Source organism: Scardinius erythrophthalmus (assembly GCF_964197995.2).
Source record: "Scardinius erythrophthalmus genome assembly, chromosome: 10".
Lineage (NCBI taxonomy): Eukaryota > Metazoa > Chordata > Actinopteri > Cypriniformes > Leuciscidae > Scardinius > Scardinius erythrophthalmus.
Genome location: NC_138230.1, coordinates 7730516 through 7784232, shown reverse-complemented (window position 1 = coordinate 7784232; position 53717 = coordinate 7730516). Strand labels below are relative to the sequence as shown.

General features: G+C 38.1%; 3 protein-coding genes across 3 annotated transcripts in view; 2 read left to right on the top strand and 1 right to left on the bottom strand.

The window, feature by feature from the left end:
• Positions 1–17050: 17050 nt before the first annotated feature.
• LOC308697496 (NACHT, LRR and PYD domains-containing protein 3-like) lies at positions 17051–33664 on the top strand. Its single transcript, XM_081376786.1, has 14 exons — positions 17051–17251; positions 18055–18126; positions 18430–18534; positions 18649–18753; positions 18893–19009; positions 19200–19316; positions 19476–19592; positions 21411–21527; positions 21661–21777; positions 23357–25135; positions 26113–26286; positions 26551–26724; positions 31136–31309; positions 32428–33664. The coding sequence occupies exons 2-14, from the start codon at positions 18077–18079 to the stop codon at positions 32603–32605; spliced, it is 3324 nt and encodes a 1107-aa protein (XP_081232912.1). The 5' UTR covers positions 17051–17251; positions 18055–18076; the 3' UTR covers positions 32606–33664.
• A 10250-nt stretch (positions 33665–43914) lies between these two features.
• On the top strand, positions 43915–48646 carry LOC308696842 (gamma-glutamylcyclotransferase-like; the record flags this gene model as incomplete). The annotated part of the gene is made up of 4 exons (XM_081375745.1): positions 43915–43935; positions 47014–47115; positions 47613–47681; positions 48424–48646. 4 exons carry the CDS (start codon positions 43915–43917, stop codon positions 48547–48549), a joined length of 318 nt encoding a protein of 105 aa, XP_081231871.1. The 3' UTR covers positions 48550–48646.
• A 159-nt stretch (positions 48647–48805) lies between these two features.
• LOC308697505 (protein NLRC3-like) overlaps positions 48806–53717 on the bottom strand; it is an 11622-nt gene continuing 6710 nt past the window's right edge. The window contains exons 4-6 of the mRNA XM_081376805.1: positions 50286–50459; positions 49412–49585; positions 48806–48907 (exon numbers count right to left, since the gene is read on the bottom strand). Of these exons, the coding sequence (XP_081232931.1) occupies positions 48901–48907; positions 49412–49585; positions 50286–50459 (355 nt within the window). The 3' untranslated portion in view covers positions 48806–48900. The remainder of the gene's footprint in view (positions 48908–49411; positions 49586–50285; positions 50460–53717) is intronic.

Sequence of the window (53717 nt, the reverse complement as noted above, 5' to 3'; positions counted from 1 at the left end):
TCGGACGCTCTTGCCTACTGCTCCGCGCTTTGCTCTATCGCTTTTACATTTTATCTCCTATTTTTTTTTATTTCCTTTTATCAACTAATTTTAACTTCAGCAAATCAGCACAGTGCTCATACGACAAAGTTTGGATTACTACAAAAACTGAGAATTCTTTTACCCGACCAGCTTACATTCCGGGAAAGGAAAACAAAACTGCCTACAAGGATAAGAGAAAATGCCTCTTCTGGAATCTACTTGCTGCACTAACTGCCACAGACTTTTACAAAGGATTGCAGTTCTTGAAACAAAGTTACTAACGGGACCACCAAACCAGACGGAGCACACAACAGAGCTTCGTCATGGACACCCTCAGCATACCGGTGAGTCCCATGAAACTAGTGCTCCTCGACAGGTAGAGAAACAAGCCGATCGACTTACTAATCGATGGCACAAACAGGGAGCGAGACCCAAAGGCACTCGAGACATCAGATTGTCACGAGCATCACATATTGCCGCAGTAGCATCCTCTACCCCAGATACAGCTCTGACAAGGATTGCAAACACTGGCCTCCTACCACCGCCTATACATCTTGAGAACAGATTTGAAGTGCTAATGAATGTAAATGAGGAATCCCCAAATGTGATGAATGTGATCGAACACAGACTGAATGGGCCAGTAGCTAACACTGATGCTAACTGGCGCTCAAGGTCAAGCAGACAGCGGCACTCAGCTCAGAGCGCAGCCGAGCCCAGGACTCTGATAGTGGGGGACTCCATAATCAGAAACATTAGCGGCAGGGATACAACTACGTGCTGCCTTCCACAAGCAACAACTTCTGATGTAAACAGGGAACTTCAGAACATTCTGATGAAACATAAGACTGCAAATCGACTCATCATACATGTGGGGAAGAATGATATTCATAAAGAGCAGTCAGAACTCCTCAAGAAGGATTTCAATGAACTTTTTGAAACACTTAAAAGACTGAAAGTTCAAACATTCATCAGTGGACCACTCCCAGCAAGAGGAACAAACAGGTTTTCACGGTTGCTTGGGCTAAATACATGGCTGCAAAAAACCTGCAATATAAAAGGAGTGAACTTCATTGACAATTTCAATCTTTTCTGGAGTCAGAGACAACTTTTTCATCGGGATGGCCATCACCCAAACAAACTTGGTTCAAGAGTGTTAAAGGACAACATCTACTTCTCCATCAATCATCCTTCTGCAGTGTGTGCCAATCAACTCAATCTGAACAGCACACACACACCTGGACACAGTATGAATGACCACGGGACTTCACGTCAGCAGCAAAATGGACATGCGGTTGACATATCACACAAGGACAATGATAACACCACTCCGCCAAAACAACCTCTGCTCACGGACACAATCTCAGCTGAGCCCTGCCCACAGAGCTCACCACAGACAGACATATCAGAACTGCTTGAAGATTCACCACCCAAGGACGACTTCCTGGAAAACAGCCAGGGAAGCCAGGTCAGCATATCACAACCTCCTATAACACCAGAGCAACAGCCCCTTTCACCAGATACACTCTCCCTCTCCCCAGCAACTCCACTACTGTGCTTCTCACAGAAAATGGAAGAACTGGTGTATGCTGGAACCAGACTATCCCACTCTTTTGCTGCAAGCCCCCAGATACCAACCAAAAAAAGACAGGCACCGCAACCACCCGCACCAAAGCCTGCAGGCCCAGCTCGCCCTCCCCCTCCTGTGAGAGCTCTTCGGCCTCTGCCACAACGCCAGGGCCCACACCCTCCTCCATCTGCTCGAGGTGAACCAAAAACAACTGATACCAGCTCTCAGTGATATGTGTCGGGTCCCCGTTTTGATAACAGTAACTTTCTCAAATGTTTACAAAACAAACGGGAACCCAGTGTGCCCAGTGTGCCTGTATCTTTCTCTATTGCTGTTTTATTACAAGATAGAAAGTCTAAGGCCTTCAATAGCCGTACAGCAAACCTAACTAATCTGATGCCTATTACACGTCAAACTAATATTGCTGTGGGGAAAAGTAAGTCTGTTAAGTTAGCACTTTTAAACATTCGCTCACTTAAAAATAAATCACTTCTAGTCAACGACTTAATAACCACAAACAACCTGGATTTTATGCTTCTAACTGAAACCTGGCTTGAAGACCGCTGCAGTGCAACAGTCCTCAATGAAGCAGCCCCTCCGAACTTTACTTTTATGAGTGTCTGCAGAGCTGTTAAGAGAGGTGGGGGTCTAGCTGCTCTTTTTAAAGATGTCTATCAATGTAAGCAAATATCACTTGGGAATTACTTGTCTTTCGAATATCTGGGTATTGTGTTAAAAGGTGCTCCACGCATTTTACTTATCATTATTTACAGGCCTCCAAAATACTCTCCAGCCTTTGCTGAAGATTTTACAGAACTGTTATCAGCAATTACATCAGAGTTTGACTGTTTTGCCATTGCTGGAGATTTTAACATCCACATAGATAGTGCAGAAAACAACATGGCTAAAGAAATCAAAACTGTTTTAAAAACTTTTGACCTGACTCAGCATGTACATGGATCCACACACAATCGTGGACACACTCTAGATTTACTCATCAGTAAGGGTCTAAACATTTCATCGATTGTTATTAAGGATGTAGCACTGTCTGATCATTTCTGTATTTTCTTTGATATATTGATCTCTCCTGCCACTGAAGCTAGATCTGTGTCTGTCAGGAAGAGATGCTTAAATGAGAACACTAGTGTACTATTTATGAAGGCCATATCTTTAACACCAAGCATATGTGCAGACTCTGTTGATTTTCTCCTTGATTCTTTTAACTCAAAAGTTAAAAGTGTAATTGATGATATTGCTCCTGTTAAAGTCAGGAAGAAGAGTGGCAGACAAAAAGCACCTTGGAGAAACTCAACAGCAGTGCAAAATATGAAAAGACAATGCAGAAAAGCAGAGCGCATGTGGCGGAAGACAAAACTTGTAGTCCATTATAACATCTACAAAGACAGCCTTCATGCTTTTAATAGGGAACTAGGCAAAGCTAGACAGACTTTCTTCTCAAATATTATAAACAGTAATTTAAACAACACACGCACTCTTTTTGCTACTGTAGAGAGACTGACAAACCCCCCAAGCCAGATTCCCAGTGAAATGCTCTCAGACAACAAGTGCAGTGAGTTTGCTTCTTTCTTCTCTGAGAAAATCAATAATATCAGAAAGGTGATCAGCACATCCTTGAGTTGCCCTGGGGTCAGACAGATCAAACCACCTGAGAAAGTAGTTACTATGTCTGACTTCAAAGAAATTGATGGCAAAATTTTGGAAGAAACAGTACAGCACCTTAAAACATCAACATGCACTCTTGACACACTTCCCACATCATTTTTCAAAAGTGTGTTAAACAGTTTAGAAGCAGATCTCCTAGAAGTGGTAAATGCCTCACTTCTCTCTGGGAGTTTTCCAAACTCCCTGAAAACTGCAGTTGTCAAGCCCCTCCTGAAAAAGAGCAATCTGGATAAGACCATATTAAGCAACTATAGACCGATCTCAAATCTTCCTTTCATAGGCAAGATCATTGAAAAAGTTGTCTTCAATCAGCTGAACAAATTCCTATGCTCGAATGGATACTTTGACAATTTTCAATCTGGTTTCCGACCACACCACAGCACAGAGACAGCGCTCATAAAGATAATAAACGATATTCGCTTAAATATTGATTTAGGCAAATTATCAGTGCTGGTACTACTCGACCTCAGTGCTGCATTTGACACTGTCGATCATAACATACTTCTGGACAGGCTGGAAAACTGGGTGGGGCTTTCTGGGGCCATGTCCACACTAATTCGTTTTCGTTTGAAAACGCATCTTTTTCTCTCCAGTTTGGCCTTCCGTCCACACTGAGACGGCGTTTTTATTAATGAAAACGAAGCTTTTTGAAAACGCACTCCAAAGCGTATACATTTGAAAACGCCGTTTTCGCATTGTAGTGTGGACTGTGAAACCGGAGGGATTTTAAAACGATGACGTAAATTTAGTCATGTGACGCATATTGTCAATATTCATGTTTATACCAGTATTGTGCCTGTTATGTGCTATTCACTTTCACACTGTTGCTAAAAATATTCTACATTGCACACTCTTCATATCACAGTCCTGCAAAGATGACAGAATGTAGGCTACTCACATTTGCTGTTCTGCGGTAATACATGAGAGCAGTCGCGTTTTAGACCAAACATATGGTGACTGCGTGCGACCTGGACGCATCAGTGAATGGTGAGATATTTTACTGAATAAAATTATCTTGTCAGAAGAATTGCGCGATAACTTCATTATTTATTTTTCCACCTGAATCATATCAGTGATGTTTGGTGGGGTTTTACACATGCGCAGTAAAGGTGAATTTAGCGTTTTCATGCGTTTTTCAAAAGTTTCTCATCCACACTGAAACGTCCGAAAATGCCTGAAAACGCTAGTGTGGACGAAGAGCGTTTTTAAACGAAAACGCCGTTTTCAAATGTATCCGGATTAATGTAGACGTAGCCTGGGATAGTCCTAAAATGGTTCAGGTCATACTTAGATGGGAGAGGTTATTATGTGAGTATAGGAGACCATAAGTCTGAGTGGACATCCATGACATGCGGAGTCCCTCAAGGCTCAATTCTTGCGCCACTCCTGTTCAACCTGTATATGCTCCCAATGAGCCAAATAATGAGAAAGAACCAAATTGCTTACCACAGCTATGCAGACGACACACAGCTCTACTTAGCCCTATCGCCTAACGATTACAGCCCCATTGACTCCCTGTGCCAATGCATTGATGAAGTCAACAGTTGGATGTGTCAAAACTTTCTTCAGTTAAACAAAGACAAAACTGAAATCATTGCGTTTGGAAACAAAGATGAAGTTCTCAAGGTGAACGCATACCTTCACTCTAGGGGTCAAACAACTAAAAATCAAGTCAGGAATCTTGGTGTGACACTAGAGTCAGACCTTAGTTTCAGTAGTCATGTCAAAGCAATAACTAAATCAGCATACTATCATCTGAAAAATATTGCAAGAATTAGATGCTTTGTTTCCAGACAAGACTTAGAGAAACTTGTGCATGCTTTCATCACCAGCAGGGTGGATTATTGTAATGGACTCCTCACTGGCCTTCCCAAAAAGACCATAAGACAGTTGCAGCTCATACAGAACGCTGCCGCCAGGATTCTGAGCAGAACCAGAAAATATGAACACATCACACCAGTCCTCAGGTCTTTACACTGGCTCCCAGTTAAATTTAGGATTGATTTTAAAGTATTATTACTAGTATATAAATCATTCAATGGCCTAGGACCTCAATACATTGCAGATATGCTCACTGAATATAAACCCAACAGATCACTCAGATCACTAGGATCACATCAGCTAGAAATACCAAGGGTTCACTCTGCTTTTAGCTTTTATGCCAGCCGCAGCTGGAACCAGCTTCCAGAGGAGATCAGACATGCTCCTACAGTAGTCACATTCAAATCCAGACTCAAAACACTTCTGTTTAGCTATGCATTTACTGAATGAGCACTGTGCCAATGCTCGTCCGACTATCTGTACTGTATTTTATTTTTTATTTTTCTAACTGTTTTAATTATTCTTATTTCTTTTTATTATTTTAATGTCTTCTATGTAAAGCACTTTGAATTGCCATTGTGTATGAAATGTGCTATATAAATAAACTTGCCTTGCCTTGCCTACATTGATTCTCGTGGAAAAGTGAAAATTGCAGGTTATGACTCCTTTAAGCACTGCGGGTATGGGCGGGTGCGGATTTACAAAATCGGACCCGTGCAGGACTCTAGTGTACACATAAATCTCTGACCCATCATCGTCGCCTTCGTTGAATATCTGTCGCTCTACATACGTCATCTGGTATAATTGAAACGATTTGCTATCAAGTCAAGTCAAGGTATCTTCATTTATAGTGCTTTTAACAATGTAGATTGTTTCAAAGCAGCTTCACAGAGATAAACATATAATTTAAGGTAACAGATTGTTTGGGCTTTATAGCGGTTCTTTAATAAAGTAAAATTCCAGCTAAAGTTAGTTTTGATTGATTCGCTTCCGTCGCAACAATCATTTGTTAATAAATTAGGGGCAGCTAAGACGACACCATTCTCTCTACACAGACTTTAAACGCGAACCTGTGAGAAACGCTGATGGCGTTCACATGCGCATTTAGAATTGGTTCTATAGTTATGTGCGTTTGAATATATGTGCGCAGGTTTGTAATTCCCTACAAACCAAGCCTAAACAAAGTACTGGTGTTTACTTATAATTTTTGATACAGAATTTAATTTTATCAGTTCGGTGACGCGAATTGAGTTTCCCGATGACGCTTTATCTGTAGAGTGGTAAAGGGATCCTCCATAGGGAGAGACTAGTTGGCACTTCAGCACTGCGTTGTCATCGGGTCCAGATGCAGGTCCTTCATCAGATCTGGATACGGCCTGGATCCGGCAGGCTGCGGGAAAACCTCGGGATAAACAAAGACACTAAAATTAAGCGTAGATGCCATTCTTCTTATGATGTAACGATGAGCTACGTACAGGCGCATTTGATAGACATTTGTAGCGCCCAATAAACGGCTCTGGGCATTCGTAAACCACGCCTCAAATACGAGAAAATGTACATGTGGTTCCCAGACCACGTCTCAAAGAGAAAGTGGTCTGACGTTAACCAGGCTAATATTAAGTAGCCTTTGTGAACTATAATTATTGCTCCCTTCACTGGGCACTGGGAACTTATGTTGAAAAATAGCAATTATTGTAGCCTACTGAAATTATGTAGGCCTATATTTTCAATATATTTTTCATTAATTTACGTTTAGACGTAATATTCATTATCTTAAAGACCAACGCCTTCGTCTAACACAATATTTAAAGTCCACTCATACTGGCTAAGATATTTCCCCTAATTCTACTCTCAGAAATAAAGGTACAATTTTGTAAAGAAGGTACAAAGCCTTGTCACTGGGTGGTACCTTTTAACTGGTACAAAATTGTACCTTAATATATTTATATATTAATTTTATTAATTTTTATATTAATATATATTAATTTTATAAATTTGTTCCATTAAAGGACATGATTTGTACCATGGGCAACCAAAATGTACCTATTGTTTTTTAAAACTTGGTGGTACAATATTGTACCTTTATCACATTTGATCCTTTAAGTTATCACCCCAGTGACAAGCCCCTTTGTACCTTAACTGTGTCAAATGTGTTCCTTCGAGAACTATTAAAGGCTATTTTCCTATTGAATAACATGCACATTCAACAACTAAATCCAAAAAGCATCAATTTAATCAGGTCTGTAAATACATATCAAATACATATGAATGTTTGAATACTTTCATTCCAACTTACAGTAAAGTATTTATTTGTGTAAAGTCTTAATAAAATTAACAGAAAATCACTTCTTTAAAAAGATTTGAAAGAGTTAAAAATGCAATTATACTAAAATGTTACAGTACATAAAATATATTTTCTCATCTACAACAAAGCTAGACTTTTTTTCTTTCTTTTTTTCACTTTTCACACAATACCCTTGGCATTTATTTAACTTTTTTATTTCATTTTTAAACACCATCCTCCACCCGAACTGCTCGGCAATTTCAGATCCCTCCATTTTTACACTGCTGAAGATTCTCCTCTCACTGAAGACACCTCCAGTCAAGATGTTCCCAAAATCTACACAGTGGGTTGAGATGTAGCTGGTTCTTCCTGAATAAAATGAAGAATCAGTATTAAAAAACACCGATGTAAATTGATTAAATTTATACTCCCAATGACAAGCACAAATTTGACCTCTAGACTTAAAGGGATAGTTCACCTAGAACTGAAAATTCTGTCATTTACTCACCCTCAAGTTGTTCCAAATCTGTTTGAGTTTCTTTCTTCACTTGAACAAAAAAGATATTTTGAGAATTGAAAACGAAACAGTCAATGGGGCCCCATTGACTTCCATATATTTTTTTTATATTTTGTTTCATACTATGGAAGTCAATGGGGCCCATTGACTTTCATTTTTTTGGGTGAACTACAAATCCTGCAACATCTCGTTTGGCATCCATGTAATGTGCTTCTATAACGGATTTCAGCTTAGCCAACCGCAACACATTGGACAATTTTGCTTAAAGGGTTAGTTCACCCAAAAAAAAAAAAAAAAAAAACAATTTGTTAATTACTCAAGTCAAGTCACCTTTATTTATATAGCGCTTTTTACAATACAGATTTTATCAAAGCAGCTTCACATTGATAACATGAAAATAATACAACAAAGTTTGTTTCTAGAAGAAAATTGCATCATCCACCTTAAGTAAGGCAGATCAATAATATTGTTGAATATTAAAGGGGTCATGACATGAGAAACCAAATTTGCATTGATCTTTTAGTATAAAAGAAGTCTTTTGTACCATTAAAAGTTCCTGCAAGTTTCATAGCTTAAAGGAACACTCCACCCATTTGCATTAAGCTTTGCAATGTTAGAAACCCAGTCATACTATTGAATGGTCGTGCAACATTTTCTCATTTCCCCCTGACACGAGAGAAATCTGTATTTACCTCTTTACACTTCCTCCTACAATGACGCAAAATGACGATTTTAGGAGGAAGTGTAAGAGGGGGGGATTTCTGTTAAGACTACAAGCGCTAGTTCCCACCCTTTCAAACCCGCCCATAGGGTGTTGGACCTAATGCGCTAACAGACCTATCACAGATCAGTGCCAGTGCGTTTGATTTCACCATTCATTGTTTACATGCACACCTTTTGTTTCAATCTAACTGAATTCATTCCGATTGGTGAATTTGAATGTAGTGTTTACATGAACGCTAAACAAGTGATCGGTTGATGTGCGTTTTACCCTTGCTAAGAAAATACCTGCTCCTCCGTGAGAGATACAAGACCAGTGCGTCTCACATCAGTAATCACACCACCGGCCTCTCCTCGTTCTCCCGCGGGCCTAGTCTCGTCCTGTGCGCGACTGTAGAACGCAAATCCGAATCCCGGACATTTTGTGCGATCTCAAAAACCCGGGCAGACTCACGGAGACTAACCTTAGTACTAGCTTAGCTTTGTTGTTTACAACTGCTCTCTAACCGGTAGGCATGGCTTGGGAGTGGCCTAGTAGAGCAGCGAAGCAAGTGCATTCTGGGAGTTGTTGTCTTTCATCCACATGACCCAAAAATACATTTTCTGGCTTTTCTCAGTCTAGAAAGCTCCAAATTAAAAAATAATTTCACATTTCTACTACATAAATGACCAAATTTAAATACACATTCATCTTTCCAGAGGTGGAGTATCCCTTTAAGTCGTCCTCCCCATTATAAACGAAGCATTTATTTAATCAAGCTCTAATACAGCTCGTTGGGGATCCATGGTAAAAAGTGACGTCACAGTACGAAGTGATGTACCAGGCATTTGCATACGACCGCCTCCAGCGCAAGACAACTACGCCCCATTTCGCATCGTTGTCACGCCCACAGGTGTTCAGTCGACGTGCAGCGAGTGGGTCTGTTTACAAGAAGATTTCGATGCCACGCAGATGTGCTGTTCCTGGCTGTGGACAAAATGTTTGAATACGCTGCTGAACGATCCAGACATGTTTATTTATTAAGCGTGCAGGGCAACCACCCAGTAGAGCATTACAATAATCTAGTCTTGATGTCATGAACGCATGAACTAATTGTTCTGCATTTGTCAATGAGAGCATATGGTGTAATTTAGATATATTTTTAAGATGGAAAAATGCAGTTTTACAGATACTAGACACGTGACTTTCAAATAAAAGATTGGTATCAAAGAGCACACCCAGGTTCCTAACCGACGACGAAGACTTAACAGAGCAGCCATCAAGTGTTAGACAGTATTCTAGTTTATTACGTGAGGAAGTTTGTCCAATAATTAGAGTCTCTGTTTTTTCAGAATTAAGTAGTAGGAAATTACTAGTCATCTAGTTTTTTTATATCAGCTATGCATTCCATTAATTTTATGAATTGGTAAGTTTGTCACCTTCATGTCATTTCACACCTATAAGGCCTTCGTTCATCTTCGGAACACAAATGAAGATATTTTTAATGAAATTCTGAGAGCTTTCTGTCCTTCCATTGGGGTCAATGCAACTAACACATTCAAGGCCCAGAACGATAGGAAAGACATCATTTAAGTATTCCATGTGACTCCAGTGGTTTAAGCAATTTTATGAAGCGACGCGGGTGCTTTGTTTTTACAAAAAAACACAATTTACCACTTTATTTACGAAAATACTGACCTGCAATCCAGTAGGGGAAGCACTACGACGCATGCGTATTGTCTTGACTCAAGACCGGGATGTCACGGTGTGGTATAGACTGAAGAAGACGAGAAGGCAAAGGGCTCCAATACAAACTTTTACTTAGAATATAATTCCAATGGGTACAGGCAGACAGGATGTACACACACTAACTAAGACTAAGAATAGACTAAGAATGGACAAAGACTAACTGAACTGAAGGAACTTAAATACTAACACTGATGAACACTAATGACAGAAACACAGGTGGAACAGATGATAATTAACTAGACACAGGTAATACAACTGAACTAATAATGATGGTGAAGATGACACGTGACATGATGACAGGCAGACAAGTCCAAAGAAAACAAACTAAACAGAACACAACAGTGACATTACTCCCCCCCTCCCGGTAGGCGCATCCTCGCGCCGTATAAGGACTAACTGCGGAGAGAGGGAGGGGACTCAGGAGGAGGACGAAGAGTGGGTGAGGGCAGACTGAAGGCAGGAGGGACCAGGGTGAAGCAGACGATACAGGCGGCCGGGACGGAGTAGGCTGTGCAGGCGGCCAGGGCGGAGACGACGGAAGGAGGAGCCATGGAGGAGGCAGGGCTGATGACACCAGGGGGCCGACTGACGGGGGCGGTGCAGGTGGGAGAAGAGACCAAGGTGGAGCCGGAGAGGTGATGCGTCCAGGCGACGCCGAGGATCCGGCGGGACATGGTGGGGACTGAGGTGCAGGCGGGGATACAGATGGGTGCGGTGGAGACAGAATAGTCTGTATAGTCTCACCAAACATCTGTGACCTTTAATATGAACCTAAAACCTGTTGTGCCAAAACTGAAATAAGGAATGATAATATAATTTACTTAGTTCTATTATTTGATTCTATTATTCTATTATTATTAGCTGTTTAACAGTAATCGAGCAGCCACCCATGAAGCTCTTCAGAGATCAGAGTATTACTGCTTCACGTCCAGAAGAACATAGTGTTTCATGATCAATAACCACATGATAGGATGTATTTTTTTCCCAACAGATCTTTCTGGTAAACTGTTGTTACCCAAAGGAACAGTTTGTTTTTATAGAAAAAGACACAACTATAGAGGAAGACGAATGAAAGAATGTCAGGAAAACCAACAACATGGAAGATTAATGATTTTTTGGTACACTTTTAATTTTTTAATAACTTTTACAAGAAATGTACATTTTAATGGTTATTTGTGTGTAAAATTATCGTATTTGGAAGAAAATTATCGTGGGGGGGGGGGTTCTGATTAATTCGGTTCGGGAGTATAGATAAAAGCCCTCCCGCACTTACAATTGATTGGTTGGGTCCTTGTATGCGCTTCGTGAGGCACACTGGCACACACACACACACGCAAGGTCTCTCGCTCGCTCCCTCTCTATACACGTTCTTCCGGCCGGTAGACGTAGAATCCACAGCTAGATCAATGAGAAGCCCTATGATTACAACGACCATCATTTGAAGTGTCACACAGTTCTGAAATTATCGTACATTATAAGATTTTTTACATTATTGATCGTACATCGTACAGAGGTCAAAATTATCGTACAAATACGATAATTATCGTACATCTGGCAACACTGGTCACGGCTCAATCCGAGGGGCGGGATAAACGGCTGTCTTTCAAATTCCCTCTGCACGCAATGGGACAGCGCTTCAACCAACCAGAGCGTTTTCCCAACAGCGGAGCTTAGTTGATAGATTCAACTTTTGCCATATATCTGGCTGGCAAAACGACGAACACATCTTCCTTTTTTAAAGAATGACTTAAGTGCCGTTCTTTGCTCTTTTCTCAAAGAAAAACTTAACTCCAAGTCCTCCAGAGTCGCGGCCAAAGCCGATTCGAAAGACCGTTGTTCTCCATCAGCAGCCGTCATTCTTTGTTTTCAAGTGGCAGCCAGGTAACCGACCGTCGCAACTCTGTCGTCATATGTTAAGCCCGCCCCCGCCTACTCTATACACGATGTGATTGGCCTGACCCAATTTGGGTTTTTGCAGCTAGAAGGTTTATTGAGAGTTGCTAGACCCACCTGACTGCGAAATACATTTTGCTGCCGCTAGGGTGCGTCTAGATTTATAGGCTAGTCAAGTCAAGTCAACTTTATTTATATAGCGCTTTTCACAATACAGATTGTATCAAAGCAGCTTCACAGTATTAAATAAAATAGTACATCAGTGTTTGTTTAGTGTAAAACATCCATGTTTGATAATGCTGATCAATAGTATTGTTGATTGATTAATTAAATGAAGTATCCCCAACTGAGCAAGCCAAAGGCAACAGTGGCAAGGAACCGAAAAACTCCATCAGGTGACCTAATGGAGAAAAAAAAAAAACCTTGGGAGAACCCAGGCTCAGTCGGGGGCCAGTTCTCCTCTGGCGTTTATGAAGTAAAGACCGGATTTAACTGTAAGATTAAAAATATTATATAAATGCCTGGCTGAAGAGATGCGTCTTTAATCTAGTTTTAAACTGGGAGAGCGAGTCTGAGCAACGAACAGTATCAGGAAGGCTATTCCAGAGTTTTGGAGCTAAATGTGAAAATGATCTCCCTCCTTTGGTTGATCTGGATATCCTAGGTATGACCAAAAGCCTCGAATTTAGTGATCTTAAAGAGCGTGATGGATTATAGGGCGATAGAAGATCCGTTAAATAGACTGGAGCTAAGCCGTTTAGGGCTTTATAAGTCAGTAGCAATACCTTGTAATTAATACGGAACTTTATAGGTAACCAATGCAGTGATGATAAAATTGGTGTTATATGGTCAAATTTTCTTGATCTAGTAAGAACTCTAGCGGCGGCATTATGGACTAACTGTAGCTTGTTTATTGAGGATGCAGGACAACCAGCTAATAAAGCATTACAGTAATCTAATCTCGAGGTCATGAACGCATGAACTAACTTTTCTGCATCAGAAACAGATAGCATATTACGTAGCTTTGTTTCTGAGGTGGAAAAAGGCTGTTTTTGTAACATATGAAATATGATTTTCAAAAGACAGGTTACAATCTAATATAACACCCAGGTCTTTTACTGTAGAGGATAAAGTAACAGGACACCCTACTATGTTAAAGTTGTATTGTAAGAGGTTTTGTGGGCGGTTTTTTGAACCGATAAGTATTACCTCTGTCTTGTCTGGATTTAATAAAAGAAAATTGCGCGTCATCCAATCATTTATATCTTTAACACACTCTGTCAATTTGGATAATTTAGCGTTTTCATCCGGCCGTGATGAAATATATATTTGAGTGTCATCAGCATAACAATGGAAACTAATTCCATGTTTCTTTATAATATTTCCAAGTGGCAGCAAATATATTGAGAATAATAGAGGGCCTAACACAGATCCTTGCGGCACTTCATAGTTTACTGGAGTTATGATCGATTTTTCTCCATTTAAATAGACAAAATGATAGCGGTCAGATAGGTATGATCTGAACCAGCTTAATGCTTGTCCTTGAACACCGGTATAATTTTGTAGTCGATCTAAGAGTATTGTATGATCTATAGTATCGAGCGCAGCACTAAGATCAAGTAAAACTAATATTGAGATACAGCCTTGGTCAGAAGCTAAGAGTAAATCATTTGTGATTTTAACGAGCGCAGTTTCAGTGCTATGATGTGGCCTGAACCCAGACTGAAACTTTTCATAGATGTCATTAGCTGCGTTTACATGGACACTTATAATCGGATTGACGGCTCAATCGGACTAAAAACCCTTCATGTAAACACCTTAATTGATCCGATTGAGCTCGATCCGAATGAAATTTCGATCCAGGCGCGCAGATGGCACTGGGGACGGGGGGGACATGACCCCCCCAGATTCATAGTGACCCGATCCGTCCCCCGCCCTCACTATCCCAAACGCGACAAAAATCGGTAAAACGGGATTAATCAGTGTTTTCGCTATACATTATGTGTAGGCTATAGCCTACACTATACATAAACGTGTTTTTGCAAAACGGATTTAAATCCGATCTTCAATTCCCGCGCTTGGCGCGCTATAGGCCTATGCATATTTAATGTTGTGCACGTCACCGAAAGTAACCAATATGAGTTGCATTTTATTGATCATCAGCTAAAATTTCTAAATTAAAGACCGCAATAAGAGAGAGCAGTAACAGCCCTGGTAAGATCATTTCGTTTCTTTACTTAATGATGATGATTGTGTGACTTACTTTCACTTTGATTTGCGATAGTTTGCACGTTTGCTTGAGTTCAGCTTCTCGTCTGACTCTGCGGCGATGCTGTTCCAGTAGCATCGCCATATCTGGCTATAACATTACATATAGCCTATAACACGCTCTCACACGTTTATTTTTTAGCATTTTTGGGAGGAGTAAAATTTACATATATGGTTTCAACAACCAGATGCATTTACACTTGTTTGTTCAGTTTCGTCTGGAATGCGACCCAGACCTCCTCCTGAAGTGGTTTGAGCGCTCGGATTCAAATCTGTCTCGAATGCGTTTCGGAGGGCATTTACACCTGGTCTTTTCACGATCGGATAGCTATCCGGTCACAGAAAACGCATGAAGTGGCCAAGTGTAAACAGCCCCTATTTCTAAACTGAGCCGGTGATTTTCTGAACTGAAAAAAATTGACTGTATAAATGTCATATAAAGGTGATGAAGAGACAAAAAAAATCACCTCGTTTTTTCAAAAACCAAACAATTAGTATTATTATTATTATTTGCACATAGGTTCTTTGCTTTTTTTGTTCATAATGATAGACTTTGTATGCTGAGATAAGCAAATGTTTAAAAAAAAACTGACAGTCTGATCATGCATTGCTAGTGGTGATCAGGTAGGCTTTTGTTTACCTTTGGTCATTGTTGTTTATCCATGATTTCAAATAACAATCCCCCAATGGCTTTTTAATGCAAATCATTAGCCCAAATTATGCAAAGTTACTACTTGAGCACTAGTTAAAGCCCAAATTACGCAAATAACCAATTGAGTTTAAATCATTTGCTGACAGCTTGGTCCCCCCCAGTTAAAAAATCCTATCTGCGCCCCTGTTTCGATCGATTGAAAGGGGTGGTTTATCCCTTTTGTAATCCGATTGAGAGAACATGTAAACACTTGATCGGATTGAAAACCGAAACTGAAAGGACTGCGCATGTGCAATGATGTTAAATAGCGTAATGACGTATGACGCGCGGAACGAGCTGTTCTTCCTGTTGAATAAAGTGTCATATTAATAAGTTTCCCGTCATTCTAAAATTCTCATTTCACTCGCGCGTCTGTTAAGTGAAGCAGGACAACGTCCCACCAGTCCTTGTTTTGGATTCTCATCCACAGACGTCTGGTTTTGGCCGCGGGGAGGGGCATTTTTATTGCGTGATAAATAAGTAGCACGGCAAAACGGTTAATATGCTCTAAATCATGACCAAAGACAGATTAATATTACTTCTGCTGTTTAAAACAAATAAAGAACCAAAAGGGGAGAATGCATGGAAAGCGGGAAACTGTGTATTTGTGCAGTGTGCGCATGTCAAAACATCAGATCCGATTTGAAACTTGTGACATATAAACGCGCACATCAACCCGATTACTTTATTTATCATTCATGTAAACACCTTGCTCGGATTCATCAATCAGATTGATTTCACTCCGATTGTGTCCATGTAAACGCAGCTACTTTCTTGTAAGAAAGAGCCTAGTTGGGCGGACACAACTTTTTCTAGTATTTTGGACATAAAAGGAAGATTTGAAATGGGTCTATAATTTGCTAGGTTATTTGGGTCTAATTGTGGTTTCTTAATGAGAGGTTTTATAACTGCCAGTTTAAATGTTTTTGGGAGTTAAATAGTGTTTAATGATATGTTTTTAACAAGTGCTGTTAATGTTTTTTTTTCAATATGTTGTATAACATAGGCTTGTGATGAACAAAATAATACATAATTAATCTATAATATTCCCATGAGTTATCTCTTCAACCATAAATTCATCATTATAAATGAAAAGGGCTCTAGGATGTACAGACGTCTGTCCTGTTCTGCTTTGTGTTTGAATGAATTCCATCCGTTTCTGTATCGCCCTTTTCACGTCATTTTACAGGTCTCTACAACATTATGCAGGGTGGTTGGAATTAGAGGTAGGCTACTATATAAAAAATTACAACATCAAATGAGAAGACCATCTCGCTTACCTAATGTTTACTGTTCCAGCGCAGGAATGTAATGTTTTGAATTTTCCAACCCAAAAGCTCTCCCAAACCCGTCAACTCCAGAGAAAACCCCTGCCAAAACATTCACTGTTAAATGTGATGTTATTAAAAAAAAAAAAGTTATGAAATGTCAAAAATCGTACTAGTGTTGTTGATCGATGCTTTTAACCACTGCCCTGCAAAATCCCGATACCAGTGTCAACATTCTTGTATCGCCATATTAATTATGCCCAAATGTGAGATTGAGAACTTATTATTGCTCCCTCAAATCACTGGGCAGCGAGAACTTTGTTTTGGAAAGATTGCAAATATGATACTGTAATAAAACATGACTATGAGTTTCCGAGTCATCTATGATCTTAAAAAGTTCGTAACGCATTCGTCAGATTAGTAATCTCTTAAACTTGTCTTTATCGTCCCCATTCTTTGCCAACATACTTATAATGTTGAATATTTAAATGATTGATTGCTTATCAAAACTGGTCGGTTCATAACCGCTCTATGTGTGATCTGGATTGAGCTGGAATGTTCCAGCAAGCCCAAACCGGTTTTTTTCTTGCTGACAAAACACGAAAGTGAAAGTAGATTCATTGTAGCCTATTTTGACTGCGCCAGTGGAGCTTTACATTCTTTAAATCGGGAAAACTAAGGAAAAAAGGGTCTAACAGTATTTTTTAGTTGTTTATGCAGGAATTTACGTGCAGCTGGACGGAAACCTTGAGCACGTTGTCTGGTAGCCTACCTAATATTTTGATCAAGGTGAGTCTTCAGGTGTGTTGTTGTTTAAAGGTGACTTCCGCATTAGCTACATAGGCTATCCGTAAAATACGAAATTAAACATGAAGTACATAACGAAACTTGAACATCTTGATGTTATTATCCTATCTTAATTTTCTTTTTGTTAGACTGATAGACCTTATATGTTTATACGTTTTAGTTTTCGGTAGTTTGTCGATAGACCCGGAAAGAAATTAAGTAGGTTATAGTTTACACAGGCCTATTTGGATAACCAAAAATCGGCAAGTATGTGTTCACTTCTGTATAGTTGTGTAAAAGTCTGAAAAGTATCACACTTTGATATAATTGATGTAATTAAGCTGATGTTACAATCTACCCCATAGGGTTTTTAAGGTTGTGAAAAGTGTTTTCTAAACATGCATCGTTTTTAAAGTAATTTTTACAGGGTTGCAGAAATATTAGCACTAGTATTATCGTTTTATCACATGCCCTTGTGAGAAGTTTTAAAAACATAATATTAGGTCAGACCTACATGCCCTAACCAGTCACTTTAAAGTAATGTGTTCACCACTAACATACTTAGTGGAACAAAAGAGGGATAGCAAGACAGTTTGAGACGTCAGTGTTATTGTTATATTTCTTCATAATACAGTTTTTTCCATCTACAAAATTAAGGAATAAAAAATAACTTGTCTTGAAGTTTGGTATGATGATTTTTGTAGTCCAAAACGGTTTGTCAAGTTTTGTTTAGATAAATGTTTTGGTATACTGTTCACTGTTCTGTAAAATATTTGAAATTGTTTTGTATGTCGGTGTGACTGCAGCTCCATGAAGATTTAACGAATCATGGAGGAAAAAGAAACATTCAGCGATGGAGAATCTTCTCTAGGATGCAGGTAGGCTACATCAAAGTCTTCATATGATCATTGTGTTATAAAAAAAAAGTTGCATTGTATGCCACATAATGGAGTAGTTCTGGTTGTTTGCAATGGTTAAGGTGTTCTGAGTGGCCTTCTCATATTCTTATGTTGAGATATAGTTAGGATCCAGAGTGTCTCTATACACTGGGTAACATTATCCTTATTAACAAATTAACAATTTTCAACCTTTCTCTGTGTGAGGTTTATGTGCATGTAATCAACTACATGAATTCTTGTCTCTATTCTATTATCTTTGTTCTTATAAATTTAATTTCACAGTGAGAGATCAAACTCACCAGAGTCAAGCTGTATTTCCCTGAAGAGTGACCAGCCTATGGACAAGCCAGCAACATTTAAGGAAAAACTCACATCAACTGATCTGATGTACAACATTTCTTTCTAGATAGATAGACACTCTACGTGAGGTTTATTTGCATGTAAAATGAAAAATTCTTCTCTAAAATTCTTGTCACTGTTCTATTAATGTTGTTTCCATAGGCAAAGATCAAACTCACCAGAGTCCAGCTGTGTGTCCATGAAGAGTGACCATTCTATGGACAACATAATAGAATTTAAGGGAAGACACACATCAACTGATCTCAGGTACAACATTTATAAATAAATGGATGGATGGATAGATAGATAGATTATTTATGTAAGGATGATCTACATGTAAAATAAACCATTTTAATTCTTGTCTCTATTTTATTATCTTTATTCTTTTGTCTTCATTCTGTTAAAGCCAATTCTACAGTGAGAGATCAAACCCATCAGAGCCCAGCTGTGTGTCCATGAAGAGTGACCATTCTATGGACAACATAATAGAATTTAAGGGAAGACACACATCAACTGATCTCAGGTACAACATTTATGGATTAAATGGACGGACGGACGGACGGACGGACGGACGGATAGATAGATAGATAGATAGATAGATAGATAGATAGATAGATAGATAGATAGATAGATAATTTATGTCAGGATGATCTACATGTAAAATCAACCATTTTAATTCTTGTCTCTATTTTATTGTCTGTATTCTGTTAAAGTCGATTCTACATTGAGAGATCAAACTCACCAGAGTCCAGCTGTGTGTCTGTGAAGAGTGACCATTCTATGGACAACATAATAGAATTTAAGGGAAGACACACATCAACTGATCTCAGGTACAACATTGATGGATGGATGGATGGATGGATGGATGGATGGATGGATGGATGGATAGATTATTTATGTAAGGATGATCTACATGTAAAATCAACCATTTTAATTCTTGTTTCTATTTTATTATCTCTCTCTATTCTTTTGTCTTTATTCTGTTAAAGCCGATTCTACAGTGAGAGATCAAACTCACTAGAGTCCAGCTGTGTGTCCATGAAGAGTGACCATTCTATGGACAACATAATAGAATTTAAGGGAAGACACTCATCAACTGATCTCAGGTACAACATTTATGGATGGATGGATGGATGGATGGATGGATGGATGATAGATAGATAGATAGATAGATAGATAGATAGATAGATAGATAGATAGATAGATAGATAGATAGATAGATAGATAGATAGATAGATAGAACAAGTATTTGATACACTGCCGATTTTGCATGTTTTCCTACTTACAATGCATGTAGAGTTCTGTCATTTCTATAGGTACACTTCAACTATGAGAGATGGAATCTAAAAACAAAAATCCAGAAAATCACATTGTATGATTTTTAAATAATTAATTTGCATTTTATTGCATGACATAAGTATTTGATCACCTACCAACCAGTAAGAATTCCGGCTCTCACAGACCTGTTAGTTTTTCTTTAAGAAGCCCTCCTGTTCTCCACTCATTACCAGTATTAACTGCACCTGTTTGAACTCGTTACCTGTATAAAAGACACCTGTCCACACACTCAATCAAACAGACTCCAACCTCTCCACAATGGCCAAGACCAGAGAGCTGTGTAAGGACATCAGGGATAAAATTGTAGACCTGCACAAGGCTGGGATGGGCTACAGGACAAAAGGCAAACAGCTTGGTGAGAAGGCAACAACTGTTGGTGCAATTATTAGAAAATGGAAGAAGTTCAAGATGATGTTCAATCTCCCTCGGTCTGGGGCACCATGCAAGATCTCACCTCGTGGGGCATCAATGATCATGAGGAAGGTGAGGGATCAGCCCAGAACTACACGGCAGGACCTGGTCAATGCCTGAAGAGAGCTGGGACCACAGTCTTAAAGAAAAACATTAGTAACACACTACGCCATAATGGATTAACATCCTGCAGCGCACGCAAGGTCCCCCTGCTCAAGCCAGCGCATGTCCAGGCCCGTCTGAAGTTTGCCAATGACTATATGGATGATCCAGAGGAGGAATGGGAGAAGGTCATGTGGTCTGATGAGACAAAAATAGAGCTTTTTGGTCTAAACTCCACTCGCCGTGTTTGGAGGAAGAAGAAGGATGAGTACAACCCCAAGAGCACCATCCCAACCGTGAAGCATGGAGGTGGAAACATCATTCTTTGGATGCTTTTCTGCAAAGGGGACAGGACGACTGCACCGTATTGAGGGGAGGATGGATGGGGCCATGTATCGCGAGATCTTGTCCAACAACCTCCTTCCCTCAGTAAGAGCATTGAAGATGGGTCGAGGCTGGGTCTTCCAGCATGACAACGACCCGAAACACACAGCCAGGGCAACTAAGTGAGTGGCTCCGTAGGAAGCATCTCAAGGTCCTGGAGTGGCCTAGACAGTCTCCAGACCTGAACCCAATAGAAAATCTTTGGAGGGAGCTGAAAGTCCGTATTGCCCAGCGACAGCCCCGAAACCTGAAGGATCTGGGGAAGATCTGTGTGGAGGAGTGGGCCAAAATCCCTGCTGCAGTGTGTGCAAACCTGGTCAAGGAAACGTATGATCTCTGTAATTGCAAACAAAGGTTTCTGTACCAAATATTAAGTTCTGCTTTTCTGATGTATCAAATACTTATGTCATGCAATAAAATACAAATTAATTACTTAAAAATCATACAATGTGATTTTCTGGATTTTTGTTTTAGATTCCGTCACTCACAGTTGAAGATTACCTATGATAAAAATTATAGACTTCTACATGCTTTGTAAGTGGGAAAACCTGCAAAATAGGCAGTGTATCAAATACTTGTTCTCCCCACTATGGATGGATGGATGGATGGATAGTTTATGTAAGGATGATACATGTAAAATCAAACATTTTAATTCTTGTCTCTATTTTATTATCTCTATTCTGTTAAAGTCCATTCCACAGTGAGAGATCAAACTCACTAGAGTCCAGCTGTGTGTCCATGAAGAGTGACCATTCTATGGACAACATAATAGAATTTAAGGGAAGACACACATCAACTGATCTCAGGTACAACATTGATGGATGGATGGATGGATGGATGGATGGATGGATGGATGGATGGATTATCTATGTAAGGATGATACATGTAAAATCAACCATTTTAATTCTTGTCTCTATTTTATTGTCTATTCTGTTAAAGTCGATTCTACAGTGAGAGATCAAACCCATCAGAGTCCAGCTGTGTGTCCGTGAAGAGTGACCAGTCTATGGACAACATAATAAAATTAAAGGGAAGACACACATCAACTGATCTCAGGTACAACATTTATAGATAGATATATAGAAACTATCTAGATACTCGGCTTTGTGTCGTGGCCGCATTACCACCTCAGGTGTGCATTATTTTTCTAATAATTCAACGGCCCGTCGTCAATTATTCCTTACTTAAACCATGGAAAGATGTCAGATTATGAACAATGTAATGTTACATTGACATCAAGAAAGTTATCCAATGATCATAGTATATTAAGCTAGAGAAAAGAACACTCGAGTGGATAATTTTGCTAAAATATTTACTCTATATTACATATACAGTAGTTGTATTTTAACCTGACCTAATATGTTATCTGTCCTGTGGTCACTTTTTCAGGAAGTTAAAATTTTTTTTGTGGGGGTTCATTAAACCTGGTTTATGTGCATTTTAAATGTTTGTATACATTTTTTTTTTTTATTATTATTATTATTATGTTGGAATCTGTAAGGGTGGGCCGAATGACTAAAGAAATGTTATCTGCAAGATGGTAGAGTTAGGGGGAAACAGTTTAGGACCCAAGGACCTGATGTTTGAAAGAAGACCCGGAGTCAGAATTGTAATAAATTGAAGAAAAGTTTTACTGAAGATAGTTTGCAGTTTCATCAGCACTCACACAGACTCACACAGGAGTTCGTAGGCCGCCCCGCTTACAGTAACAAAGATCACAGCAGTTATACCCTACACCAAGGTCTAAGCTACGTCCTTGCTTCAGGTTGCAGTTTCTGATTGGCTAAGAAATAGATAAACAGAAATTTTCCACACATATACAGATAGACGGAAGCATATCTCCATCGATTAGGCAGCTGACACTCGGACCCTGAAGTTAGGCACGTCGTGACCTTCCAGGTCGCAGATTTGGGTTGCTGGGTGCCATAATGTCACGAACAACTCAGTCAATCTCCAATAATGCTAGTGGTTCCTTAACCTGTAACCAAGAAGACTAATACACACACACTGACACACAGCTTTTCCAAGGTTGGATTTGGCCAGGCTTTAACTATAAACAGGAGAGTCTTCTCAAAACATCAAGATAATGTGTTCTTTCTCTCAAGGAGAGCTACACTTTAGTCTAACTGGAAAGTAAGGCTTTAAAGGGTCATGAAACCCTAAACCAAATTTTCTGAGATTTTAACACACTGTAAAAAATATTTTCATGATTTGTTATCACAACTTTTAATCTTTTGTCAAATCAACTTAGATAATTAATGTGGTTCAGATAACATATATTTTGAGGATCTATTTATTAAACCATAATCTTTTGTCAAATCAACTTAGATAATGTGGTTCAGATAACATATATTTTGAATTTCTATTTATTAAACCAATCTCTTTGTTGCATTAACTCAATTTTTTTAATTTAAATGAACTCAAAATTGTAAGGCAACCAGGTAACTTACATTTTTAAGTTAAACCTTTAACTTAAAAATGTAAGTTACCTGGTTGCCTTAAAATTTTGAGTTCATTGAAATTAAAAAGTTGAGTTAATGCAACAAAGAGATTTAATTTATTTAGATTTAATTTATTTTACAACCACATTTTCTTGCATTTGTTGTAATTTTTTTCTGTTATTTTATTATTTCAGTCATGGCTCTCGACTGGCCCAGAGCAGATTCAAATCAAGTCTGATGAAGAAGTTTCAGTGTCTGTATGAAGGAACAGCAAAGCAGGGAAACCCAACACTCCTGAATGAGATCTACACAGAGCTCTACATTACAGAGAGTGAAAGTGGAGGGATCAATAATGAGCATGAGGTGAGACAGATTGAGACTCAATCCAGGAGAGCAGAAACAGAGGACACACCAATCAAATGCAGTGACATCTTTAGACCTTTACCTGGACAAGACAAACCCATCAGAACTGTGCTGACAAAGGGAGTCGCTGGCATTGGGAAAACAGTCTCTGTGCAGAAGTTCATTGTGGACTGGGCTGAAGGGAAAGAGAATCAGGACGTCCAGCTCATATTTCCACTTCCTTTCAGAGAGATCAACTTGATGAAGGGCAAAATACTCAGTCTTTCAGATCTTCTTCATGTATTTTTCCCTGAAACTGAAGGAATGAAACTATTCAGTGGTGAATATAAAGTTTTGTTCATCTTTGATGGTCTGGATGAGTGTCGTCTGTCTCTGAACTTTAAGAGCAATGTGAAACTGTGTGATATATCTGAATCAGCCTCAGTGGACGAGCTGATGATGAACCTCATTGAGGGGAATCTACTTCCCTCTGCTCTCATCTGGATCACCTCCAGACCAGCAGCAGCGGATCTCGTCCCCTCTGAGTGTGTCCATCGAGTGACAGAGGTACGAGGCTTCAATGATCCACAGAAGGAGGAATACTTCAGGAAGAGAATCAGTGATCAGAGTCTGGCCAATACAATCATCACACACCTGAAGTCCTCGAGGAGCCTCCACATCATGTGCCACATCCCAGTGTTCTGCTGGATCTCAACCACTGTTCTAGAGAAGATGTTGAGTGAAGCAGAGAGAGGAGAGATTCCCAAGACTCTCACTCAGATGTACACACACTTCCTGATCATTCAGACCAACATCAAACATGAGAAGGACTATGAGAATGAAATGAAAGATGGAGACATTATTGTCAAACTGGGGAAACTGGCTTTCCAGCAGCTTGTGAAAGGCAATGTGATCTTCTATGAGGAAGACCTGAGAGAATGTGGCATTGATGTGACGGAAGCATCAGTTTACTCAGGATTGTGCACTCAGATCTTCAGAGAGGAGTTGGGCTTGTATCAGGGGAAAGTCTTCTGCTTTGTTCATCTGAGCATCCAGGAACATCTAGCAGCTCTATATGCACATCTCTCTTTTACAAAGAAGAAAAGAAATGTGTTTGACCAAACCAAACAAAGTCTGTCATCTAAGGTTGTGAACTGGAAGAAAATTGCATTAGCTGAGCTGCATTTAGCTAGCCTGCATCAGAGAGCTGTGGATGAGGCTTTACAGAGTGAGAATGGACATCTGGACCTTTTCCTGCGTTTCCTTCTGGGTCTCTCAGAACTACTGACACCGACTGGAAGCTGCTCCTACAATAAAAAGGAAACAGTTCAGTACATCAAACAGAAGATCAGGAAGAATCGCTCTCCAGAGAGATCCATCAATCTGTTCCACTGTCTGAATGAACTGGGTGATGATTCACTGATGCAGGAGATCCAAGGTTATCTGAAATCTGGAAAAATAGGAGAAACCAAACTCTCCTCTTCACAGTGGTCAGCTCTGGTTTATGTGTTGCTGACATCAGAGCAGAAGATGGATGAGTTTGTTCTAAAACGGTTTATTAGAGCACAAAACACAGCAGATAAAGTTCTTCAGAAGCTGCTGCCGGTGGTTAAAGAATCCAGATCAGTTCAGTAAGTAACTCTGACAACAATCACTACACTGGTAAAACATGATCACATTTATGATTTTAGCTTGTTCTTACAAAAGGGGGAAATTTTCCAAATAATACTGTCAGTGATCAGGAGGAGAATGTGTGTGTGTGTGTGTGTGTGTGTTTGTGTGTGTGTGTGTGTGTGTGTGTGTGTGAGAGAGAGAGAGAGAGAGAGAGAGAGAGAGAGAGAGAGAGAGAGAGAGAGAGAGAGAGAGAGAGAGAGAGCGAGAGAGAGAGATCCAGTGACACCTGCAGGGCTGAATTGGGCTTGCAGCCACTGAACATTGAGATCCAGAAGAGATGTTCATTCTGGCATCACCTCCATCAGTCTGAACCTGATTCAGTCCATTACAAAGCCCTCCTTGCCTATGAAACCTTACCAGAATCTCGTCCTCTAAACTCACTAGCTCTTCAACTAGTACATGAAACTCAATTCCTGATTGACTACAGCTTCAACCCCAAAACTATTATTAAAGCAATTGACAAAAATCTAAACGACACTCATGATGAATAACTAAAAGCACATTTTGACCTCCAAAATAAACTCCAATGTTACGCTACCCTAAAAAGAACCAATTGGCAAATGATCTATCAATCAAACAATTTAAAGACAAATCCTATCGAAATACAGATTAAGTGACCATGATCTAGAAATAAAGAGAGGAAGACAAAACAAACATGGACAGAGAGAGAGAGCAGGGGATCTGTAGACACTGTGATCTACAGCAAAAAGAAGATGAGTAACCCTTTCTTCTCATTTGTCCTGAATATCAAAATGTAAGAGAAATACTTGAAGATGATAGCATAGCTGCACAAGCTGCAAAATATGTTCAAACCATTCACAATGTTAGAGATGGTTTCTAGAGGGACCATACAAATTGTATGTATTTGTAGTTTTAACATTTTTATTATTATTGCAACTGGTGTCAGATCATTCATGTAATTTAATCTCTACAGGTTGAGTTATTGTGGAGTCACAGATGAAGGTTGTGCTGCTCTGGCCTCAGCTCTGAGATCAAACCCCTCACACCTGAGAGAACTGGATCTAACTGGAAATAAACTAGGAAAATCAGGAGTTAATCTGCTTTCTGATGTACTGACGGATTCTCAATGTAAACTGGAGATACTGAGGTAAGATTATAAAAAAAGTCTTAAGTTCCTAATCAATTTATTCTGAGATTAATTAATTGTTATACAATAAAATTAAACAGAAAGATAAATCAACTAAAATGTGGCCTGTTAGATAACTGAAGTTGATGATGTTTTATTTGTCATTGTGTTTTTATGATGATTTTGAAATTAACCTCCTTAAGCACCAGATATAAGTGGGTCTCGCTTTAGACTGAACCTGGTAATCATGTTGTGGATTAAGTCTCTCTTTGTTGTTCTCTACAGGCTGAAGGATTGTGGAGTGATAGATGAAGGTTGTGCTGCTCTGGCTTCAGCTCTGAGATCAAACCCCTCACACCTGAGAGAACTGAATCTGTCTGTAAATAAACTAGGAACATCAGGAGTGAATCTGCTCTCTGATGTTCTGAAAGATCCTCACTGTAAACTGGAGATACTGTGGTAAATCATCTCTCTGAGATAACACTCTGGCCTCGTTTACACTGCAGGTCTTGATGCCAAATTCCGATTTGTTGCCTATATCCAATTTTTTTGACCGTCCGTTTGCAAGTTCTTTAAATTATGACCCATATACGATTCTTGTGTTTACGCTTTTTATCATACTATTTGAAACATTGCGCATGCTTAAAAGGTTAAATTATCTTGCACAGATGGACGAACGCAAAATATGCTTGATGCTACCTCTGCGATATATGCAAAGTTTGCCAAACATCACCATGATAATGAGGCGGAGGAGGATGAAAAGTGCCATCATTGCAGCCTGTGCATATGCTTCAGTTATTGTGTGCGAGATAGATCTAAGGACTGGTGGGAGAATATTGTGTTTAAATATTGGCTTTAACGAGGAGCAGTTAAATTTCATCCGAAATTTTAGGATGAGCAAGCCAATCTTTGATATGTTGTGTCAACGTTTGTCCACATTCCTCTCCTACGACGACACAACGTTTCCGTCCCTTTGCAGACGCGTGTCGGGGTTTCTCTCGTTATTAAACCGTGGAGACATTAATGCCTCAGAAAATCCGATCTGCCTGTTTACATGACAGTCACATCGGCACATATCCGATTTATATCGGATTTATTTCCACATATGAATGAGGCCTGAAACCGATGTCGAAATATTCGAATGCATGCGTTTTTTTTCCTGTTTACACAGTCATAGAACACATCCAATCTGTGGCACATACAGTGCTATGCATAAGTTTAGGCACCCATGCTAAAGTTGACTAAAAATATGAATAAAAAATTATCTTTTGGAAATTGAACTTAATGCCTTAATTAAAAAAATTTGGAAAAATCCAACCTTTAAGGACACCAATTTTCTTTGTGAATGAATAATGTATCGTAAATAAATAAATGTTCTTCCTTAAAATACAGGGTGCATAAGTTTGGACACCCCTATGTTAAATTCCCATAGAGGCAGGCAGATTTTTATTTTTAAGTATTTTTTTACATTTTTTTTAGGATACTATGCATCCTGATAAAGTTTACGATACATTATTCATTTACAAAGAAAATTGGTGTCCTTAAAGGTTGGATTTTTCCTCATTTTTTTAATTAAGGCATTACGTATGGGGCGCCGTTTGTAAAGCGGCTCACGCTGAAAATAACAGCAACATTTTGTCACATTTAGCTTCAAACAATGTTTAAAAAACTGGTATAAATTTTTGACGGTCACTTTTTACCACATTTACAACAATATTTGTCAACTTAGAGATATTTTAAATAGTTAAATCTAAATATTAAATGTTACACCTAAATGTTAAATATTAAATCTAAATGCTAAATATAAATCTAAATGTTAAATCTAAATCTAAATGTTAAATCTAAATGTTAAATGTTAAATCTAAATCTAAATGTTAAATCTAAATATTAAATCTAAATCTAAATGTTAAATCTAAATGTTAAATCTAAATCTAAATGTTAAATCTAAATATTAAATCTAAATCTAAATGTTAAATCTAAATGTTAAATGTTAAATCTAAATCTAAATGTTAAATCTAAATATTAAATCTAAATCTAAATGTTAAATCTAAATGTTAAATCTAAATCTAAATGTTAAATCTAAATCTAAATGTTAAATCTAAATGTTAAATCTAAATCTAAATCTAAATCTAAATGTTGAATCTAAATCTAAATGTTGAATCTAAATGTTTTGGGTGAAACTAAATATTTAACTAATATGCAAATTCAAAATGCCGGAAGTGCCAAAATAAAAGCTCGAGGTGGTCAGTGTGTGTTTATAGCATGGTTTATAGTGTCAAATAACGAATAAAAACCATCTCATAATAATAACTATAATATAACGATAATAACTTCCTAAAATAATAAACACGTTTGGAGAAACTGTAGAGTCTCGTGATGACAGAGCGATGACATGACATTCAGTCAAAGTGAGCCCCCTAGTGGCTGGCTATTATGGCTACAGGTCATAAGTCCCGCACTTTTCATAAAAGTGACACTAGCATACTCTTCAAATACAGTTTCTCCAAACGTGTTTATTATTTTAGGTAGTTATTATCACGATAATCTATGTCCAAGAGTCCATTTCCTCGGATGAGATGGTTTTTATTCGTTATTTGACACTATAAACCATGCTATAAACACACACTGACCACCTCGAGCTTTTATTTTGGAACTTCCTGTTACCGGCATTTTGAATTTGCATATTAGTTAAATATTTAGTTTCACCCCAAACATTTAGATTCAATATTTAGATTTAGATTTAACATTTAGATTTAGATTCAACATTTAGATTTAGATTTAGATTTAACATTTAGATTTAACATTTAGATTTAGATTCAACATTTAGATTTAGATTTAGATTTAACATTTAGATTTAACATTTAGATTTAGATTTAACATTTAGATTTAACATTTAGATTTAGATTTAATATTTAGATTTAACATTTAGATTTAGATTTAACATTTAGATTTAACATTTAGATTTAGATTTAATATTTAGATTTCACATTTATATTTATATTTATATTTAACATTTAGATTTAGATTTAACATTTAGATTTAGATTTAGCATTTAGATTTAGATTTAGATTTAACATTTAGGTGTAACATTTAATATTTAGATTTAACTATTTAAAATATCTCTAAGTTGACAAATATTGTTGTAAATGTGGTAAAAAGTGACCGTCAAAAATTCATACCAGTTTTTTAAACATTGTTTGAAGCTAAATGTGACAAAATGTTGCTGTTATTTTCAGCGTGAGCCGCTTTACAAACGGCGCCCCATAATTACGTTCAATTTCCAAAAGATGATTTTTTTATTCCTCTTTTTAGTCAACTTTAGCAGGGGTGCCTAAACTTATGCATAGCACTGTATGAGCAAAAAAACGGAATTGGGTCACATTTCACTGACAGTGTAAACGAGGCCACTGACATTCACAAATAGTTCATAGTTAGCATCTGACATGGATGTAGGGTCATCTTTAGAGTTTTATCCACTTGTAAAAATAAGAGGCAAATCTCTGTGCTACTAAAACACCTCACACATACAACACAGGTGAGTCTCATTATTCCTTAGAGATGTTTTTAAGATGACAATAAGCTGTTTTTCAATCACATTTGGTTTGTGAGTTTTAACATTGTTACTCAGTTCTAGATGGTCTATATATGGCTAAATATAATATCTCTGTCCATTTAGATATCAATTATCTCTGACTTATCAGAAAAAAAATGTTGTGCATCATTGCAATATAGTGTATATTATAAGTGGAGACCGACTGTACATTATACTGTTTATAACAAGGCTGCTTTTCAAATAAATCAGGAGTGTCAAACCCAATGTCTGCCATGCCACATCAGGGCAGTGTGGACCCTTAAAAACACTGACCAAAAATGTAAGTCTAATTTCCCTGGTCATTATTTTCAGAAGTGGATCTACTTCATACTACTATACATTTTTATAAATACTTGCAGATATTGCAGATATACTATACATTTTTTCTATATATATATATATATATATATATATATATAAATGGGCATGAAAGCTAGCACAACTACATAGGAAATCTGTAGCCAGAGTCAACGGGCAATAAAACATAAATATAAAAAAATAATTATATGTGATATTTTCTAATTCATATCTAACACAAGATTTTCAGTATGTTTTGTTTTTTGTTTTTTCTAAAATGTGTTGACGATTTTGCAGTGCCTGCATAAAAATGTTTAAGATTCTGACATTGTGATTAATATTGAAATTAAGCTCCTCAAGCACCGATGTATAAGCGGGTCTCATTTAGACTGGAGCTACTAATCGTGTCGTGGATTGAATTGGATTGTGTGTCTGAAAAAAAACAACTCAGATGACGCAAAAATCGTCATTTAGCGTCATCAGAGGCTTTTTTGGCCAGAGGCGAGAGACTACAGCCAGTAGTAGGAGCTTGTCCCGCGTGTTTTCAACTCGCCCATAGGGGGTGGGATCTAACTCACAGAATGTACAAATAGTGTCAGCCATCTAACTCGTCAAGGAGACTTACGATAAAACCACGTCTTTTCAGTTTTGAGTCAACTAGTAGACTAGTTGCATACTTTCTTCTGATACTGCCCTCTGTAACAGGTAGGCATGGCTTGGGAGTGGCCTCGTAGGGCAGCGAAGCAAGTGCATTCTGGGAGTTGTTGTCTTTCATCCACATGAGCCAAAAATACATTTTCTGGCTTTTCTCAGTCTAGAAGGCACCAACTTCTACTACATAAATGACCCAATTTAAATACACATTTATCTTTCCAGCAGTGAAATATCCCTTTAAGTCTCTCTTTCTGATTGTGAAGCTCCTGTTTATCTGAGCTGTAGATCCTGAACTGAGAGACTGAAGAATGTTATTGTTCTCTACAGGTTGATTGATTGTGGCGTCACAGATGACGGTGTTTCTGCTCTGGCTTCAGCTCTGAGATCAAACCCCTCACACCTGAGAGAACTGGATCTGTCTGGAAATAAACTAGGAGTGTCAGGAGTGAATCTGCTCTCTGCTGGACTGAAAGATCCTCACTGTAAACTGGAGACACTGAGGTAAATCATCTCTCTGAGAGTCACAAACACTGGAGCTCACAAAGAAATATTCACAAAAAGTTTATAGTTGTATCAGTTCTAATAACTATTTTGAATCCAACTGTAGTTTTATCTATCTGTAGAGAGAAAGCAATATTACAGATAAACTACATTTTATACAATTTACACATGTATTACACAGTTATTTTTGTAGGATGCACATTTTCAAACTCAGGCTACAAGAAATGAGATGGAAATGTAAATGTGACAATCAAACTCAGTGGAATTAAATTATTTCATGGGACACATGAAATGTATACATTTCATTATTTTATTCACTTATTCTATTTTATTCTATTTTTAATTGTCTGTCTTGTCGCTGTTTATCTGTCTGTACTGTGGAAGCTACTGTCACCAAGACAAATTCCTTTTATGTGAAAACATTTGGCAATAAAGCTCTTTCTGATTCTGATTCTGAAATTAAGTGGATGGCAGGATTTGAGTTTTACATGAAACATTGATTTGATGTAAACAATCTTATTAAATGACAAAAAATATTGGTAACACTTTACAATAAGGTTCATTAGTTAACATTAGTTAACTGCTGTACATTAGTTAAGATGAACTAATAATAAACTTCACTTCTTCAGCATGTATTAATATTTGTTGATGTTAATATCAGCGTTTACTAATACATTATTAAAATCAAGAGTTGTATTTGTTAACATTAGATAATGTACTGTGAACTAACATGAACAAACAATGAACTGCTGTATTTTTATTAACCAACATTAACAAAGATTAATAAAATATAGTAACAAAGCTAGTTTGTTAGTTAATACATGGACCTTATGTAAAGTGGAATTGAAATATTTAAAACTAGAACCGCTAAATAGGAAATCTGGAGCTAACAGTCATTAAAAATATTAATATAGAATAATTAACATGTGCAATATTTTCTGATTCATATAGTTTCATTATATATTTTTCAGCATTTTTTCATAAAAGTCAGATGTGTTGAGGTACTCGCATAAAAATTTAAAAGAAACTTGACATTTATTTTAATTCATTTATGGTAATTCTTGACATTTATTGTAATTCTGAACTGAGTGACTGAAGAGTGTCATTGTTCTCGACAGGTTGAGTAATTGTGGAGTGACAGATGAAGGTTGTGTTGCTCTGGCTTCAGCTCTGAGATCAAACCCCTCACACCTGAGAGAACTGAATCTGTCTGGAAATAAACTAAGAGCCTCAGGAGTGAAGCTATTTTCTGATCTTAAGGAGGATCCACAGTATGATCTGAAGATACTTCTGTGAGCTGAAGTGTGAGCACGGCAGGGCCGTGCAGAGACCTTTGGAGGGGCAGGTGCTCAAAAGTATAAAAGGGGCACATGGAACAAGGCTTTAAATAGCGCTGCTAAAAATATCAATACAGCAATATATTTTGACACATTCCTTGCTGATTCTTCACATATCGATACGGATGATTATGTATTGATACGGCAGCAAATGCTGTAATGCGGTTTTGAAAAAGAAACAGAATAGAAAAGACAATTTTAAGTTTAAAAGTTTAAAAAAATATTTCTTTCCACCTAATAATAACTCTGGGATTAGAAATGTCTTAAGTTGTCCCAACCTGACGGCTTTTTCTTCTCTGTTCTACAGAATAATTAAGAACAGCTGTTATAGTAGAAAACGTTATAGTAAAATCAACGTGGCCCATGTTTCATCGAGTACAATAAAGTTTTATTCAATGCCATGCCAGCATTTGTGGCTATTTCGATGGCAAAAACTGAATTATAAAAATACAAGTTACATTAATAATTACACTAAAAAGAAAAAAATACAGCAAAAAGTCCTTGACTGAGTATGCTGCCTTTGCTGTTGTTGCTGCTGATGATACTGGAGTTGACTGTAGACTGTAGACATTAAAACAACAAACATATAGGAGATATATTAAATTTGCTGATTAAACAATTGTTATGTGACCATGACAATATGTAAATATGACTATTTTTTACCTGCCAAGTTTTCAACTTGCTCACTTACCTGCTAAGGCTGACTGCTCCAAGAAAATAAGAGGGAGTCAGGGTGCACACCAAGAGCTGCAGGTAGAGAAAATAAGATAACAGATTCAAAAAAGTAAAATTATGTGAAAAAAAAAAACATTAATTGGGGGATAGGCTGATGGTGGCCATGGCAGGGGTAAGAGTGAGAAAGAAAAATCTATATAGACAGAGGTGTGTGTGTTTGTGTGTCTACAGTATACAATACTGTGATCGTGATTTCAAATTGCATTGTGACTATGAGATGTAGTTAGATTTTGATTGATTATGTAGGTCTAATCAAAACTATAAATAAAGAAATTAAAATGTGTGTGTGTGTTCATTCTGTTGGCACCTACTAAAAATCACAGTGTAGCATTAATCGCACCTATAAGTGGAGGACGAGTGGTTGTAGGCACTTATAACAGAAGTTTCCTGTTGGACATGTCCCTAAAAATGTTAATGACATCATTGTCATTTACTGGAATGTCCTTCTCAATGGCCAACAGAAGAAGGTCAGACAATCTCTCCTCTTTGCAAAGACTGCGAAGTTTGGTTTTCACCAGCTTCAGTTTTGAGAAGGAACGTTCCACAGTTGCTGTGGACACCGGAAGTGTGCCATATGTCTTCAGCAGCTGAGTCATGTTGGGGAAAACTAGATGTGCATTGTTCTCCTTGACCACTGAAAGAATAGATGACACATTGACTGGTGGTGGGCATGAGTATGATGTATGGAAGACCTTCAATTCGGTCTGCAATCTGTCTTCATCTTCAATGTTATAGAACTGGCACAGTTTCTTCACAGCCTGGAGTGCTGCTGTTGGAATGCTAGCTGTTTTCCAGTTCTCTGGGACTACCAGACAATGGAAGGCATGCAAGATTTCCCATTTGGAATTATCTCCTCCTTTAAAGCGTCTCTGAAGCTCTTGTATCATTGTGTCCACAAATACGTAATACACTTTAACACGGTAGTACTCCAGCAAAGTTGGGAAAGCATGGTCAGTCGTAGCTGATGTGGCAGCAAACTTGAACTTCTCTGGCACTTTCCTCCTCCTAGCTTGACCAGGGACCTCAGATGGAGGATCCAGGCCCACTGATGCAGCCTTCTCTGTAGCCTGTTGATAAATGTTCTCAAACTCTTCTTCTGTTCTGCTGTAGGCAAGCCTCCTTAAAACTCCATCAACAATGCTGTATGCTGCAGCCAGGTCCATGTCTTTCTGCTGCAATGCATCAGATGCAACTGCAGTCACCTGGAAGATTGGACAGGTCATCTCCAAACACAAGAAGAACTCAAAATTGATGCTTTTTAGAAGGATCATTGCATCACCAGCTGAGGAGTCTGGGGGATCTTGCTGTGTCATTTCCTCAAGGAACTGCATGACAGATGGGAGGACCTTCACCAGGGTTTTAAGTGCACTCTCTCTGCAGGCCCACCGAGTATCTGACAGTTTCTTCAGCTCCAGTGGACGCTGATCGGGGTGCTTCCTCTTCTGCATTTCAATAAATGCAGAGTGCCGTTTTGATGAGTTGGCCATAAAAGTGTAAAGTTTTTCAACTAGATTGAAAAAGTTGACAAAACAGATGTTTGACTTTGCACTTTCTACCAATACCAGATTAAGGCAGTGTGCCTGACAGTGCACATACAAAGCCTTTGGATTTTGCTTTAGGATTCTGGATTGCAGTCCCTTATAGTGCCCACTCATGTTCGCAGCCCCATCATAACCTTGACCCCGGATGTCTTCTATTTTCAGGTCATTTTCTTCCAGTAGAGCCATCACAAGGTTTTCAAGAGCATCTCCGCTTGTTGCATGAACATTGCACACCTGAATGAATCGCTCCTTTATTTTCATGTTGTGTACATATCTCACAACAAACGAAACCTGTTCAGTGTGGGACACATCTGTCGTTTCATCCAGAAGTATCGAAAAGATTTTGCTCTCTTGAATTTCTTCTCTGATGACATGTTTTACTGATATGGCCAAAGCTTTTATCAAGTCATTCTGGGTTCTGTTCGAGAGGAGCGAGACAAGAGGTCTTTTTTGGGTTCGCTGATTCTCTTTTACGGCATCAAGGTGTAATTTAATCACACTGTCATACTTGCTGAACAACTCCACTAACTCTAAGAAATTCCCTCGATTTTGGCTTGATGAAGTCTCATCATCTCCCCTGAAAGACATGCCCTGTCTTGCCAGGAAAAGAGTAATGGCAATCAGACGAGACAACACTTCTCTGTTCCTCTCCCTCTCTTTGTCTTTTGCAGCTTGCGATTCAAGGTCACCCACTTCAAATGCTGCCTCCAGTAATTTCTTCTTGAACGAGTTCCACCTCACCATACCACACATGTGAGCCTCTGAGGCACAGTGCTCTTTAATTTTTTCTAAAGCCTTCCTCCAGCGATTTAATCCTACAGTTTTCCAGTTAGTGTGACACTTGTATTTTTCATCATTTAAAAAAAGACGGCAGCTGTAGCAAAACATGGCATCAGTGCTAGGAGAATATTCTAGCCATGGGTTGTTCGCATTCCATTTCTTCTGAAATGACCGGCCCTCTACATTCTTTGGAAATAACAATACTGGTTGGCAGGGTCCAATATTATCACACATTTGGATAAAGGCCTCATCATACTTTATGTTGAATTGTAGGACGTGGGCAGGGTCAGTTGGGTGTTGTAGTCCAAAAAGGTTTGAAAATAGCCTCTCTCTGGCATCTGTCTCCTTCTCCTGACTTGCTGTTCCCTGCTCTCTTTCTGTCGCTCGTGCCTCTACATTTTCCACTTTCTCACCAGCCTCTGTCTCCATGCTTGCTTCTTTCTGCACTGTTTCTGTTGCTTGTGCCTCTACATTTCCCTCTTTCTCCAGACTTGCTTCTTTCTGCACTGTTTCTGTCGCTTGTGCCTCTACATTTTCCACTTTCTCACCAACCTCTGTCTCCTGGCTTGCTGTTCCCTGCTCTCTTTCTGTCACTTGTGCCTCTACATTTCCCTCTATTTCTTCCTCTATCTCCCTCTCCTCATCTGATCTATTACTTTCCACTCTCTGTCCATCTAGGTACAAGACACAATTTACTATTTCAGCATTAATCTATTATTTTAACCATCACTACTACTCTTGCACCTAATCAATAAGTCCACCTTAAATATTGATACAAAATATTAAACAACTCATACACTGGAATGTAGTAATTAATATTATTATTACTGTTGTAGTTGTTGTTGTCTAAAATTGAACACATTTGCAATGTAAACAAATGACAGGCTACATGTGTTATTCTTACCTGTTGTGCTCTTCATGAACCAGCTGGATAGGGATCCACTGCCTTTTGCTGCCTCAAGCAGCTCCTTCTTTTTTTGTTTTTTTATCCTCTCTTTGCGAGGCATCTTTGCACTGCAGAACACACACACAAACACAAAAGGACAATTCATACCTTTTCCTGAAATCTACATCTCCTTCACACTGCACTTTGATGTCAGGTCAGGTATATTATTCATTTTATATTGACATTGATATTTTTATTTTCACATTAATTTCCAGAGAGATATTATTGAGTGACAACGCTGTAACAACCTTCACCACAAAACGTATTTATAGCAACGTATTTAAGGCACTCTACGTTTTAATAAATAAATAAATACTGTAATATAATAATAGTTTAGTCAAATAGCATACAAAAGACCAGACCCCTCGATGCCTGTGAAACTTTTCTCCCTCAAACAACACGCTAACGTTACAGCTACACACAGCAATATAAACAATATGCTCTTACATCACATCGTATTGTAAAATAATATAATAATAATGGGTAAATAAACATCAAAATCACTTAGCTGAGAAATTAATGAAACACCACTTACCAGCTGCCGCGGTGTTGAAAATATCCTCTGGCAATAAAAAAATGCGCGTTCGGAGGAATCGTCCCGGTCGGATGAGGTCGTCCTCGTCGTCAGGTGAAAGGTCATCATGTGGGTCATTTTATTTAGCCTACGCCTAAATTATTATTCATAAATTTTACTAATATTTAGATTGGGCATGGGCAGGCATTCACAAAAGGGCATGTTATTAAAAAAAAAAAAAAATAGAGGAAATTTTGCTTTGACAAAAGGGCACTTTGGGCACCAGGGGCAAAAGGGCAGGTGCTCAAGCACCCAACGCCCCCCCCCCCCCCCCTCTGCACGTGCCTGGTGTTTGACCCCCTTTCACCTTCAGAACTGCCTTAATTCTATGTGGCATTGATTCAACAAGGTGCTGAACACATTCTTTAGAAATGTTGGCCCATATTGATAGGATATCATCTTGCAGTTGATGAAGATTTGTGGTAGATCCAGGGCACGAAGCTCCCGTTCCACCACATCCCAAAGATGCTCTATTGGGTTGAGATCTGGTGACTGTGGGGGCCATTTTAGTACAGTGAACTCATTGTCATGTTCAAGAAACCAATTTGAAATGATTCGAGCTTTGTGATATGGTGCATTATCCTGCTGGAAGTAGCCATCAGAGGATGGGTACATGGTGGTCATAAAGGGATGGACATGGTCAGAAACAATGCTCAGGTAGGCCGTGGCATTTAAACGATGCCCAATTGGCACTAAGGGGCCTAAAGTGTGCCAAGAAAACATCCCCCACACCATTACACCACCACCACCAGCCTGCACAGTGGTAACAAGGCATGATGGATCCATGTTCTCATTCTGTTTACGCCAAATTCTGACTCTACCATCTGAATGTCTCAACAGAAATCGAGACTCATCAGACCAGGCAACATTTTTCCAGTCTTCAACTGTCCAATTTTGGTGAGCTCGTGCAAATTGTAGCCTCTTTTTCCTATTTGTAGTGGAGATGAGTGGTACCCGGTGGGGTCTTCTGCTGTTGTAGCCCATCCGCCTCAAGGTTGTGCGTGTTGTGGCTTCACAAATGCTTTGCTGCATACCTCGGTTGTAACAAGTTATTTCAGTCAGCTTCTATCAGCTTGAATCAGTCGGCCCATTCTCCTCTGACCTCTAGCATCAACAAGGCATTTTCGCCCACAGGACTGCCGCATACTGGATGTTTTTCCCTTTTCACACCATTCTTTGTAAACCCTAGAAATGTTTGTGCGTGAAAATCCCAGTAACTGAGCAGATTGTGAAATACTCAGACCGGCCCGTCTGGCACCAACAACCATGCCACGCTCAAAATTGCTTAAATCACCTTTCCCATTCTGACATTCAGTTTGGAGTTCAGAAGATTGTCTTGACCAGGACCACACCCCTAAATGCATTGAAGCAACTGCCATGTGATTGGTTGATTAGATAATTGCATTAATGAGAAATTAAACAGGTGTTCCTAATAATCCTTTAGGTGAGTGTATATATACACTTCAATTTCTGTGCATTGTTTATTTTTTAAATAACCTGATGTGTTGGGATATGAAATTAAAAGGAATAGTTCTTGACATTGCTTATTTTTTAATGACAGGTTTGACAGGCAATTTGAAAAACAAACTATTGTGTATAGTTTGGAAAAAAATAATTATATAGATAAATAACGTTTTATAAATAATAAATAGCCATTTACAACATAATTTAAATATCATTTGACAACATAATTTAAATGAACAGTACATAAATTAAAGTGTGTATGTCAGGTTAAAATTTTTTTTTAGATATATTAAATAAGGTTTAGATGTCTGAGTGAAAATGTAATTATCATTAAAATTATTACTGTAATTGCTCTACAGTAAGATTTATAACCATTTCTGTCAAGATGTTATTTTTAAAACACAGCTGAGCTGTGACGTCAGAAGAGGGAGACATGCGAAAAAAGTTCTATTCAAGTATGGAGAGTTTTGAGTCTGAGGAGATCCAAAATCCCCCTCAAACCTACGATGGCCCACAGCCATACAATTTTGAGCATCCCAGGCGTAAGACAGATGAGGAGCCAAACAGAAATTTAAATAATTCCTATCGAAGAAACATAAATATCTGGTGTGAAGAGAACCAGTGGAGAGTTGGTCAGGTGTCTGATCGCGGGCGCGATCGAACAGTGGAAACATTAAAAACATACTCCGTCATAAGGGGCTGTTTACACCTGGCCACTTCATGCGTTTTCTCAGATGGGATAGCTATCTGATCGTGAAAAGACCAGCTGTAAATGCCCTCCGAAACGCATTTGAGACGGATTTGAATCCGATCACTCACACCACTTCAGGAGGAGGTCTGGGCCACATTCTAGACGAAACTGGACAAGTGTATGCATCTGGTTGTTGAAACCACATTCGTAAATTGTACTCCTCACAAAAATGCTAAAAAAATAAGCGTGTGAGAGCGTGTTATAGGCTATATGTAATGTTATAGCCAGATATGATGACGCTACTGGAACACGCATCACCGCAGATTAAAAGCTGAGCATCTATTCATCAAGCCAACGTGCAAACTAACGCAAATCAAAGTGAAAGTAAGTCACAGAAGCTTAACACACAATCATCATCATTAAAAGTAAAGAAATGAAATGATCTTACCAGGGCTGTTATTGCTCTCTCTTATTGTGATTTTGAAATTTTAGCTGATGATGATAAATAAAATGCAGCTCATATCTGTTGCTTTCGGTGAAGTGCACTCCATTAAATCTGCATATAGCGCGGGAATTGAAGATCAGATTTAAATCCGTTTCGCAAAAACACATTTATGTGACCAGGTGTAAATGGAATAGTTTAAAATCGTATAAATCAGATAGCTATCCGATCTGAAGTGGCCAGGTGTAAACAGCCCCGTTCATACAGGACATCGTTCAAACCGCAAAGCAGGAGACACACAGACACTCCCAGTCCCAGGCACACACACAGGGGTACGCGTTCAGACCGGGGAAACATTGGGGACAGTCACATAAACATCTGACCGATCTGACAGATAACAGCTGTGGTAGCCTACAACTCAGCTCCTACATTTTTCTCAGCGACCTGGGGAGACGTCTCCCTCTTATGACGTCAAGCGGTTCGTTTGGGGGGAGGGGCAGTTTTAAGTGAGTACTGAAAATAACGAACTTTTTCATCTTATATTCTGCCTTTAGGTATCGAAAAACATACAAAACAATACATCAATTTGTCAAACGTGTATTTCCCCTAACTATTTTGTGTTAATGCGATGTAAAAAAGCTTTTTGCGTAGTGGTGGCCACTAGCGGTACGAACCGTCAGCAGCGATAAGGTAAAGCTAAGAGTGCTCCAGACCAACCTTACGAACGTATGACTTACAGAAGGTATACTTAACTAAGAAGGTTTCGGAAAACACGTATTAACGATAAGGTACTTCTTAAGGTACAACTTAAGAACGACGTAGCGTTAAGGTAGTTTCGGAGAACGCAGCCCTGGAGCACTCGTGCGTCATGCACTGACCCGGGCCAGCCCAAGTAGGTGTCAATGAAGCGGCCCTGATGGTCACAAACAGCCTGCAGAATTATGGACGGAAACAGTTTCCTGTTCCTGTAGCTCTGACCATCAGGGCCGCTTGGAGGCTTGATGCGGACATGGCAGCCGTCGATTGCTCCTGCAGCTTTCAAGAAAGCTCTGTGTCTGGCCAGCCCTGCAAACCCACGGCAAACTGCCTCCAGGTCTTCTGGGGTGTTGGGGAACCGAATGACCTGGTGGCGGATGGCCACCACCTCCTCAGCGACCCGGTGGACAATGCGGTGGACAGTGGAACGAGTTATATCAAATGCTCTGGAGACGACCCTGTATGATGTACCACAAGCCAGCCAGAAAAGAAATACCAGGGTCTCTATTGTGGAACACCATCCGTGTTGCCGTTCACTTCTCAACAGGTCCAGCAGCACTCTCAGGGCCTCCCTGCTCAGCCGAAAATCAGGTCGAGTGTCCAAGTCATCAAAAAACCTGTAGTACAGGGGTCTGGTCTGATTTAGAGAAAAAAACAAAAGAGAAATTGTTTAGAGTTGTGACAAAGTAATTGTTGGATGATATAGTGATACTTAAACTACTTTTAGTAAGTATAAATTCCACATTGGGGAAATCTAAGTAGTTATATAAACCTTACTTATGTACAAGTGTTATCTTGCATATTTGTATTTAATTTACTTAAGATATGAAGAGTAAAAGTACAGTAATGTATTCTGCATAAAAAAACTCCTTGTCAGGGTTTTTAGATATGTTGTTGCATTCATATTACTGCTTGGCTATGTGTATATTGCATTTTAATTCTGATTATGTTGAAGGTTGTTATATTTAAAGTAATTTACAATTTACTGTTGAGTAGTTTACTACACAACAATGCATCATATTGTAAAATACCATGGTTTTATAGTGTTGCTGTCCTGTGAGAGATTAAATAAACCCTCATTACTTCACATTTGTATGTGAATACTTAACTAATGTACTTGCTTACAGTCAACCACAGGTTATTTTGAAAATGAAATGAGCTCAATTTTAAGGAATTGTTGCTATCCAGATGTGTGCCATATAAAAGGTTGCATCCGAAGGTGAGCGGGAGTAGCCTACCTTATATATATATTAAAGAGGTATATTTCACTGTATTTATTTAAGAGGTATATTTCACTGAGTTTATTTGTTGTTTTGTGTTTTATGCTTCAACTGCGTTAAAACAAAGCACGCTAGAAACATGCCTGAATAAGATCACCATGATCAAGAGAATAAACTCCATAAAAATCGCATCTTCGTAAGGTAGCCTATAACTAAACATTTGAACAGCTTTATGTGTAATTGTGTATTTTGTATTTGTAGCCTATCATAACATGACTCAAGTACACCCAATACTTGTGTAATGTTACTCCAGCAATTAAGAACGCAACTTCGTAATTGGGATGTAGCAAACCAGTTTACTTTACCTGGCCACGGTCTTGACAAAGCCGGAGATACATCACCCGGCGCCATCTCCTCCAGTAAAACATAAAATAAAAAAATAATTAAATGACGAAATCTTGCTCCATATTTTTTTAATAAATGCCGCGTATAGGATGGCAGCTCTCCTATTGCACCGTTGCTAGGCGACAGCATAATGGGGAACACCTGGTGGCAATTACAAATCCTAAGGCTAGACTCGGAGCGCCCTTCGAATGCTGGGAAGGCTGGGTCCTTCGAAGGACGCAGCCTTCACTTTGGGACAGCTTTTGTCTGGATTGGATTCATGATGATGATCAAAACACAGATGGAGTACGTCTAATTGATCAACTCCCCCAAATGAGCTGTATTTTGTGCCATTTCTAATGATACCCTGGTGAAGGAGAGGGAGCAGTCTTCCGTCGCTAAGCAAACTGAGAGATAGCTCGCCAGACTGTTCCCCAGACAGCAACATAGTGTCGGCCCAGATCCGGTGAACTGGGGATCATGTTAACTGGGGGAACGCACGCAGATAGTTTTACCTGGATTTCCAGCAGATGTTAGACGGCTACAGATTCGTCACATACCATTTTTCACGGATCAATGACTAAAAACGTATGTTTCACCAATTGTACACACTGGTATGCATAACAAAGCGTTATGTTTTTGTAGTGTATATTCCTGCGTATTTGATGCAATTTCAAAGAAGTTCAACATACTTTAGTGTCAAGCTCAGAAACCACGCCTATGTTAACATGGGGCATTCAGTTTCATTGCATGAACAGACTTGTCAGTCACTTCAAGACATGTAAGAATTTTCTTCTCAACATTATTGTATATTTTCTTTAGTATGTTGTCATGAGTTATAAGTAAGGGTTAATGCCCGACGAGGTGTCCATTATCAGGTTTTAATGGACGACGGCGAGGCGTGAACCATCCGACGCGCAGCGTCCATTAGTCCATTAAAACCTGATAATGGACACCTCGAAGGGCATTAACCCGCTTATACCATGGTTACTTACGAAAGAAAGAAATATTTAATCAATTAATAATACTTTAATGTGTTTTAGAGTAAAAATCGTGAGGGTTTTTATTTATTAAGTCGAGCGCACTATTTAATATCTCCCGTATACAGGCGTTGCCAAGCAACGTGGCCACAGCGACCCGAGTCCGACCGCAGCCGTTGATCAGTGAGTTTGAGCCAGCGGCGCAATCATTTAGAACTGTCATCAGGCAAATTGACGGGACGCCTTTCCTAGGTGTCCATTATCACTTTTTAACGGATACCCTGCAGCCAATCAGAATCGAGTATTCACCCACACCATGGTATAATCACAAATAACTACAGATGTAGATTAAATTAAAGTAACTAGGCTGCCTAAAAGAAACATAAATGCAAAGTAATTTACAGTGGGTACGAAAAGTATTCAGACCCCCTTAAATTTTTCACTCTTTGTTATATTGCAGCCATTTGCTAAAATCATTTAAGTTCATTTTTTCCTCATTATTGTATACACAGCACCCCATATTGACAGAAAAACACAGAATTGTTGACATTTTTGCACATTTATTAAAAAAGAAAAACTGAAATATCACATGGTCCTAAATATTCAGACCCTTTGCTCAGTATTTAGTAGAAGCACCCTTTGATCTAATACAGCCATGAGTCTTTTGGGAAAGATGCAACAAGTTTTTCACACCTGGATTTGGGTATCCTCTGCCATTCCTGGGAAAAGTGTATTCTATCTTGTGGTTATTGATCATGATTCCTCCATCTATAAAGGTCTGTTAACAAAGTGAAGGGGGTGGATTGGAATCCACTGCTTCAATGTACTGTATATGTAATGAGTGATTGTAATCAAGGTATTGATCAATATTTTTCCTTTTAAATATCAAATGAGTTTAATGACTTCTCTGGAGATTTTACTTTGTTGTGGAAGTTACCAGTGTGATTACTGAAATATTCTTTTCATGTATTCTTTAATGTCTGTATTTGATATTTGAATGCAGTAACAGTGCTTGCTCATTTATCCCGGCTTCTAGAAATGAAATAAGGACATGTTTTGTGTTTGAGAAAGGTCTTCAACATGTTAAAACACATTGGGGTCATTGAAGTCTATAGTACTGTCATATGATGGTCACACACATCTTACTGTAAGTAAATATTTAAAAAAATTAGAGGAGGGAGTAAAAAAAAAAAGTAAAACAGGAAAAAAAAATTTGTGTGTGTGTTGTACTGTGTAGTACATGAATGAATAAAAATGTGCCAATGTATCCATTGGTTGTGTGTTTTGTGTTCATCATCTGAAAATGTTTGTGAGGGGGGGGGGGGGGGGGACCACAAGCAACATAACTTACCAGTTTTGGAAATGTTGTTTTGAATTTATTGCACCAGTGTGTAAGACTATGTTGTAGTGTGTGTGATTTTGAGGGCTTGTGTGTCCTGTCTGAAGGCAAAGTTTGGTTTTTCAGCAAGAGTGAATGGTTTTGAGTGTAGAGCTTCATTTTGACCTAAAAATAGGATGTTTGGGGAATTGGGTGAGACATTATGGATTTGTGTTTACTGTTTTGAGAATACGAGGCATAGTTTCAAGAAATGTGTTTAAGCAATCGAGAAAAACTGTAATACAACACTCTGATACAAATATGCAGATAGATCTTTAAAAGCCCCTTTTAAACATTCAGTATTTGACCTTTAACCCTTACCGAAAATCCAGCATGACAGTCCTTTATGTGCCACTTTGGGTCTCATTCACTAATCATCCATACACAAAAATAAAAAATTTGTGTGTGTGAAATCTGCATACAAAATTTTCACAAACAAATCATGATTCATCAATAACTTTCATTCTAAAATGTATTTTAAATTTTCAAATTTTTTTTAGGAACAACCGAAACCACTCAAATGCAAAAATCACATAGTCTTGGTGGCCTTATATTCATGTTAAAGGGTTCCTATTTCTTTTTCACTTTTTCAACTCAGTGTGTAATGTTGCTGTTTGAGCATATAAAAGATCTGCAAGGTTACAAAGCTCAAAGTCCACTCCAAAGGGAGATATTCTCAAACATTGACTCTGTTTTCTTTGGTTTTGTAAGAAAATGACATTTTAAAGCAATCTTTCTCATGGTTAGTTACCATTATTTTTAAAAAAAAGTAGTTTCTTGTACAAAGACCAATTTTTTTACTGTGAAAACGCTATATTATAAATGTCTAAATATTATTTGGAAATTATTTAGTTTATTGCGTAAAGTACGGATATTTTTATTCAATTAATGGATTTTTCTATCCATCATAGCACTGTACTGTTAGATATATTTATTTAGTTGTATGTATTTTAATCTAATTTACATTTTAATTGTACTTATATATATATATATATATATATATATGTATATATATATATATATATATATATATATATATACACTCACCTAAAGGATTATTAGGAACACCATACTAATACTGTGTTTGACCCCCTTTCGCCTTCAGAACTGCCTTAATACTACATGGCATTGATTCAACAAGGTGCTGAAAGCATTCTTTACAAATGTTGGCCCATATTGATAGGATATCATCTTGCAGTTGATGGAGATTTGTGGGATGCACATCCAGGGCACGAAGCTCCCGTTCCACCACATCCCAAAGATGCTCTATTGGGTTGAGATCTGGTAACTGTGGGGGCCATTTTAGTACAGTGAACTCATTGTCATGTTCAAGAAACCAATTTGAAATGATTCGAGCTTTGTGACATGGTGCATTATCCTGCTGGAAGTAGCCATCAGAGGATGGGTACATGGTGGTCATAAAGGGATGGACATGGTCAGAAACAATGCTCAGGTAGGCCGTGGCATTTAAACGATGCCCAATTGGCACTAAGGGGCCTAAAGTGTGCCAAGAAAACATCCCCCACACCATTACACCACCACCAGCCTGCACAGTGGTAAGAAGGCATGATGGATCCATGTTCTCATTCTGTTTACGCCAAATTCTGACTCTACCATCTGAATGTCTCAACAGAAATCGAGACTCATCAGACCAGGCAACATTTTTCCAGTCTTCAACTGTCCAATTTTGGTGAGCTCGTGCAAATTGTAGCCTCTTTTTCCTATTTGTAGTGGAGATGAGTGGTACCCGGTGGGGTCTTCTGCTGTTGTAGCCCATCCGCCTCAAGGTTGTGCGTGTTGTGGCTTCACAAATGCTTGCTGCATAACTCGGTTGTAACGAGTGGTTATTTCAGTCAAAGTTGCTCTTCTATCAGCTTGAATCAGTCGGCCCCTTCTCCTCTGACCTCTAGCATCAACAAGGCATTTTCGCCCACAGGACTGCCGCATACTGGATGTTTTTCCCTTTTCACACCATTCTTTGTAAACCCTAGAAATGGTTGTGCGTGAAAATCCCAGTAACTGAGCAGATTGTGAAATACTCAGACCGGCCCGTCTGGCACCAACAACCATGCCATGCTCAAAATTGCTTAAATCACCTTTCTTTCCCATTCTGGCATTCAGTTTGGAGTTCAGGAGATTGTCTTGACCAGGACCACACCCCTAAATGCATTGAAGCAACTGCCATGTGATTGGTTGATTAGATAATTGCATTAATGAGAAATTGAACAGGTGTTCCTAATAATCCTTTAGGTGAGTATATATATATATATATAGTTTTGTCTTTAAAAAAAATTTCTCTGTAAATAACGTATAAATAACAAAGAAAAAAGTATAATACATCATTATGCACTGTGGTACTGAAGTACCTTGAAATAAATTGTAGTTGTACACATAAAATGGTACACAAAAATGTTAATCATATAGTACTGTCACTGTTGTATATATCATTGCATGTAAGGCATGTACTGTGTCTCAGGACTACAGGCTGGATTTCGGTCTTTGGGGCGACTGCACGGACTGCTCTTGGCACGGTGGAGTCGCATCGATACAGGAGAGTGCAGGAGACGAGGTGTGGGGGGTCGTGTCATGTTTCCCAAAACCATTCTTTCATCTTTAAAGATTATAACTTTTCAAATTTCTGATCAGTATCATATTGGATATTACACCCTTTCCACAGAAAACAAACAAACTCAAATCAGTATTTCATGTCCATTTATTTATTTTGTAAATAGATGTGTATCATGCTGATTTACTGCACATTATCTCCTAAATACATAAAGTGGAAAAAATAACTGTTAATACTTTTGTCAAGATAAAATAATATACTGGTTAAAAAAAGCCATGATATCTGCTTCCATCATCTGCTTAATCACATGAACACATATAGTAACCAATATATTGTGCATCCCTATTACACAATGTACAAAGCATATATATATGTTGGATATGTTTTACACAGGAACTAAAATATCTGCATTTAGGCATGCATTACGAATCTTCACATGTTTCAGACAGGAACAGGTTCATGAAGGAGTGTACAGCCCATTACAGGTCAAAGTATAAATGAAAGAAGAGTCGCTTCTTTGCCGGACGTACAAAATGAACAATTTCAGACCCTGTCGACCTTCACCACAGTATAAAAAGGTATATTTCACTGTCATTAAAATGCTGACAGAGCAAACTAAGACATAGGGCCCTATTTTAAAGATCTGAAACGCAAGTGTCAAAGCGCAAAGCGCAAGTAACTTTGTGGGCGGGTCTTGGCGCTGTTGCTATTTTCCCGGTGGGATAAATGACTCTTGCGCCAGGCGCAAATCTAAAATGGGTTGGTCTGAAGTAGCTTCATTATTCATAGGTGTGGTTTGGGCGTAACGTGAAATAAACCAATCAGAGCGTCATCTCACATTCCCTTTAAGAGCAGGCGCGCTTGTTCTAAAGCGGATTCCTATTATAACGGCGGATTTGCCAGGAGCGGTTCACAGCTGAGGAGAGCAACGCTGAACACGCCTCCTTTTTTGCGCTGAACCGCCCAGGGAGCGCAAGTTCATTCCCTAGTTTAGCGACGTGCTTCTGTGGAGGGAAAAACGCGCTTTGCGCGGGTGCAAAATAGGAATGATACATGCGTCGGTGTACAAAGTCAATTGCGCTGGGTGCAAGATAGGGCCCATAAAGTTTAATTACACATCACAAAGTGAACAACCCACCTCTCTGATCAAATATTAAGTGTTTTAAAGTGTAACATAACTGGAGATTCAGATGTTCTCAATATATTTGTCTTTTAATTGGTAACTGTCTAGTTACATACTGTAACTATAATGATAAGTGTCAATGAAGAGTCTCTTATTCATATATTGACTTTGTTTATCTCTTCTCATTCTTCCTCAAGGTTGTGTGTTTAGGGGCTCAACAGAACAGCTTGCCTCAAAACTACATACAGAAGCTTCTTTCACTGGAGACAAACAACTACAGCGGCACTTCCATACTGGACCAGATTACAGACATCGAGAAATGACCTGCAGGAAATCATGTGTATTTATACCTTACTTATCAAGTTCATTAATAATAAATACATAGGTTTTAACCTTTGTGTTAGGTTGAAATCTTTTGTAATATGATTTGAACAGAAGATACACAGATTGTTACAAACTACATTATTATGTAAAATGAAGTACCAGTACAAATGTCAAAAGAAACAAAAGGTTTCTTTGTTTAATTGTGGATGAAGGATTGTATAATTCTGTAGAGTTACACAAACACATCTGTGTGTGTGATGATCATTTTGAGTTTGTGTCTGTTGAATATGATGTGTCTGTAGTGGCTCTTTATTCACCATCAGCTGATCCAGAGAAGCTCAGAGTAACATCTAATACCTGTAGGTAAAACACAGTCAAATGTGTTCGACATTAATGCATCATCCACTTTACAACAACTATAACAAACTATATATCACTATTAGTGAGAGATAATAACCCTGATACACAGAGTCAACTACAGTTGATAGATCTGTAAAAGCCATTTTAAACATTCAGCATTGGACCTTTGACTCTTATCCATAATAATACTCTGTGTCAGATTTCTTTTATGATAACAAAAGTGCCAAGTGGTGATACATATTTATATTTCTATTACAAAAGGACAAAAGCAGAATTATTTTAAAATACACCACTTTGTTAAAAAAAATATTGCAAATTATTATATTCTTGTTTTGAAAAAAAAATTGAATTTTTTTTGGCCATATCAAAAATGAATGCATTTATGGGTTAAAACTCAAACATGATCTTCATCATTAAACTCTGCTTAATATCAAAAATTATTAGCAACCAATTCATATATAACAATTACTAATATATAACAAAAGTAACAACATTACTCACACAAGCGTCTTCAATTCATAATGTGGATCATCCTTTAGATCAGAGAGCAGCTTCACATCTGATTCTCTTAGATTATTTCCAGTCAGTCTCAGTGTTCTCAGGTGTGAGGGGTTTGATCTCAGAGCTGAAGTCAGAGCAGCAAAACCTTCATCTGTCACTCCACAATCACTCAACCTGTAGAGAACAATGAAACTCTTCAGTCTCTCAGTTCAGGATTTACAACTCAGACAAGCAAGAGCTTCACAATCAGAAAGAAGGACTTAATCCACGACAAGATTAACAGGTCCAGTCTAGAAACCCACTTCTGCATGGTGCTTTTAATGAATCAATATCATTAAAATTTTTGAATCTTATAATTTGTTTTACGCAAGTATGACAAAATCCTCAAAACAACACATTACATACATTCAAATCAATGTTTCATGTCCAATTATTTTTTGTTTGGTAAGTAGTGCTGTAATAAGCGGGGTAATTCCCACTTTTCATCGGTATGCAAATTATACAACTATTATTACTTAATATCAGGATGGACAGAGAAATGCTATTCAGCCATATCTAGACTCCTCGTCTCTGAAAGCCAATAACCATCTGGAACTGAGGAACCATGTTCAACAGCAGACTCACAAACCACATGTGTTTGCAAAACACCTGATCAGCTTCACAACATCTCTAAGAAATGAAGAAACCTCACCTGTGTTGTTTGAAAAACATTTTTGTAACAGGTATTTGTTTCTTCATTTTTACACTCAATACATGTGCATAAAACTCTACAGATGATCCTTCATCCCTGTCAGAACTGATACAACTATAAACTATTTGAGAATATTTCATTGTGAGTATCAGTGAGTGTTTGATTCTCAGAGAGATGATTTACCTCAGTGTCTCCAGTTTACAGTGAGGATCTTTCAGTCCATCAGAGAGCAGATTCACTCCTGATGTTCCTAGTTTATTTCCAGCCAGATCCAGTTCTCTCAGGTGTGAGGGGTTTGATCTCAGAGCTGAAGCCAGAGCAGCAAAACCTTCATCGGTCACTCCACAATAACTCAACCTGTAGAGAACAATGACAGTCTTCAGTCTCTCAGTTCAGGATCTACAGGTCAGATAAGCAGGAATGAGCACCGCAAAATCCTCAACACATCTGAATATGAATAACGTTCCAGAAAAAAGTACTGAAAAACTTCTGTAAAATATGAATAGGATAATATCGTACATTTGAATTATTCTTTGTATATTCATATTTTTTACTGACTTAACTGCCTTAACTTTCTATATCCACCCTTTTCCTAACGAACCTACTGCGTTTTAGATTATGGGAGGCACTTCAGGTTTCAGTTCCACACAGAAAGACTGAAACAAATCATTTCAAATCATAAGGTTGCGGTAAATAATCCTTATCCATCAGTTTGACTAAATGAACTGTGAAATTCTTTAATGATCTATTTTCAGATGTCAAGAGAATAATATGATGTGGTGTGACAAGAGTATCTGTGGAAACAGCTCTTTTCAGTCACTGCTCTCTTTTCCTCCTGATTATTTTAGTTTTCTTTGTATTCCACTGTAACAGTCTGAAAAAGACAACATATATTGCCCATTTGTGATCTGCTCTCCTGAATTACTGTAAGATAGCCTATATCCCATGAATAATTCACTAGAATGCATTAAGAATCTCTTGTTTTTCTCCCCAAATCCTTGCGTCTCTTTCCAGGTTTGTTTTCACATGGATGCTTTAAAATGTAATTGCCTCCCCTTTTCATGTCTAATATCTATAAGCAGTATTATCTATCTAGGATTTTTTTAAGCAGGTAAATACAATATTCATATGTCAAATGACAGAAATCACTTTGAAATAGTATCACTCAGTGTTACTGTCATGAGCATTGGTTTCATTGTGTTTTGGTTTATTGGTTCTGTTCCTGTTTGCCTGTGTTCCCGATCCTTGTTGACTTTTATGGTTACCGATTATGCCTTTGTTTGTTTCCATAGTTACCCATCAGTTCCTTTTTAATTAAATTAATTCATGACATATATCACTTCGGTCAATAAAACCTATTTAGTTTGAATGAATGTTAGTATATTTCGATAATAAATATTATTTTATGTTTTGTTATCTTAAACCCCCAGATTGTCAGGTGGTGCAACTGTCCGAACTAATGAACAAACTTAAGAAACTATTTAAAATTGTGTTTTAATAATTAAAAATGTAAAACAAAATATGTTATGTTATCTAAATGCTATGTTATGTAAATACTATGTTATCATTTTTGGTTTGAAACCTTTCATGTAAACAAATGTTATAAATATCAGTAGTTTTAAAGCTGTTGAGATAGTTGAAAAACATTTGTCCAACAATTTGTATATTCTCAAATGTCAGGGTGGCACAATTGCAAACATGGCTATTTTATTATGAATTGACAAGGTAATAACAGTAAAGACGACAATGCATCATCCAGAGGAGCTCGACTGATCCTTATGGCAGAGTGAAAATGTTTGTAGATCTCTCTCAAATACTGGTAAAAATTAATTTTCTAGTTTCAAGTATGGGTAGGTTGGTACACTTTCCATACATACAACTAATTGGAAAAAAAGACAAAAAATGAATTTAATCACTTTGAAATGTTATTTAACAACTCTAACTTGTTTAAACTCATTGTTGATGACATAAAAATGTGCATTACATCAGTTTTGAAAAGATTTGTATTTGGAAGCTTTATTTGTCAATGAAACATTTATGGCCCTGAATTTCCATTGTCCATTATCAGTTCTCGTTTATGCTTATGATCTCTTGCGTGTCTATTTTGATTTGTTTGATTTGATAAAGACTGTTCATTTTGGATACTCCTTTGTTTCTTTGTGCAATTAATACTGCCATGTTACAGTTACAGTTAATGAACATTTTTTATTAAGGCAACGTGTTACATATTACAGACACATACTGTAACTACAGTGATATTTAACATCCGTATTATTGCTGCAGAAATAATCCAGCTTTTGGGTTCCTATTTCTTTTTCACTTTTTCAACTCAGTGTGTAATGTTGCTGTTTGAGCATATAAAAGATCTGCAAGGTTACAAAGCTCAAAGTCCACTCCAAAGGGAGATATTCTCAAACATTGACTCTGTTTTCTTTGGTTTTGTAAGAAAATGGCATTTTGAAGCAATCTTTCTCATGGTTAGTTACCATTATTTTTAAAAAAGTAGTTTCTTGTACAAAGACCAATTTTCTTACTGTGAAAAAGCTATATTATAAATGTCTAAATATTATTTGGAAATTATTTAGTTTATTACGTAAAGTACGGATATTTTTATTCAATTAATGGATTTTTCTATCCATCATAGCACTGTACTGTTAGATATATTTATTTAGTTGTATGTATTTTAATCTAATTTACATTTTAATTGTATATATATATATATATATATATATATATATAGTTTTGTCTTTAAAAAATGTCTCTTTAAACATACTGTAAATAACGTATAAATAACAAACAAAAAAGTATAATACATCATGTGCGTGAAAATCCCAGTAACTGAGCAGATTGTGAAATACTCAGACCGGCCCTTCTGGCACCAACAACCATGCCACGCTCAAAATTGCTTAAATCACCTTTCTTTCCCATTCTGACATTCAGTTTGGAGTTCAGGAGATTGTGTTGACCAGGACCACACCCCTAAATGCATTGAAGCAACTGCCATGTGATTGGTTGATTAGATAATTGAATTAATGAGAAATTGAACAGGTGTTCCTAATAATCCTTTAGGTGAGTGTAAATATATATATATATATATCGTTTTGTCTTTTAAAAAAAAATGTCTCTTTAAACATACTGTAAATAACATATAAATAACAAACAAAAAAGTATAATACATCATTATGCACTGTGGTACTGAAGTACCATGAAATAAATTGTAGTTGTACACATAAAATGGTACACAAATATGTTAATCATATAGTACTGTCACTGTTGTATATATCATTGTCTTGTAAGGCATGTACTGTGTCTCAGGACTACAGGCTGGATTTCGGTCTTTGGGGCGACTGCACGGACTGCTCTTGGCACGGTGGAGTCGCATCGATACAGGAGAGTGCCGGAGACGAGGTGTGGGGGGGTCGTGTCATGTTTCCCAAAACCAGTCTTTAATCTTTAAAGATTATAACTTTTCAAATTTCTGATCAGTATCATATTGGATATTACACCCTTTCCACAGAAAACAAACAAACTCAAATCAGTATTTCATGTCCATTTATTTATTTTGTAAATAGATGTGTATCATGCTGATTTACTGCACATTATCTCCTAAATACA

What these genes read in the sequence shown, in the direction of transcription:
- LOC308697496 (XM_081376786.1), top strand. Translation starts at nt 18,077, where the DNA reads ATGGAGGAAAAAGAAACATTCAGCGATGGAGAATCTTCTCTAGGATGC. An exon ending in CTCACATCAACTGATCTGAT is followed by an intron (nt 18,535 to 18,648) that starts GTACAACATTTC and finishes TTGTTTCCATAG; the next exon opens with GCAAAGATCAAACTCACCAG. An exon ending in TGTAAACTGGAGACACTGAG is followed by an intron (nt 31,310 to 32,427) that starts GTAAATCATCTC and finishes TGTTCTCGACAG; the next exon opens with GTTGAGTAATTGTGGAGTGA.